The sequence below is a fragment of the Vipera berus genome, assembly GCF_964194415.1.
Source record: "Vipera berus genome assembly, chromosome: 2".
Classification (NCBI taxonomy): Eukaryota; Metazoa; Chordata; class Lepidosauria; order Squamata; family Viperidae; genus Vipera; species Vipera berus.
In genome coordinates this window covers 141,827,623-141,899,711 of record NC_138203.1, presented here as the reverse complement: position 1 = coordinate 141,899,711, position 72,089 = coordinate 141,827,623, and positions in this window count along the sequence as shown.

Sequence of the window (72,089 nt, the reverse complement as noted above, 5' to 3'; positions counted from 1 at the left end):
ATGCTTGATTTTTAAAAAGTATAAAAAACACCATTTTTAAGGGTGCAATTAAACCTCGAATCTAATTCTGGTGTCTGTTTTTACATTTGGGTCAAAAAACAATTTACCTGCTGGGCACAAAAATCCCTGGCATCACGAATTTTCTTCCCCGGACACAAAAAAATCTTGATTTTTAAAATCTATGAAAAACACCATTTGCAAGGATGAAATTCAACCCCAAATCTAATTCTGGAGTCCGTTATTACATTTGGGTCAAAAAAAATATTTCACCTCCTGGGCACAAAAATCCCTGACCCCAGCATCACGAATTTTCTTCCCCGGACACCAAAAAATGCTTGATTTTTAAAAACTATAAAAAACACCATTTCTAAGGATGAAATTCAACCCCTGACCCTAGCATCACGAATTTTCTTCCCCGGACACCAAAAAATCTTGATTTTTAAAATCTATGAAAAAAACCATTTTTGAGGATGAAATTAAAACTCGAATCTAATTCTGGTGTCTGTTTTTACATTTGGGTCAAAAAATATTTACCTCCTGGGCACAAAAAACCCTGACCCCGGCATCACGAATTTTCTTCCCTGGACACAAAAAAATCTTGATTTTTAAAATCTATGAAAAACACCATTTTCAAGGATGAAATTCAACCCTGAATCTAATTCTGGCATCAGTTTTTACATTTGGGTCAAAAAAAAAATTCACTTCCTGGGCAGAAATATCCCTGACCCCGGCATCAGGAATTTCCTTCCCGGACACCAAAAATATCTTCATTTACAAAAAGTATAAAAAACACCATTTTTAAGGATGCAATTAAACCTCGAATCTAATTCTGGTGTCTGTTTTTACATTTAGGTCAAAAAAAAAATTACCTGCTGGGCACAAAAATCCCTGGCATCACGAATTTTTTTCCCCGGACACAAAAAAATCTTGATTTTTAAAATCTATAAAAAACACCATTTCTAAGGATGAAATTCAACCCCGAATCTCATACTGGCCTCGGTTTTTACATTTGTGTCAAAAAAAAATTCACCTCCTGGGCACAAAAATCCCTGACCCTAGCATCACAAATTTTCTTCCCCGGACACCAAAAAATTCTTGATTTTTAAAAACTATAAAAAGCACCATTTTTAAGGACGAAATTCAACCCCGAAACTAATTCTAGTGTCCATTTTTACATTTGGGTCAAAAAAAAAATTTCACCCCCTGAGCACAAAAATCCCTGACCCCGGCATCACGAATTTTCTTCCCCGGACACCAAAAAATGCTTGATTTTTAAAAACTATAAAAAACATTTGTAAGCGTGAAATTAAACCCCGAATGTAATTCTGGTGTCCGTTTTTACATTTGGGTCAAAAAAAAAAATTCACCTCCTGGGCACAAAAATCCCTGACCCCGGTATCAGGAATTTTCTTCCCCGGACACTAAAAAATTCTTGGTTTTTAAAAACTGTGAAAAAAAACATTTTAAAGGATGAAATTAAAACTCGAATCTAATTCTGGTGTCTGTTTTTACATTTGGGTCAAAAAAAAATTTACCTCCTGGGCACAAAAATCCCTGACCCCGGCATCACGAATTTTCTTCCCCGGACACCAAAAAAACCTTGATTTTTAAAATCTATAAAAAACACCATTTCTAAGGATGAAATTCAACCCCGAATCTCATACTGGCCTCGGTTTTTACATTTGTGTCAAAAAATCTTTTTCACCTCCTGGGCACAAAAATCCCTGACCCCGGCATCAAGAATTTTGTTGCCCGGACACCAAAAAATTCTTGATTTTTAAAAACTATAAAAAGCACCATTTTTAAGGACGAAATTCAACCCCGAAACTAATTCTAGTGTCCATTTTTACATTTGGGTCAAAAAAAAAATTTCACCCCCTGGGCACAAAAATCCCTGACCCCGGCATCAGAAATTTACTTGCCCGGACACCAAAAAATGCTTGATTTTTAAAAAGTATAAAAAACACCATTTTTAAGCGTGAAATTAAACCCCGAATGTAATTCTGGTGTCCGTTTTTACATTTGGGTCAAAAAAAAAAATTCACCTCCTGGGCACAAAAATCCCTGACTCCGGCATCACGAATTTTCTTCCCCGGACACCAAAAAAAACTTGATTTTTAAAATCTATAAAAAACACCATTTCTAAGGATGAAATTCAACCCCGAATCTCATACTGGCCTCGGTTTTTACATTTGTGTCAAAAAATCTTTTTCACCTCCTGGGCACAAAAATCCCTGACCCCGGCATCAGGAATTTTGTTGCCCGGACACCAAAAAATTCTTGATTTTTAAAAACTATAAAAAGCACCATTTTTAAGGACGAAATTCAACCCCGAAACTAATTCTAGTGTCCATTTTTACATTTGGGTCAAAAAAAAAATTTCACCCCCTGGGCACAAAAATCCCTGACCCCGGCATCAGAAATTTACTTGCCCGGACACCAAAAAATGCTTGATTTTTAAAAAGTATAAAAAACACCATTTTTAAGCGTGAAATTAAACCCCGAATGTAATTCTGGTGTCCGTTTTTACATTTGGGTCAAAAAAAAAAATTCACCTCCTGGGCACAAAAATCCCTGAACCCGGCAACAGGAATTTTCTTCCCCAGACACCAAAAAATGATTGATTTTTAAAAAGTATAAAAAACATCATTTTTAAGGATGAAATTCAACCCCGAATCTAATTCTGGCATCCGTTTTTACATTTGGGTCAAAAAAAAAATTCACCTCCTGGGCACAAAAATCCCTGACATCAGGAATTTCCTTCCCCGGACACCAAAAATATCTTCATTTACAAAAACTATTAAAAACACCATTTTTAAGGATGAAATTAAAACTCGAATCTAATTCTGGTGTCTGTTTTTACATTTGGGTCAAAAAATTTTTTACCTGCTGGGCATAAAAATCCCTGGCATCACAAATTTTCTTCCCCGGACACAAAAAAATCTTGATTTTTAAAATCTATAAAAAACACCGTTTCTAAGGATGAAATTCAACCCCGAATCTCATACTGGCCTCAGTTTTTACATTTGTGTCAAAAAAAAATTTCACCTCCTGGGCACAAAAATCCCTGACCCCAGCATCACGAATTTTCTTCCCCGGACACCAAAAAATGCTTGATTTTTAAAAACTATAAAAAACACCATTTCTAAGGATGAAATTCAACCCCGAATCTAATTCTGGTGTCTGTTTTTACATTTGGGTGAAAAAACAATTTACCTCCTGGGCACAAAAATCCCTGACCCCGGCATCACGAATTTTCTTCCCCGGACACCAAAAAAATCTTGATTTTTAAAATCTATAAAAAACACCATTTCTAAGGATGAAATTCAACCCCGAATCTCATACTGGCCTGGGTTTTTACATTTGTGTCAAAAAATCTTTTTCACCTCCTGGGCACAAAAATCCCTGACCCCGGCATCAGGAATTTTCTTGCCCGGACACCAAAAAAATCTTGATTTTTAAAAACTATAAAAAGCACCATTTTTAAGGACGAAATTCAACCCCGAAACTAATTCTAGTGTCCATTTTTACATTTGGGTCAAAAAAAAAATTTCACCCCCTGGGCACAAAAATCCCTGACCCTGGCATCACGAATTTTCTTTCCCGGACACAAAAAAATCTTGATTTTTAAAATCTATAAAAAACACCATTTCTAAGGATGAAATTCAACCCTGAATCTAATTCTGGCGTCCGTTTTTACATTTGGGTCAAAAAAAAAATTTTCACCCGCTGGGCACAAAAATCCCTGAACCCGGCAACAGGAATTTTCTTCCCCGGACACCAAAAATGCTTGATTTTTAAAAACTATAAAAAACACCATTTTTAAGCGTGAAATTCAACCCCGAATGTAATTCTGGCGTCCGTTTTTACATTTGGGTCAAAAAAAAAATTTTCACCCGCTGGGCACAAAAATCCCTGAACCCGGCAACAGGAATTTTCTTCCCCGGACACCAAAAATGCTTGATTTTTAAAAACTATAAAAAACACCATTTTTAAGGATGCAATTAAACCTCGAATCTAATTCTGGTGTCTGTTTTTACATTTGGGTCAAAAAAAAATTACCTGCTGGGCACAAAAATCCCTGGCATCACGAATTTTCTTCCCCGGACACAAAAAAATCTTGATTTTTAAAATCTATAAAAAACACCATTTCTAAGGATGCAATTCAACCCCGAATCTCATACTGGCCTTGGTTTTTACATTTGTGTCAAAAAAAAATTTCACCTCCTGGGCACAAAAATCCCTGACCCTAGCATCACGAATTTTCTTCCCCGGACACCAAAAAATGCTTGATTTTTAAAATCTATAAAAAACACCATTTCTAAGGATGAAATTCAACCCCGAATCTCATACTGGCCTCGGTTTTTACATTTGTCTCAAAAAATCTTTTTCACCTCCTGGGCACAAAAATCCCTGACGCCGGCATCAGGAAGTTTCTTCCCCGGACACAAAAAAAATCTTGATTTTTAAAATCTATGAAAAACACCATTTATAAGGATGAAATTCAACCCCGAATCTCATACTGGCCTCGGTTTTTACATTTGTGTCAAAAAAAATTTACCTCCTGGGCAAAAAAATCCCTGACCCCGGCATCACGAATTTTCTTCCCCGGACACCAAAAAATCTTGATTTTTAAAATCTATGAAAAAAACCATTTTTAAGGATGAAATTAAAACTCGAATCTAATTCTGGTGTCTGTTTTTACATTTGGGTCAAAAAAAATTTACCTCCTGGGCACAAAAATCCCTGACCCCGGCATCACGAATTTTCTTCCCTGGACACAAAAAAATCTTGATTTTTAAAATCTATAAAAAACACCATTTCTAAGGATGAAATTCACCCCCGAATCTCATACTGGCCTCGGTTTTTACATTTGTGTCAAAAAATCTTTTTCACCTCCTGGGCACAAAAATCCCTGACCCCGGCATCAGGAATTTTCTTGCCCGGACACCAAAAAATTCTTGATTTTTAAAAACTATAAAAAGCACCATTATATTATGAAGCTGCTGCATTGGTAGGAATAAGTGACTGGATTAATTTGACGCAAGGGAGGTTATTAAATCTTGAGGGCCACGATTTGTTGTTTGGCTGGCATGCATATTTGTTGTATGATAAGAAGGTAGACAACGTGTTTAGGGTGCATATTTTAAGACAGGCATTGCTGAGAGTTTGGAAGAAGTACAGACATAAGTTAAGTTGCAAGATACCATTGTGGGCAATTCCAAAACACGCAATAGAAAATATACATGCTGGCTTCAAACATGATTTGACTACGTACAAGGAGATTCTCAGTTTGGAAAGAAATGTTTGGTGTTTGAAATCATATAGCCTCTTGCGAGAAGAGAAGGTTGTTCAAAATTGGTTTCAATATACTCAGTTACGGGCCAGGTGGAAAGAAGACCAGAAAAATGGATTTACAATGACTGATGAAAATTTGATAAAGCAAATCAGGAATCAGGGACCAGCACATATCAAACGGATATATCTTGCATTGATAGAGATTGACTCAGAAACAGAGCTTGTTAAGGATTGTATGATAAAATGGGCCCAAAATATTCAGGAAGTTATCACAATGGACACGTGGGAAAAGATTTGGGTGAGGAACGTAAAATTTACACAAGCTCAAAATTTAAGAGAGAATTTTTACAAAATGTTTTATAGATGGCATTTAGATCCCAAAAAGCTTGCAAGTATGTATCCGAGTTATCAGCCTAAATGTTGGAGGTGCGGTGATGAAGATGCAACATATTTTCACATATGGTGGACTTGTAAAAAGGTTAAGGCTTTTTGGATAAAAGTCTGGTGGAACATGCAGAAGATTTTTAAACAGAGGATAAAGTTTTGTCCGCAATTTTTTTTGTTGGGAATAATTACAGATGCCACAGTTGTGGACACCAAGTTGATGTTGAATTTAATTACGGCGGCAAGACTTTTGATAGGCCAATACTGGAAGAAAGAGGAACTGCCGACCATAGAGGAGTGGACTTTAAAGGTTTCCGACCTGGCAGAGATGGTGAAGATTTCGGCTTATTTGAAAGATCATTCGCAAGAACGCTATATTATGGAATGGAGAAAATGGATTGATTTTATCCAGAACAAGTATAGGGTTAAGAGGTTTTATGTAGCATTTGAATAAGTCTTCCTTCGGTTTTTTTTTCTTTATTATCTTAGGTTTTTTTTTTTACATATTCAATATTATTATTATTTGTTTTATCTTATATAAGCTAGAGAGTGATGGATTTTAGAGTTTATAATTGTTAGTATATGATTGTTTATGATTGCTTTATATATATATACCTTGTATTTAGCTCGGGGAAGTCGGGGGGGGGAAGGGGGGAGGGGGGAGGTAGGGAGGGGGGAGGAGGGAGGGGGAAGGGGGGATTCTTAAAGGAAAACTGTATTTTAAAACTTTTCTAACTAAAAAAAAAAGCACCATTTTTAAGGACGAAATTCAACCCCGAAACTAATTCTAGTGTCAATTTTTAGATTTGGGTCAAAAAAAAAATTTCACCCCCTGGGCACAAAAATCCCTGACCCCGGCATCAGAAATTTACTTGCCCGGACACCAAAAAATGCTTGATTTTTAAAAACTATAAAAAACACCATTTGTAAGCGTGAAATTCAACCCCGAATGTAATTCTGGCATCCGTTTTTACATTTGGGTCAACAAAAAAAAATTCACCTCCTGGGCACAAAAATCCCTGACCCCGGCATCAGGAATTTTCTTCCCCGGACACTAAAAAATTCTTGGTTTTTAAAAACTATGAAAAAAAACATTTTTAAGGATGAAATTCAACCCCGAATCTCATACTGGCCTCGGTTTTTACATTTGGGTCAAAAAAAAAATTTCACCCCCTGGGCACAAAAATCCCTGACCCCGGCATCAGGAATTTCCTTCCCCGGACACTAAAAATATCTTCATTTACAAAAAGTATAAAAAACACCATTTTTAAGGATGCAATTAAACCTCGAATCTAATTCTGGTGTCTGTTTTTACATTTGGGTCAAAAAACAATTTACCTGCTGGGCATAAAAATCCCTGGCATCACGAATTTTCTTCCCCGGACACAAAAAAAATCTTGATTTTTTAAATCTATAAAAAACACCATTTCTAAGGATGAAATTCAACCCCGAATCTCATACTGGCCTCGGTTTTTACATTTGTGTCAAAAAATCTTTTTCACCTCCTGGGCACAAAAATCCCTGACCCCGGGATCAGGAATTTTCTTGCCCGGACACCAAAAAATTCTTGATTTTTAAAAACTATAAAAAGCACCATTTTTAAGGACGAAATTCAACCCCGAAACTAATTCTAGTGTCCATTTTTACATTTGGGTCAAAAAAAAAATTTCACCCCCTGGGCACAAAAATCCCTGACCCCGGCATCAGAAATTTACTTGCCCGGACACCAAAAAATGCTTGATTTTTAAAAAGTATAAAAAACACCATTTTTAAGGGTGCAATTAAACCTCGAATCTAATTCTGGTGTCTGTTTTTACATTTGGGTCATAAAACAATTTACCTGCTGGGCATAAAAATCCCTGGCATCACGAATTTTCTTCCCCCGGACACAAAAAAAATCTTGATTTTTAAAATCTATAAAAAACACCATTTCTAAGGATGAAATTCAACCCCGAATCTCATACTGGCCTCGGTTTTTACATTTGTGTCAAAAAATCTTTTTCACCTCCTGGGCACAAAAATCCCTGACCCCGGGATCAGGAATTTTCTTGCCCGGACACCAAAAAATTCTTGATTTTTAAAAACTATAAAAAGCACCATTTTTAAGGACGAAATTCAACCCCGAAACTAATTCTAGTGTCCATTTTTACATTTGGGTCAAAAAAAAAATTTCACCCCCTGGGCACAAAAATCCCTGACCCCGGCATCAGAAATTTACTTGCCCGGACACCAAAAAATGCTTGATTTTTAAAAAGTATAAAAAACACCATTTTTAAGGGTGCAATTAAACCTCGAATCTAATTCTGGTGTCTGTTTTTACATTTGGGTCAAAAAACAATTTACCTGCTGGGCACAAAAATCCCTGGCATCACGAATTTTCTTCCCCGGACACAAAAAAATCTTGATTTTTAAAATCTATGAAAAACACCATTTGCAAGGATGAAATTCAACCCCAAATCTAATTCTGGAGTCCGTTATTACATTTGGGTCAAAAAAAATATTTCACCTCCTGGGCACAAAAATCCCTGACCCCAGCATCACGAATTTTCTTCCCCGGACACCAAAAAATGCTTGATTTTTAAAAACTATAAAAAACACCATTTCTAAGGATGAAATTCAACCCCTGACCCTAGCATCACGAATTTTCTTCCCCGGACACCAAAAAATCTTGATTTTTAAAATCTATGAAAAAAACCATTTTTGAGGATGAAATTAAAACTCGAATCTAATTCTGGTGTCTGTTTTTACATTTGGGTCAAAAAATATTTACCTCCTGGGCACAAAAATCCCTGACCCCGGCATCACGAATTTTCTTCCCTGGACACAAAAAAATCTTGATTTTTAAAATCTATGAAAAACACCATTTTCAAGGATGAAATTCAACCCTGAATCTAATTCTGGCGTCAGTTTTTACATTTGGGTCAAAAAAAAAATTCACTTCCTGGGCAGAAATATCCCTGACCCCGGCATCAGGAATTTCCTTCCCCGGACACCAAAAATATCTTCATTTACAAAAAGTATAAAAAACACCATTTTTAAGGATGCAATTAAACCTCGAATCTAATTCTGGTGTCTGTTTTTACATTTAGGTCAAAAAAAAAATTACCTGCTGGGCACAAAAATCCCTGGCATCACGAATTTTTTTCCCCGGACACAAAAAAATCTTGATTTTTAAAATCTATAAAAAACACCATTTCTAAGGATGAAATTCAACCCCGAATCTCATACTGGCCTCGGTTTTTACATTTGTGTCAAAAAAAAATTTCACCTCCTGGGCACAAAAATCCCTGACCCTAGCATCACAAATTTTCTTCCCCGGACACCAAAAAATTCTTGATTTTTAAAAAGTATAAAAAGCACCATTTTTAAGGACGAAATTCAACCCCGAAACTAATTCTGGTGTCCATTTTTACATTTGGGTCAAAAAAAAATTTTCACCCCCTGAGCACAAAAATCCCTGACCCCGGCATCACGAATTTTCTTCCCCGGACACCAAAAAATGCTTGATTTTTAAAAACTATAAAAAACATTTGTAAGCGTGAAATTAAACCCCGAATGTAATTCTGGTGTCCGTTTTTACATTTCGGTCAAAAAAAAAAATTCACCTCCTGGGCACAAAAATCCCTGACCCCGGTATCAGGAATTTTCTTCCCCGGACACTAAAAAATTCTTGGTTTTTAAAAACTGTGAAAAAAAACATTTTTAAGGATGAAATTAAAACTCGAATCTAATTCTGGTGTCTGTTTTTACATTTGGGTCAAAAAAAAATTTACCTCCTGGGCACAAAAATCCCTGACCCCGGCATCACGAATTTTCTTCCCCGGACACCAAAAAAAACTTGATTTTTAAAATCTATAAAAAACACCATTTCTAAGGATGAAATTCAACCCCGAATCTCATACTGGCCTCGGTTTTTACATTTGTGTCAAAAAATCTTTTTCACCTCCTGGGCACAAAAATCCCTGACCCCGGCATCAGGAATTTTGTTGCCCGGACACCAAAAAATTCTTGATTTTTAAAAACTATAAAAAGCACGATTTTTAAGGACGAAATTCAACCCCGAAACTAATTCTAGTGTCCATTTTTACATTTGGGTCAAAAAAAAAATTTCACCCCCTGGGCACAAAAATCCCTGACCCCGGCATCAGAAATTTACTTGCCCGGACACCAAAAAATGCTTGATTTTTAAAAAGTATAAAAAACACCATTTTTAAGCGTGAAATTAAACCCCGAATGTAATTCTGGTGTCCGTTTTTACATTTGGGTCAAAAAAAAAATTCACCTCCTGGGCACAAAAATCCCTGACTCCGGCATCAGGAATTTTCTTCCCCGGACACAAAAAAATCTTGATTTTTAAAATCTATGAAAAACACCATTTTCAAGGATGAAATTCAACCCTGAATCTAATTCTGGCGTCAGTTTTTACATTTGGGTCAAAAAAAAAAATTTCACCCGCTGGGCACAAAAATCCCTGAACCCGGCAACAGGAATTTTCTTCCCCGGACACCAAAAATGCTTGATTTTTAAAAACTATAAAAAACACCATTTTTAAGCGTGAAATTCAACCCCGAATGTAATTCTGGCGTCCGTTTTTACATTTGGGTCAAAAAAAAATTTCACTTCCTGGGCAGAAATATCCCTGACCCCGGCATCACGAATTTTCTTCCCCGGACACAAAAAAATCTTGATTTTTAAAATCTATAAAAAACACCATTTCTAAGGATGAAATTCAACCCCGAATCTCATACTGGCCTCGGTTTTTACATTTGTGACAAAAAAAAATTCTCCTCCTGGGCACAAAAATCCCTGACCCTAGCATCACGAATTTCCTTCCCCGGACACCAAAAAATGCTTGATTTTTAAAAACTATAAAAAACACGATTTCTAAGGATGAAATTCAACCCCGAATCTAATTCTGGTGTCTGTTTTTACATTTGGGTGAAAAAAAAATTTACCTCCTGGGCACAAAAATCCCTGACCCCGGCATCACGAATTTTCTTCCCCGGACACCAAAAAAATCTTGATTTTTAAAATCTATAAAAAACACCATTTCTAAGGATGAAATTCAACCCCGAATCTCATACTGGCCTGGGTTTTTACATTTGTGTCAAAAAATCTTTTTCACCTCCTGGGCACAAAAATCCCTGACCCCGGCATCAGGAATTTTCTTGCCCGGACACCAAAAAAATCTTGATTTTTAAAAACTATAAAAAGCACCATTTTTAAGGACGAAATTCAACCCCGAAACTAATTCTAGTGTCCATTTTTACATTTGGGTCAAAAAAAAAATTTCACCCCCTGGGCACAAAAATCCCTGACCCTGGCATCACGAATTTTCTTTCCCGGACACAAAAAAATCTTGATTTTTAAAATCTATAAAAAACACCATTTCTAAGGATGAAATTCAACCCTGAATCTAATTCTGGCGTCCGTTTTTACATTTGGGTCAAAAAAAAAATTTTCACCCGCTGGGCACAAAAATCCCTGAACCCGGCAACAGGAATTTTCTTCCCCGGACACCAAAAATGCTTGATTTTTAAAAACTATAAAAAACACGATTTTTAAGCGTGAAATTCAACCCCGAATGTAATTCTGGCGTCCGTTTTTACATTTGGGTCAAAAAAAAAATTTTCACCCGCTGGGCACAAAAATCCCTGAACCCGGCAACAGGAATTTTCTTCCCCGGACACCAAAAATGCTTGATTTTTAAAAACTATAAAAAACACCATTTTTAAGGATGCAATTAAACCTCGAATCTAATTCTGGTGTCTGTTTTTACATTTGGGTCAAAAAAAAATTACCTGCTGGGCACAAAAATCCCTGGCATCACGAATTTTCTTCCCCGGACACAAAAAAATCTTGATTTTTAAAATCTATAAAAAACACCATTTCTAAGGATGCAATTCAACCCCGAATCTCATACTGGCCTTGGTTTTTACATTTGTGTCAAAAAAAAATTTCACCTCCTGGGCACAAAAATCCCTGACCCTAGCATCACGAATTTTCTTGCCCGGACACCAAAAAATTCTTGATTTTTAAAAACTATAAAAAGCACCATTTTTAAGGACGAAATTCAACCCCGAAATTAATTCTGGCGTCCGTTTTTACATTTGGGTCAAAAATATTTTTCACCCCCTGGGCACAAAAATCCCTGAACCCGGCAACAGGAAGTTTCTTCCCCGGACACAAAAAAAATCTTGATTTTTAAAATCTATGAAAAACACCATTTATAAGGATGAAATTCAACCCCGAATCTCATACTGGCCTCGGTTTTTACATTTGTGTCAAAAAAAATTTACCTCCTGGGCACAAAAATCCCTGACCCCGGCATCACGAATTTTCTTCCCCGGACACCAAAAAATCTTGATTTTTAAAATCTATGAAAAAAACCATTTTTAAGGATGAAATTAAAACTCGAATCTAATTCTGGTGTCTGTTTTTACATTTGGGTCAAAAAAAATTTACCTCCTGGGCACAAAAATCCCTGACCCCGGCATCACGAATTTTCTTCCCTGGACACAAAAAAATCTTGATTTTTAAAATCTATAAAAAACACCATTTCTAAGGATGAAATTCACCCCCGAATCTCATACTGGCCTCGGTTTTTACATTTGTGTCAAAAAATCTTTTTCACCTCCTGGGCACAAAAATCCCTGACCCCGGCATCAGGAATTTTCTTGCCCGGACACCAAAAAATTCTTGATTTTTAAAAACTATAAAAAGCACCATTATATTATGAAGCTGCTGCATTGGTAGGAATAAGTGACTGGATTAATTTGACGCAAGGGAGGTTATTAAATCTTGAGGGCCACGATTTGTTGTTTGGCTGGCATGCATATTTGTTGTATGATAAGAAGGTAGACAACGTGTTTAGGGTGCATATTTTAAGACAGGCATTGCTGAGAGTTTGGAAGAAGTACAGACATAAGTTAAGTTGCAAGATACCATTGTGGGCAATTCCAAAACACGCAATAGAAAATATACATGCTGGCTTCAAACATGATTTGACTACGTACAAGGAGATTCTCAGTTTGGAAAGAAATGTTTGGTGTTTGAAATCATATAGCCTCTTGCGAGAAGAGAAGGTTGTTCAAAATTGGTTTCAATATACTCAGTTACGGGCCAGGTGGAAAGAAGACCAGAAAAATGGATTTACAATGACTGATGAAAATTTGATAAAGCAAATCAGGAATCAGGGACCAGCACATATCAAACGGATATATCTTGCATTGATAGAGATTGACTCAGAAACAGAGCTTGTTAAGGATTGTATGATAAAATGGGCCCAAAATATTCAGGAAGTTATCACAATGGACACGTGGGAAAAGATTTGGGTGAGGAACGTAAAATTTACACAAGCTCAAAATTTAAGAGAGAATTTTTACAAAATGTTTTATAGATGGCATTTAGATCCCAAAAAGCTTGCAAGTATGTATCCGAGTTATCAGCCTAAATGTTGGAGGTGCGGTGATGAAGATGCAACATATTTTCACATATGGTGGACTTGTAAAAAGGTTAAGGCTTTTTGGATAAAAGTCTGGTGGAACATGCAGAAGATTTTTAAACAGAGGATAAAGTTTTGTCCGCAATTTTTTTTGTTGGGAATAATTACAGATGCCACAGTTGTGGACACCAAGTTGATGTTGAATTTAATTACGGCGGCAAGACTTTTGATAGGCCAATACTGGAAGAAAGAGGAACTGCCGACCATAGAGGAGTGGACTTTAAAGGTTTCCAACCTGGCAGAGATGGCGAAGATTTCGGCTTATTTGAAAGATCATTCGCAAGAACGCTATATTATGGAATGGAGAAAATGGATTGATTTTATCCAGAACAAGTATAGGGTTAAGAAGTTTTATGTAGCATTTGAATAAGTCTTCCTTCGGTTTTTTTTTCTTTATCTTAGGTTTTTTTTTTTTACATATTCAATATTATTATTATTTGTTTTATCTTATATAAGCTAGAGAGTGATGGATTTTAGAGTTTATAATTGTTAGTATATGATTGTTTATGATTGCTTTTTATATATATACCTTGTATTTAGCTCTGGGAAGTCGGGGGGGGAGGGGGGGAGGGGGGGAGGTAGGGAGGGGGGAGGAGGGAGGGGGAAGGGGGGATTCTTAAAGGAAAACTGTATTTTAAAACTTTTCTAACTAAAAAAAAAGCACCATTTTTAAGGACGAAATTCAACCCCGAAACTAATTCTAGTGTCAATTTTTAGATTTGGGTCAAAAAAAAAATTTCACCCCCTGGGCACAAAAATCCCTGACCCCGGCATCAGAAATTTACTTGCCCGGACACCAAAAAATGCTTGATTTTTAAAAACTATAAAAAACACCATTTGTAAGCGTGAAATTCAACCCCGAATGTAATTCTGGCATCCGTTTTTACATTTGGGTCAACAAAAAAAAATTCACCTCCTGGGCACAAAAATCCCTGACCCCGGTATCAGGAATTTTCTTCCCCGGACACTAAAAAATTCTTGGTTTTTAAAAACTATGAAAAAAAACATTTTTAAGGATGAAATTCAACCCCGAATCTCATACTGGCCTCGGTTTTTACATTTGGGTCAAAAAAAAAAATTCACCCCCTGGGCACAAAAATCCCTGACCCCGGCATCACAAATTTACTTGCCCGGACACCAAAAAATATCTTCATTTACAAAAAGTATAAAAAACACCATTTTTAAGGATGCAATTAAACCTCGAATCTAATTCTGGTGTCTGTTTTTACATTTGGGTCAAAAAACAATTTACCTGCTGGGCATAAAAATCCCTGGCATCACGAATTTTCTTCCCCGGACACAAAAAAAATCTTGATTTTTAAAATCTATAAAAAACACCATTTCTAAGGATGAAATTCAACCCCGAATCTCATACTGGCCTCGGTTTTTACATTTGTGTCAAAAAATCTTTTTCACCTCCTGGGCACAAAAATCCCTGACCCCGGGATCAGGAATTTTCTTGCCCGGACACCAAAAAATTCTTGATTTTTAAAAACTATAAAAAGCACCATTTATAAGGACGAAATTCAACCCCGAAACTAATTCTAGTGTCCATTTTTACATTTGGGTCAAAAAAAAAATTTCACCCCCTGGGCACAAAAATCCCTGACCCCGGCATCAGAAATTTACTTGCCCGGACACCAAAAAATGCTTGATTTTTAAAAAGTATAAAAAACACCATTTTTAAGGGTGCAATTAAACCTCGAATCTAATTCTGGTGTCTGTTTTTACATTTGGGTCAAAAAACAATTTACCTGCTGGGCACAAAAATCCCTGGCATCACGAATTTTCTTCCCCGGACACAAAAAAATCTTGATTTTTAAAATCTATGAAAAACACCATTTGCAAGGATGAAATTCAACCCCAAATCTAATTCTGGAGTCCGTTATTACATTTGGGTCAAAAAAAATATTTCACCTCCTGGGCACAAAAATCCCTGACCCCAGCATCACGAATTTTCTTCCCCGGACACCAAAAAATGCTTGATTTTTAAAAACTATAAAAAACACCATTTCTAAGGATGAAATTCAACCCCTGACCCTAGCATCACGAATTTTCTTCCCCGGACACCAAAAAATCTTGATTTTTAAAATCTATGAAAAAAACCATTTTTGAGGATGAAATTAAAACTCGAATCTAATTCTGGTGTCTGTTTTTACATTTGGGTCAAAAAATATTTACCTCCTGGGCACAAAAATCCCTGACCCCGGCATCACGAATTTTCTTCTCTGGACACAAAAAAATCTTGATTTTTAAAATCTATGAAAAACACCATTTTCAAGGATGAAATTCAACCCTGAATCTAATTCTGGCGTCAGTTTTTACATTTGGGTCAAAAAAAAATTCACTTCCTGGGCAGAAATATCCCTGACCCCGGCATCAGGAATTTCCTTCCCCGGACACCAAAAATATCTTCATTTACAAAAAGTATAAAAAACACCATTTTTAAGGATGCAATTAAACCTCGAATCTAATTCTGGTGTCTGTTTTTACATTTAGGTCAAAAAAAAAATTACCTGCTGAGCACAAAAATCCCTGGCATCACGAATTTTTTTCCCCGGACACAAAAAAATCTTGATTTTTAAAATCTATAAAAAACACCATTTCTAAGGATGAAATTCAACCCCGAATCTCATACTGGCCTCGGTTTTTACATTTGTGTCAAAAAAAAATTTCACCTCCTGGGCACAAAAATCCCTGACCCTAGCATCACAAATTTTCTTCCCCGGACACCAAAAAATTCTTGATTTTTAAAAACTATAAAAAGCACCATTTTTAAGGACGAAATTCAACCCCGAAACTAATTCTAGTGTCCATTTTTACATTTGGGTCAAAAAAAAAATTTCACCCCCTGAGCACAAAAATCCCTGACCCCGGCATCACGAATTTTCTTCCCCGGACACCAAAAAATGCTTGATTTTTAAAAACTATAAAAAACATTTGTAAGCGTGAAATTAAACCCCGAATGTAATTCTGGTGTCCGTTTTTACATTTGGGTCAAAAAAAAAATTCACCTCCTGGGCACAAAAATCCCTGACCCCGGTATCAGGAATTTTCTTCCCCGGACACTAAAAAATTCTTGGTTTTTAAAAACTGTGAAAAAAAACATTTTTAAGGATGAAATTAAAACTCGAATCTAATTCTGGTGTCTGTTTTTACATTTGGGTCAAAAAAAAATTTACCTCCTGGGCACAAAAATCCCTGACCCCGGCATCACGAATTTTCTTCCCCGGACACCAAAAAAAACTTGATTTTTAAAATCTATAAAAAACACCATTTCTAAGGATGAAATTCAACCCCGAATCTCATACTGGCCTCGGTTTTTACATTTGTGTCAAAAAATCTTTTTCACCTCCTGGGCACAAAAATCCCTGACTCCGGCATCAGGAATTTTCTTGCCCGGACACCAAAAAATTCTTGATTTTTAAAAACTATAAAAAGCACCATTTTTAAGGACGAAATTCAACCCCGAAACTAATTCTAGTGTCCATTTTTACATTTGGGTCAAAAAAAAAATTTCACCCCCTGGGCACAAAAATCCCTGACCCCGGCATCAGAAATTTACTTGCCCGGACACCAAAAAATGCTTGATTTTTAAAAAGTATAAAAAACACCATTTTTAAGCGTGAAATTAAACCCCGAATGTAATTCTGGTGTCCGTTTTTACATTTGGGTCAAAAAAAAAAATTCACCTCCTGGGCACAAAAATCCCTGACTCCGGCATCAGGAATTTTCTTCCCCGGACACAAAAAAATCTTGATTTTTAAAATCTATGAAAAACACCATTTTCAAGGATGAAATTCAACCCTGAATCTAATTCTGGCGTCAGTTTTTACATTTGGGTCAAAAAAAAAAATTTCACCCGCTGGGCACAAAAATCCCTGAACCCGGCAACAAGAATTTTCTTCCCCGGACACCAAAAATGCTTGATTTTTAAAAACTATAAAAAACACCATTTTTAAGCGTGAAATTCAACCCCGAATGTAATTCTGGCGTCCGTTTTTACATTTGGGTCAAAAAAAAATTTCACTTCCTGGGCAGAAATATCCCTGACCCCGGCATCACGAATTTTCTTCCCCGGACACAAAAAAATCTTGATTTTTAAAATCTATAAAAAACACCATTTCTAAGGATGAAATTCAACCCCGAATCTCATACTGGCCTCGGTTTTTACATTTGTGACAAAAAAAAATTCACCTCCTGGGCACAAAAATCCCTGACCCCGGCATCAGAAATTTACTTGCCCGGACACCAAAAAATGCTTGATTTTTAAAAAGTATAAAAAACACCATTTTTAAGGGTGCAATTAAACCTCGAATCTAATTCTGGTGTCTGTTTTTACATTTGGGTCAAAAAACAATTTACCTGCTGGGCACAAAAATCCCTGGCATCACGAATTTTTTTCCCCGGACACAAAAAAATCTTGATTTTTAAAATCTATAAAAAACACCATTTCTAAGGATGAAATTCAACCCCGAATCTCATACTGGCCTCGGTTTTTACATTTGTGTCAAAAAAAAATTTCACCTCCTGGGCACAAAAATCCCTGACCCTAGCATCACAAATTTTCTTCCCCGGACACCAAAAAATTCTTGATTTTTAAAAACTATAAAAAGCACCATTTTTAAGGACGAAATTCAACCCCGAAACTAATTCTAGTGTCCATTTTTACATTTGGGTCAAAAAAAAAATTTCACCCCCTGAGCACAAAAATCCCTGACCCCGGCATCACGAATTTTCTTCCCCGGACACCAAAAAATGCTTGATTTTTAAAAACTATAAAAAACATTTGTAAGCGTGAAATTAAACCCCGAATGTAATTCTGGTGTCCGTTTTTACATTTGGGTCAAAAAAAAAAATCACCTCCTGGGCACAAAAATCCCTGACCCCGGTATCAGGAATTTTCTTCCCCGGACACTAAAAAATTCTTGGTTTTTAAAAACTGTGAAAAAAAACATTTTTAAGGATGAAATTAAAACTCGAATCTAATTCTGGTGTCTGTTTTTACATTTGGGTCAAAAAAAAATTTACCTCCTGGGCACAAAAATCCCTGACCCCGGCATCACGAATTTTCTTCCCCGGACACCAAAAAAAACTTGATTTTTAAAATCTATAAAAAACACCATTTCTAAGGATGAAATTCAACCCCGAATCTCATACTGGCCTCGGTTTTTACATTTGTGTCAAAAAATCTTTTTCACCTCCTGGGCACAAAAATCCCTGACCCCGGCATCAGGAATTTTCTTGCCCGGACACCAAAAAATTCTTGATTTTTAAAAACTATAAAAAGCACCATTTTTAAGGACGAAATTCAACCCCGAAACTAATTCTAGTGTCCATTTTTACATTTGGGTCAAAAAAAAAATTTCACCCCCTGGGCACAAAAATCCCTGACCCCGGCATCAGAAATTTACTTGCCCGGACACCAAAAAATGCTTGATTTTTAAAAAGTATAAAAAACACCATTTTTAAGCGTGAAATTAAACCCCGAATGTAATTCTGGTGTCCGTTTTTACATTTGGGTCAAAAAAAAAAATTCACCTCCTGGGCACAAAAATCCCTGACTCCGGCATCAGGAATTTTCTTCCCCGGACACAAAAAAATCTTGATTTTTAAAATCTATGAAAAACACCATTTTCAAGGATGAAATTCAACCCTGAATCTAATTCTGGCGTCAGTTTTTACATTTGGGTCAAAAAAAAAAATTTCACCCGCTGGGCACAAAAATCCCTGAACCCGGCAACAGGAATTTTCTTCCCCGGACACCAAAAATGCTTGATTTTTAAAAACTATAAAAAACACCATTTTTAAGCGTGAAATTCAACCCCGAATGTAATTCTGGCGTCCGTTTTTACATTTGGGTCAAAAAAAAATTTCACTTCCTGGGCAGAAATATCCCTGACCCCGGCATCACGAATTTTCTTCCCCGGACACAAAAAAATCTTGATTTTTAAAATCTATAAAAAACACCATTTCTAAGGATGAAATTCAACCCCGAATCTCATACTGGCCTCGGTTTTTACATTTGTGACAAAAAAAAATTCACCTCCTGGGCACAAAAATCCCTGACCCCGGCATCAGAAATTTACTTGCCCGGACACCAAAAAATGCTTGATTTTTAAAAAGTATAAAAAACACCATTTTTAAGGGTGCAATTAAACCTCGAATCTAATTCTGGTGTCTGTTTTTACATTTGGGTCAAAAAACAATTTACCTGCTGGGCACAAAAATCCCTGGCATCACGAATTTTCTTCCCCGGACACAAAAAAATCTTGATTTTTAAAATCTATGAAAAACACCATTTGCAAGGATGAAATTCAACCCCAAATCTAATTCTGGAGTCCGTTATTACATTTGGGTCAAAAAAAATATTTCACCTCCTGGGCACAAAAATCCCTGACCCTAGCATCACGAATTTTCTTCCCCGGACACCAAAAAATCTTGATTTTTAAAATCTATGAAAAAAACCATTTTTGAGGATGAAATTAAAACTCGAATCTAATTCTGGTGTCTGTTTTTACATTTGGGTCAAAAAATATTTACCTCCTGGGCACAAAAATCCCTGACCCCGGCATCACGAATTTTCTTCCCTGGACACAAAAAAATCTTGATTTTTAAAATCTATGAAAAACACCATTTTCAAGGATGAAATTCAACCCTGAATCTAATTCTGGCGTCAGTTTTTACATTTGGGTCAAAAAAAAATTTCACTTCCTGGGCAGAAATATCCCTGACCCCGGCATCAGGAATTTCCTTCCCCGGACACCAAAAATATCTTCATTTACAAAAAGTATAAAAAACACCATTTTTAAGGATGCAATTAAACCTCGAATCTAATTCTGGTGTCTGTTTTTACATTTAGGTCAAAAAAAAAATTACCTGCTGGGCACAAAAATCCCTGGCATCACGAATTTTTTTCCCTGGACACAAAAAAATCTTGATTTTTAAAATCTATAAAAAACACCATTTCTAAGGATGAAATTCAACCCCGAATCTCATACTGGCCTCGGTTTTTACATTTGTGTCAAAAAAAAATTTCACCTCCTGGGCACAAAAATCCCTGACCCTAGCATCACAAATTTTCTTCCCCGGACACCAAAAAATGCTTGATTTTTAAAATCTATAAAAAACACCATTTCTAAGGATGAAATTCAACCCCGAATCTCATACTGGCCTGGATTTTTACATTTGTGTCAAAAAATCTTTTTCACCTCCTGGGCACAAAAATCCCTGACCCCGGCATCAGGAATTTTCTTGCCCGGACACCAAAAAATTCTTGATTTTTAAAAACTATAAAAAGCACCATTTTTAAGGACGAAATTCAACCCTGAAACTAATTCTAGTGTCCATTTTTACATTTGGGTCAAAATGGCTTTGCAGATTGAGAGATACGCCCACTGGACTTTTTCTTTCTCCATCTATGTACCATCAACGAGCGATCCTCTGGATATATTTGCAACATCGGCCCTGAGAGACTATTCGAGCGCAATATGATCTATCGTTATTCCGAAGCGGATTTGTATGCCCTTAGGGCGGTTCCTGCCTCATGGGCGCGACCTGTCACCTGTTTCCATACTCCCCTTAATGACAGGTCCAAGCTTTGGGACTCCGAGAGGTGGTTGGGCTTGGACAGGGGCCTCGAGTTAAGACGCGCTAAGAGGCCCCTGATAAGATTCTTAGCCGGTTATTTTAAGAGGTTAGGGAGGGGGAGGAAGGGGAGGGTGGGGAAGGAATCTGTAACCGGCACTCAGTCTGGACCTGTTAGAGGTCCCGACGGGACGGGGTCGGGGGAGGTGGCTGCTGGCGCTGGGAATGTGGGGGTGGGGCATCGAATCCCCACGGCGATAGGGTATGGCAGCAGGTGTTTGCGCGGAGGGCCATATCAACATCTGGGATCGCGCCCCCGCTATCTCCGAGCGGTGGCGCGCTCCGACCCTCCGGTTAGCACCCTCCTACCCGGGGATGAGGGTGATCAGGCCCCTGAGCTCAGGTTGGTCTATTTTAACGCTAGATCCGTAGTTAACAAAGCTCCCCTCATCCGTGATCTGATCGAGGAGGAATGTGCGGATCTAGCGTGCATCACGGAAACTTGGTTGGGTTCGGAGGGAGGGGTGCCTCTCACCGAGTTATGCCCGCCAGGTTTCTGGGTGCTGCACCAGCCACGGGCTCAGGGCAGGGGTGGTGGGGTGGCAGTGGTTATTCGGGAGACTTTGTGTCCCCGGGAGGCCACCATTGTCCAGATGGCCGGGAGTGAATCCCTCCTCTTGAGATGTGGTCCTCGGGTTCAGTTGGGCTTGTTGCTCACATACCTGGCGCCCAGCTGTGTGGCAACAGCCCTGCCTGAGCTGCTCGACACCCTCTCAGGGTTGGCGGTGGAGTTCCCCAGGCTTATAGTCCTGGGTGACTTCAACCTGCCATCACTGGGGGGGTCGTCGGAGTTAGCTCGGGAGTTCATGGCTTCCATGACAGCCATGGGCCTGACCCAGGTTATTGAGGGCCCTACTCACGAGGGGGATCATACTCTCGACCTGGTGTTCCTGTCTGGACAGTGGTTGGATGATCTGGGAGGGGGTTCTCCGTCCATCACCCCTCTGTCATGGTCAGATCATCACCTCCTGAGGCTGGTTTTCCGTCATGCCATCCCCCGCCGCTGGGCGGCGGAACCGACCAGGTGGTTCCGCCCCAGGCGCCTAATGGACCCGGACCGGTTCCAGAGGGCGCTTGGGCCGATACCTATCACCCTTACCCACAGCCCAGTCGATGCTCTGGTGGAGGCCTGGGAAACGGCTGCCACCAGGGCACTCGACTGTGTTGTACCCATGCGTCCTCTGACTCGGCGCAGATCCCGTTGGGCTCCATGGTTCTCTGTGGAGCTCCGGGAGATGAAGCGTCGGAGACGAGGTCTAGAGAGCGGTTGGAGATCCAGCCGATCCGAATCCGACCGATTGCAGTTAAGAACCTTCATAAGGTCTTATCTTGCGGCGATAAGGACGGCGAAGTCTAACTACTTTGCCGCCCTTATCGCGTCCGCAGATAATCGCCCGGCCGCCCTGTTTAGGGTGACTCGCTCCCTCCTTAACCAGGAGGTGAGGGAGGATCCCTTGCAGGGACGAGCCGAGGAGTTTAGTCATCATCTGACGGACAAAATCGCTCGGATCCGGACCGGCTTGGACTCTGACTGGGCAGAGTCTGATGTGGAGGAATCACCTCCTGGGCACAAAAATCCCTGACCCCGGCATCAGAAATTTACTTGCCCGGACACCAAAAAATGCTTGATTTTTAAAAACTATAAAAAACACCATTTGTAAGCGTGAAATTCAACCCCGAATGTAATTCTGGTGTCCGTTTTTACATTTGGGTCAAAAAAAAAAATTCACCTCCTGGGCACAAAAATCCCTGACCCCGGCATCAGGAATTTCCTTCCCCGGACACTAAAAATATCTTCATTTACAAAAAGTATAAAAAACACCATTTTTAAGGATGCAATTAAACCTCGAATCTAATTCTGGTGTCTGTTTTTACATTTGGGTCAAAAAAAAAAAATCACCCCCTGGGCACAAAAATCCCTGACCCCGGCATCAGAAATTTACTTGCCCGGACACCAAAAAATGCTTGATTTTTAAAAAGTATAAAAAACACCATTTTTAAGGGTGCAATTAAACCTCGAATCTAATTCTGGTGTCTGTTTTTACATTTGGGTCAAAAAACAATTTACCTGCTGGGCACAAAAATCCCTGGCATCACGAATTTTCTTCCCCGGACACAAAAAAATCTTGATTTTTAAAATCTATGAAAAACACCATTTGCAAGGATGAAATTCAACCCCAAATCTAATTCTGGAGTCCGTTATTACATTTGGGTCAAAAAAAATATTTCACCTCCTGGGCACAAAAATCCCTGACCCCAGCATCACGAATTTTCTTCCCCGGACACCAAAAAATGCTTGATTTTTAAAAACTATAAAAAACACCATTTCTAAGGATGAAATTCAACCCCTGACCCTAGCATCACGAATTTTCTTCCCCGGACACCAAAAAATCTTGATTTTTAAAATCTATGAAAAAAACCATTTTTGAGGATGAAATTAAAACTCGAATCTAATTCTGGTGTCTGTTTTTACATTTGGGTCAAAAAATATTTACCTCCTGGGCACAAAAATCCCTGACCCCGGCATCACGAATTTTCTTCCCTGGACACAAAAAAATCTTGATTTTTAAAATCTATGAAAAACACCATTTTCAAGGATGAAATTCAACCCTGAATCTAATTCTGGCGTCAGTTTTTACATTTGGGTCAAAAAAAAATTTCACTTCCTGGGCAGAAATATCCCTGACCCCGGCATCAGGAATTTCCTTCCCCGGACACCAAAAATATCTTCATTTACAAAAAGTATAAAAAAACACCATTTTTAAGGATGCAATTAAACCTCGAATCTAATTCTGGTGTCTGTTTTTACATTTAGGTCAAAAAAAAAATTACCTGCTGGGCACAAAAATCCCTGGCATCACGAATTTTTTTCCCCGGACACAAAAAAATCTTGATTTTTAAAATCTATAAAAAACACCATTTCTAAGGATGAAATTCAACCCCGAATCTCATACTGGCCTCGGTTTTTACATTTGTGTCAAAAAAAAATTTCACCTCCTGGTCACAAAAATCCCTGACCCTAGCATCACAAATTTTCTTCCCCGGACACCAAAAAATGCTTGATTTTTAAAATCTATAAAAAACACCATTTCTAAGGATGAAATTCAACCCCGAATCTCATACTGGCCTGGATTTTTACATTTGTGTCAAAAAATCTTTTTCACCTCCTGGGCACAAAAATCCCTGAACCCGGCATCAGGAATTTTCTTGCCCGGACACCAAAAAATTCTTGATTTTTAAAAACTATAAAAAGCACCATTTTTAAGGACGAAATTCAACCCTGAAACTAATTCTAGTGTCCATTTTTACATTTGGGTCAAAAAAAAATTTCACCCCCTGGGCACAAAAATCCCTGACCCCGGCATCACGAATTTTCTTCCCCGGACACTAAAAAATTCTTGGTTTTTAAAAACTATGGAAAAAAACCATTTTTAAGGATGAAATTCAACCCCGACTCTCATACTGGCCTCGGTTTTTACATTTGTGTCAAAAAAAATTTACCTCCTGGGCACAAAAATCCCTGACCCCGGCATCACGAATTTTCTTCCCCGGACACCAAAAAATGCTTGATTTTTAAAAACTATAAAAAACACCATTTGTAAGCGTGAAATTCAACCCCGAATGTAATTCTGGTGTCCGTTTTTACATTTCGGTCAAAAAAAAAAATTCACCTCCTGGGCACAAAAATCCCTGACCCCGGCATCAGGAATTTCCTTCCCCGGACACTAAAAATATCTTCATTTACAAAAAGTATAAAAAACACCATTTTTAAGGATGCAATTAAACCTCGAATCTAATTCTGGTGTCTGTTTTTACATTTGGGTCAAAAAACAATTTACCTGCTGGGCATAAAAATCCCTGGCATCACGAATTTTCTTCCCCGGACACAAAAAAATCTTGATTTTTAAAATCTATAAAAAACACCATTTCTAAGGATGAAATTCAACCCCGAATCTCATACTGGCCTCGGTTTTTACATTTGTGTCAAAAAATCTTTTTCACCTCCTGGGCACAAAAATTCCTGACCCCGGCATCAGGAATTTTCTTGCCCGGACACCAAAAAATTCTTGATTTTTAAAAACTATAAAAAGCACCATTTTTAAGGACGAAATTCAACCCCGAAACTAATTCTAGTGTCCATTTTTACATTTGGGTCAAAAAAAAAATTTCACCCCTTGGGCACAAAAATCCCTGACCCCGGCATCAGAAATTTACTTGCCCGGACACCAAAAAATGCTTGATTTTTAAAAAGTATAAAAAACACCATTTTTAAGGGTGCAATTAAACCTCGAATCTAATTCTGGTGTCTGTTTTTACATTTGGGTCAAAAAACAATTTACCTGCTGGGCACAAAAATCCCTGGCATCACGAATTTTCTTCCCCGGACACAAAAAAATCTTGATTTTTAAAATCTATGAAAAACACCATTTGCAAGGATGAAATTCAACCCTGAATCTAATTCTGGTGTCAGTTTTTACATTTGGGTCAAAAAAAAAATTTTCACCCGCTGGGCACAAAAATCCCTGACCCCGGCATCAGGAATTTTCTTCCCCGGACACCAAAAAATGCTTGATTTTTAAAATCTATAAAAAACACCATTTCTAAGGATGAAATTCAACCCCGAATCGCATACTGGCCTCGGTTTTTACATTTGTGTCAAAAAAAAATTTCACCTCCTGGTCACAAAAATCCCTGACCCTAGCATCACAAATTTTCTTCCCCGGACACAAAAAAATCTTGATTTTTAAAATCTATAAAAAACACCATTTCTAAGGATGAAATTCAACCCCGAATCTCATACTGGCCTCGGTTTTTACATTTGTGTCAAAAAATCTTTTTCACCTCCTGGGCACAAAAATCCCTGACCCCGGCATCACGAATTTTCTTCCCTGGACACAAAAAAATCTTGATTTTTAAAATCTATGAAAAACACCATTTTCAAGGATGAAATTCAACCCTGAATCTAATTCTGGCGTCAGTTTTTACATTTGGGTCAAAAAAAAAATTTTCACCTGCTGGGCACAAAAATCCCTGAACCCGGCAACAGGAATTTTCTTCCCCGGACACCAAAAATGCTTGATTTTTAAAAACTATAAAAAACACCATTTTTAAGCGTGAAATTCAACCCCGAATGTAATTCTGGCGTCCGTTTTTACATTTGGGTCAAAGAAAAATTTCACTTCCTGGGCAGAAATATCCCTGACCCCGGCATCAGGAATTTCCTTCCCCGGACACCAAAAATATCTTCATTTACAAAAAGTATAAAAAACAACATTTTTAAGGATGCAATTAAACCTCGAATCTAATTCTGGTGTCTGTTTTTACATTTGGGTAAAAAAAAATTACCTGCTGGGCACAAAAATCCCTGGCATCACGAATATTCTTCCCCGGACACAAAAAAATCTTGATTTTTAAAATCTATAAAAAACACCATTTCTAAGGATGAAATTCAACCCCGAATCTCATACTGGCCTCGGTTTTTACATTTGTGTCAAAAAAAAAATTCACCTCCTGGGCACAAAAATCCCTGACCCTAGCATCACGAATTTTCTTCCCCGGACACCAAAAAATGCTTGATTTTTAAAATCTATAAAAAACACCATTTCTAAGGAAGAAATTCAACCCCGAATCATATGCTGGCCTCGGTTTTTACATTTGTGTCAAAAAATCTTTTTCACCTCCTGGGCACAAAAATCCCTGACGCCGGCATCAGGAATTTTCTTGCCCGGACACCAAAAAATTCTTGATTTTTAAAAACTATAAAAAGCACCATTTTTAAGGACGAAATTCAACCCCGAAACTAATTCTAGCGTCCATTTTTACATTTGGGTCAAAAAAAAAATTTCACCCCCTGGGCACAAAAATCCCTGACCCCGGCATCAGAAATGTACTTGCCCGGACACCAAAAAATGCTTGATTTTTAAAAACTATAAAAAACAACATTTGTAAGCGTGAAATTCAACCCCGAATGTAATTCTGGCATCCGTTTTTACATTTGGGTCAACAACAAAAAATTCACCTCCTGGGCACAAAAATCCCTGAACCCGGCAACAGGAAGTTTTTTCCCCGGACACAAAAAAAATCTTGATTTTTAAAATCTATGAAAAACACCATTTATAAGGATGAAATTCAACCCCGAATCTAATTCTGGTGTCCGTTTTTACATTTGGGTAAAAAAAAAAATCACCTCCTGGGCACAAAAATCCCTGAACCCGGCAACAGGAATTTTCTTCCCCAGACACCAAAAAATGCTTGATTTTTAAAAAGTATAAAAAACATCATTTTTAAGGATGAAATTCAACCCCGAATCTAATTCTGGCATCCGTTTTTACATTTGGGTCAAAAAAAAATTCACCTCCTGGGCACAAAAATCCCTGACATCAGGAATTTCCTTCCCCGGACACAAAAAAATCTTGATTTTTAAAATCTATAAAAAACTATAAAAAACACCATTTGTGAGCGTGAAATTCAACCCCGAATGTAATTCTGGCATCCGTTTTTATATTTGGGTCAACAACAAAAAATTCACCTCCTGGGCACAAAAATCCCTGACCCCGGTATCAGGAATATCTTCATTTACAAAAACTATTAAAAACACCATTTTTAAGGATGAAATTAAAACTCGAATGTAATTCTTGTGTCTGTTTTTACATTTGGGTCAAAAAAGTTTTTACCTGCTAGGCATAAAAATCCCTGGCATCACGAATTTTCTTCCCCAGACACCAAAAAATGCTTGATTTTTAAAAACTATAAAAAACACAATTTCTAAGGATGAAATTCAACCCCGAATCTCATACTGGCCTCGGTTTTTACATTTGTGTCAAAAAAAATTTACCTCCTGGGCACAAAAATCCCTGACCCAGGCATCACGAATTTTCTTCCCCGGACACCAAAAAATCTTGATTTTTAAAATCTATGAAAAAAACCATTTTTAAGGATGAAATTAAAACTCGAATCTAATTCTGGTGTCTGTTTTTACATTTGGGTCAAAAAAAATTTACCTCCTGGGCACAAAAATCCCTGACCCCGGCATCACGAATTTTCTTCCCCGGACACCAAAAAAATCTTGATTTTTAAAATCTATAAAAAACACCATTTCTAAGGATGAAATTCAACCCCGAATCTCATACTGGCCTCGGTTTTTACATTTGTGTCAAAAAATCTTTTTCACCTCCTGGGCACAAAAATCCCTGACCCCGGCATCAGGAATTTTCTTCCCCGGACACTAAAAAATTCTTGGCTTTTAAAAACTATGAAAAAAACAATTTTTAAGGATGAAATTCAACCCCGAATCTCATACTGGCCTCGGTTTTTACATTTGTGTCAAAAAAAATTTACCTCCTGGGCACAAAAATCCCTGACCCGGGCATCACGATTTTTCTTCCCCGGACACCAAAAATGCTTGATTTTTAAAAACTATAAAAAACACCATTTGTAAGCGTGAAATTCAACCCCGAATGTAATTCTGGTGTCCGTTTTTACATTTGGGTCAAAAAAAAAATTCACCTCCTGGGCACAAAAATCCCTGACCCCGGCATCACGAATTTTCTTCCCCGGACACAAAAAAAATCTTGATTTTTAAAATCTATAAAAAACACCATTTCTAAGGATGAAATTCAACCCCAAATCTCATGCTGGCCTCGGTTTTTACATTTGTGTCAAAAAATCTTTTTCACCTCCTGGGCACAAAAATCCCTGACCCCGTCATCAGGAATTTTCTTGCCCGGACACCAAAAAATTCTTGATTTTTAAAAACTATAAAAAGCACCATTTTTAAGGACGAAATTCAACCCCGAAACTAATTCTAGTGTCCATTTTTACATTTGGGTCAAAAAAAAAATTTCACCCCCTGGGCACAAAAATCCCTGACCCCGGCATCAGAAATTTACTTGCCCGGACACCAAAAAATGCTTGATTTTTAAAAAGTATAAAAAACACCATTTTTAAGCGTGAAATTAAACCCCGAATGTAATTCTGGTGTCCGTTTTTACATTTGGGTCAAAAAAAAAATTCACCTCCTGGGCACAAAAATCCCTGACTCCGGCATCAGGAATTTTCTTCCCCGGACACAAAAAAATCTTGATTTTTAAAATCTATGAAAAACACCATTTTCAAGGATGAAATTCAACCCTGAATCTAATTCTGGCATCAGTTTTTACATTTGGGTCAAAAAAGAAATTTTCACCCGCTGGGCACAAAAATCCCTGAACCCGGCAACAGGAATTTCCTTCCCTGGACACCAAAAATATCTTCATTTACAAAAAGTATAAAAAACACCATTTTTAAGGATGCAATTAAACCTCGAATCTAATTCTGGTGTCTGTTTTTACATTTGGGTCAAAAAAAAATTACCTGCTGGGCACAAAAATCCCTGGCATCACTAATTTTCTTCCCCGGACACAAAAAAATCTTGATTTTTAAAATCTATAAAAAACACCATTTCTAAGGATGAAATTCAACCCCGAATCTCATACTGGCCTCGGTTTTTACATTTGTGTCAAAAAAAATTTCACCTCCTGGGCACAAAAATCCCTGACGCCGGCATCAGGAATTTTCTTGCCCGGACACCAAAAAATTCTTGATTTTTAAAAACTATAAAAAACACCATTTGTAAGCGTGAAATTCAACCCCGAATGTAATTCTGGTGTCCGTTTTTACATTTCGGTCAAAAAAAAAAATTCACCTCCTGGGCACAAAAATCCCTGACCCCGGCATCAGGAATTTCCTTCCCCGGACACTAAAAATATCTTCATTTACAAAAAGTATAAAAAACACCATTTTTAAGGATGCAATTAAACCTCGAATCTAATTCTGGTGTCTGTTTTTACATTTGGGTCAAAAAACAATTTACCTGCTGGGCATAAAAATCCCTGGCATCACGAATTTTCTTCCCCGGACACAAAAAAATCTTGATTTTTAAAATCTATAAAAAACACCATTTCTAAGGATGAAATTCAACCCCGAATCTCATACTGGCCTCGGTTTTTACATTTGTGTCAAAAAATCTTTTTCACCTCCTGGGCACAAAAATTCCTGACCCCGGTATCAGGAATTTTCTTGCCCGGACACCAAAAAATTCTTGATTTTTAAAAACTATAAAAAGCACCATTTTTAAGGACGAAATTCAACCCCGAAACTAATTCTAGTGTCCATTTTTACATTTGGGTCAAAAAAAAAATTTCACCCCCTGGGCAGAAAAATCCCTGACCCCGGCATCAGGAATTTCCTTCCCCGGACACCAAAAATATCTTCATTTACAAAAAGTATAAAAAACACCATTTTTAAGGATGCAATTAAACCTCGAATCTAATTCTGGTGTCTGTTTTTACATTTAGGTCAAAAAAAAAATTACCTGCTGGGCACAAAAATCCCTGGCATCACGAATTTTCTTCCCCGGACACCAAAAAATGCTTGATTTTTAAAATCTATAAAAAACACCATTTCTAAGGATGAAATTCAACCCCGAATCTCATACTGGCCTGGGTTTTTACATTTGTGTCAAAAAATCTTTTTCACCTCCTGGGCACAAAAATCCCTGACCCCGGCATCAGGAATTTTCTTGCCCGGACACCAAAAAATTCTTGATTTTTAAAAACTATAAAAAGCACCATTTTTAAGGACGAAATTCAACCCCGAAACTAATTCTAGTGTCCATTTTTACATTTGGGTCAAAAAAAAAATTTCACCCCCTGGGCACAAAAATCCCTGACCACGGCATCACGAATTTTCTTCCCCGGACACTAAAAAATTCTTGATTTTTAAAAACTATGAAAAAAACCATTTTGAAGGATGAAATTCAACCCCGAATCTCATACTGGCCTCGGTTTTTACATTTGTGTCAAAAAAATTTACCTCCTGGGCACAAAAATCCCTGACCCCGGCATCACGAATTTTCTTCCCCGGACACCAAAAAATGCTTGATTTTTAAAAACTATAAAAAACACCATTTGTAAGCGTGAAATTCAACCCCGAATGTAATTCTGGTGTCCGTTTTTACATTTGGGTCAAAAAAAAAAATTCACCTCCTGGGCACAAAAATCCCTGACCCCGGCATCAGGAATTTCCTTCCCCGGACACTAAAAATATCTTCATTTACAAAAAGTATAAAAAACACCATTTTTAAGGATGCAATTAAACCTCGAATCTAATTCTGGTGTCTGTTTTTACATTTGGGTCAAAAAACAATTTACCTGCTGGGCATAAAAATCCCTGGCATCACGAATTTTCTTCCCCGGACACAAAAAAAATCTTGATTTTTAAAATCTATAAAAAACACCATTTCTAAGGATGAAATTCAACCCCGAATCTCATACTGGCCTCGGTTTTTACATTTGTGTCAAAAAATCTTTTTCACATCCTGGGCACAAAAATCCCTGACCCCGGGATCAGGAATTTTCTTGCCCGGACACCAAAAAATTCTTGATTTTTAAAAACTATAAAAAGCACCATTTTTAAGGACGAAATTCAACCCCGAAACTAATTCTAGTGTCCATTTTTACATTTGGGTCAAAAAAAAAATTTCACCCCCTGGGCACAAAAATCCCTGACCCCGGCATCAGAAATTTACTTGCCCGGACACCAAAAAATGCTTGATTTTTAAAAAGTATAAAAAACACCATTTTTAAGGGTGCAATTAAACCTCAAATCTAATTCTGGTGTCTGTTTTTACATTTGCGTCAAAAAACAATTTACCTGCTGGGTACAAAAATCCCTGGCATCACGAATTTTCTTCCCCGGACACAAAAAAATCTTGATTTTTAAAATCTATGAAAAACACCATTTGCAAGGATGAAATTCAACCCCAAATCTAATTCTGGAGTCCGTTATTACATTTGGGTCAAAAAAAATATTTCACCTCCTGGGCACAAAAATCCCTGACCCCAGCATCACGAATTTTCTTCCCCGGACACCAAAAAATGCTTGATTTTTAAAAACTATAAAAAACACCATTTCTAAGGATGAAATTCAAACCCTGACCCTAGCATCACGAATTTTCTTCCCCGGACACCAAAAAATCTTGATTTTTAAAATCTATGAAAAAAACCATTTTTGAGGATGAAATTAAAACTCGAATCTAATTCTGGTGTCTGTTTTTACATTTGGGTCAAAAAATATTTACCTCCTGGGCACAAAAATCCCTGACCCCGGCATCACGAATTTTCTTCCCTGGACACAAAAAAATCTTGATTTTTAAAATCTATGAAAAACACCATTTTCAAGGATGAAATTCAACCCTGAATCTAATTCTGGCGTCAGTTTTTACATTTGGGTCAAAAAAAAATTTCACTTCCTGGGCAGAAATATCCCTGACCCCGGCATCAGGAATTTCCTTCCCCGGACACCAAAAATATCTTCATTTACAAAAAGTATAAAAAACACCATTTTTAAGGATGCAATTAAACCTCGAATCTAATTCTGGTGTCTGTTTTTACATTTAGGTCAAAAAAAAAATTACCTGCTGGGCACAAAAATCCCTGGCATCACGAATTTTTTTCCCCGGACACAAAAAAATCTTGATTTTTAAAATCTATAAAAAACACCATTTCTAAGGATGAAATTCAACCCCGAATCTCATACTGGCCTCGGTTTTTACATTTGTGTCAAAAAAAAATTTCACCTCCTGGTCACAAAAATCCCTGACCCTAGCATCACAAATTTTCTTCCCCGGACACCAAAAAATGCTTGATTTTTAAAATCTATAAAAAACACCATTTCTAAGGATGAAATTCAACCCCGAATCTCATACTGGCCTGGATTTTTACATTTGTGTCAAAAAATCTTTTTCACCTCCTGGGCACAAAAATCCCTGACCCCGGCATCAGGAATTTTCTTGCCCGGACACCAAAAAATTCTTGATTTTTAAAAACTATAAAAAGCACCATTTTTAAGGACGAAATTCAACCCTGAAACTAATTCTAGTGTCCATTTTTACATTTTTGTAAAAAAAAAAATTTCACCCCCTGGGCACAAAAATCCCTGACCCCGGCATCACGAATTTTCTTCCCCGGACACTAAAAAATTCTTGGTTTTTAAAAACTATGAAAAAAACCATTTTTAAGGATGAAATTCAACCCCGACTCTCATACTGGCCTCGGTTTTTACATTTGTGTCAAAAAAAATTTACCTCCTGGGCACAAAAATCCCTGACCCCGGCATCACGAATTTTCTTCCCCGGACACCAAAAAATGCTTGATTTTTAAAAACTATAAAAAACACCATTTGTAAGCGTGAAATTCAACCCCGAATGTAATTCTGGTGTCCGTTTTTACATTTCGGTCAAAAAAAAAAATTCACCTCCTGGGCACAAAAATCCCTGACCCCGGCATCAGGAATTTCCTTCCCCGGACACTAAAAATATCTTCATTTACAAAAAGTATAAAAAACACCATTTTTAAGGATGCAATTAAACCTCGAATCTAATTCTGGTGTCTGTTTTTACATTTGGGTCAAAAAACAATTTACCTGCTGGGCATAAAAATCCCTGGCATCACGAATTTTCTTCCCCGGACACAAAAAAATCTTGATTTTTAAAATCTATAAAAAACACCATTTCTAAGGATGAAATTCAACCCCGAATCTCATACTGGCCTCGGTTTTTACATTTGTGTCAAAAAATCTTTTTCACCTCCTGGGCACAAAAATTCCTGACCCCGGCATCAGGAATTTTCTTGCCCGGACACCAAAAAATTCTTGATTTTTAAAAACTATAAAAAGCACCATTTTTAAGGACGAAATTCAACCCCGAAACTAATTCTAGTGTCCATTTTTACATTTGGGTCAAAAAAAAAATTTCACCCCCTGGGCACAAAAATCCCTGACCCCGGCATCAGAAATGTACTTGCCCGGACACCAAAAAATGCTTGATTTTTAAAAAGTATAAAAAACACCATTTTTAAGCGTGAAATTAAACCCCGAATGTAATTCTGGTGTCAGTTTTTACATTTGGGTCAAAAAAAAAAATTCACCTCCTGCGCACAAAAATCCCTGACTCCGGCAACAGGAATTTTCTTCCCCGGACACAAAAAAATCTTGATTTTTAAAATCTATGAAAAACACCATTTTCAAGGATGAAATTCAACCCTGAATCTAATTCTGGTGTCAGTTTTTACATTTGGGTCAAAAAAAAAATTTTCACCCGCTGGGCACAAAAATCCCTGACCCCGGCATCAGGAATTTTCTTGCCCGGACACCAAAAAATTCTTGATTTTTAAAATCTATAAAAAACACCATTTCTAAGGAAGAAATTCAACCCCGAATCATATGCTCGCCTCGGTTTTTACATTTGTGTCAAAAAATCTTTTTCACCTCCTGGGCACAAAAATCCCTGACGCCGGCATCAGGAATTTTCTTGCCCGGACACCAAAAAATTCTTGATTTTTAAAAACTATAAAAAGCACCATTTTTAAGGACGAAATTCAACCCCGAAACTAATTCTAGCGTCCATTTTTACATTTGGGTCAAAAAAAAAATTTCACCCCCTGGGCACAAAAATCCCTGACCCCGGCATCAGAAATGTACTTGCCCGGACACCAAAAAATGCTTGATTTTTAAAAACTATAAAAAACAACATTTGTAAGCGTGAAATTCAACCCCGAATGTAATTCTGGCATCCGTTTTTACATTTGGGTCAACAACAAAAAATTCACCTCCTGGGCACAAAAATCCCTGAACCCGGCAACAGGAAGTTTCTTCCCCGGACACAAAAAAAATCTTGATTTTTAAAATCTATGAAAAACACCATTTATAAGGATGAAATTCAACCCCGAATCTAATTCTGGTGTCCGTTTTTACATTTGGGTCAAAAAAAAATCACCTCCTGGGCACAAAAATCCCTGAACCCGGCAACAGGAATTTTCTTCCCCAGACACCAAAAAATGCTTGATTTTTAAAAAGTATAAAAAACATCATTTTTAAGGATGAAATTCAACCCCGAATCTAATTCTGGCGTCCGTTTTTACATTTGGGTCAAAAAAAAAAATTCACCTCCTGGGCACAAAAATCCCTGAACCCGGCAACAGGAATTTTCTTCCCCAGACACCAAAAAATGATTGATTTTTAAAAAGTATAAAAAACATCATTTTTAAGGATGAAATTCAACCCCGAATCTAATTCTGGCATCCGTTTTTACATTTGGGTCAAAAAAAAATTCACCTCCTGGGCACAAAAATCCCTGACATCAGGAATTTCCTTCCCCGGACACAAAAAAATCTTGATTTTTAAAAACTATAAAAAACACCATTTCTAAGGATGAAATTCAACCCCGAATCTCATACTGGCCTCGGTTTTTACATTTTTGTAAAAAAAAAATTACCTCCTGGGCACAAAAATCCCTGACCCCGGCATCACGAATTTTCTTCCCCGGACACCAAAAAATCTTGATTTTTAAAATCTATGAAAAAAACCATTTTTGAGGATGAAATTAAAACTCGAATCTAATTCTGGTGTCTGTTTTTACATTTGGGTCAAAAAAAATTTACCTCCTGGGCACAAAAATCCCTGACCCCGGCATCACGAATTTTCTTCCCTGGACACAAAAAAATCTTGATTTTTAAAATCTATGAAAAACACCATTTTCAAGGATGAAATTCAACCCTGAATCTAATTCTGGCGTCAGTTTTTACATTTGGGTCAAAAAAAAAATTTTCACCTGCTGGGCACAAAAATCCCTGAACCCGGCAACAGGAATTTTCTTCCCCGGACACCAAAAATGCTTGATTTTTAAAAACTATAAAAAACACCATTTTTAAGCGTGAAATTCAACCCCGAATGTAATTCTGGCGTCCGTTTTTACATTTGGGTCAAAGAAAAATTTCACTTCCTGGGCAGAAATATCCCTGACCCCGGCATCAGGAATTTCCTTCCCCGGACACCAAAAATATCTTCATTTACAAAAAGTATAAAAAACACCATTTTTAAGGATGCAATTAAACCTCGAATCTAATTCTGGTGTCTGTTTTTACATTTGGGTCAAAAAAAAATTACCTGCTGGGCACAAAAATCCCTGGCATCACGAATATTCTTCCCCGGACACAAAAAAATCTTGATTTTTAAAATCTATAAAAAACACCATTTCTAAGGATGAAATTCAACCCCGAATCTCATACTGGCCTCGGTTTTTACATTTGTGTCAAAAAAAAAATTCACCTGCTGGGCACAAAAATCCCTGACCCCGGCATCAGGAATTTCCTTCCCCGGACACTAAAAATATCTTCATTTACTAAAAGTATAAAAACCACCATTTTTAAGGATGCAATTAAACCTCGAATCTAATTCTGGTGTCTGTTTTTACATTTGGGTCAAAAAACAATTTACCTGCTGGGCATAAAAATCCCTGGCATCACGAATTTTCTTCCCCGGACACAAAAAAATCTTGAAATTTAAAATCTATAAAAAACACCATTTCTAAGGATGAAATTCAACCCCGAATCTAATTCTGGAGTCCGTTTTTACATTTGGGTCAAAAAAAAATATTTCACCTCATGGGCACAAAAATCCCTGACCCCAGCATCACGAATTTTCTTCCCCGCACACCAAAAAATGCTTGATTTTTAAAAACTATAAAAAACACCATTTCTAAGGATGAAATTCAACCCCGAATCTCATACTGGCCTCGGTTTTTACATTTTTGTAAAAAAAAAAAATTACCTCCTGGGCACAAAAATCCCTGACCCCGGCATCACGAATTTTCTTCCCTGGACACAAAAAAATCTTGATTTTTAAAATCTATGAAAAACACCATTTTCAAGGATGAAATTCAACCCTGAATCTAATTCTGGCGTCAGTTTTTACATTTGGGTCAAAAAAAAAAATTTCACCTGCTGGGCACAAAAATCCCTGAACCAGGCAACAGGTATTTTCTTCCCCGGACACCAAAAATGCTTGATTTTTAAAAACTATAAAAAACACCATTTTTAAGCGTGAAATTCAACCCCGAATGTAATTCTGGCGTCCGTTTTTACATTTGGGTCAAAGAAAAATTTCACTTCCTGGGCAGAAATATCCCTGACCCCGGCATCAGGAATTTCCTTCCCCGGACACCAAAACTATCTTCATTTACAAAAAGTATAAAAAACACCATTTTTAAGGATGCAATTAAACCTCGAATCTAATTCTGGTGTCTGTTTTTACATTTGGGTCAAAAAAAAATTACCTGCTGGGCACAAAAATCCCTGGCATCACGAATATTCTTCCCCGGACACAAAAAAATCTTGATTTTTAAAATCTATAAAAAACACCATTTCTAAGGATGAAATTCAACCCCGAATCTCATACTGGCCTCGGTTTTTACATTTGTGTCAAAAAAAAAAATCACCTCCTGGGCACAAAAATCCCTGACCCTAGCATCACGAATTTTCTTCCCCGGACACCAAAAAATGCTTGATTTTTAAAATCTATAAAAAACACCATTTCTAAGGAAGAAATTCAACCCCGAATCATATGCTGGCCTCGGTTTTTACATTTGTGTCAAAAAATCTTTTTCACCTCCTGGGCACAAAAATCCCTGACGCCGGCATCAGGAATTTTCTTGCCCGGACACCAAAAAATTCTTGATTTTTAAAAACTATAAAAAGCACCATTTTTAAGGACGAAATTCAACCCCGAAACTAATTCTAGCGTCCATTTTTACATTTGGGTCAAAAAAAAAATTTCACCCCCTGGGCACAAAAATCCCTGACCCCGGCATCAGAAATGTACTTGCCCGGACACCAAAAAATGCTTGATTTTTAAAAACTATAAAAAACAACATTTGTAAGCGTGAAATTCAACCCCGAATGTAATTCTGGCATCCGTTTTTACATTTGGGTCAACAACAAAAAATTCACCTCCTGGGCACAAAAATCCCTGAACCCGGCAACAGGAAGTTTCTTCCCCGGACACAAAAAAAATCTTGATTTTTAAAATCTATGAAAAACACCATTTATAAGGATGAAATTCAACCCCGAATCTAATTCTGGTGTCCGTTTTTACATTTGGGTCAAAAAAAAAATCACCTCCTGGGCACAAAAATCCCTGAACCCGGCAACAGGAATTTTCTTCCCCAGACACCAAAAAATGCTTGATTTTTAAAAAGTATAAAAAACATCATTTTTAAGGATGAAATTCAACCCCGAATCTAATTCTGGCGTCCGTTTTTACATTTGGGTCAAAAAAAAAAATTCACCTCCTGGGCACAAAAATCCCTGAACCCGGCAACAGGAATTTTCTTCCCCAGACACCAAAAAATGATTGATTTTTAAAAAGTATAAAAAACATCATTTTTAAGGATGAAATTCAACCCCGAATCTAATTCTGGCATCCGTTTTTACATTTGGGTCAAAAAAAAATTCACCTCCTGGGCACAAAAATCCCTGACATCAGGAATTTCCTTCCCCGGACACAAAAAAATCTTGATTTTTAAAATCTATAAAAAACTATAAAAAACACCATTTGTGAGCGTGAAATTCAACCCCGAATGTAATTCTGGCATCCGTTTTTATATTTGGGTCAACAACAAAAAATTCACCTCCTGGGCACAAAAATCCCTGACCCCGGTATCAGGAATATCTTCATTTACAAAAACTATTAAAAACACCATTTTTAAGGATGAAATTAAAACTCGAATGTAATTCTTGTGTCTGTTTTTACATTTGGGTCAAAAAATTTTTACCTGCTAGGCATAAAAATCCCTGGCATCACGAATTTTCTTCCCCAGACACCAAAAAATGCTTGATTTTTAAAAACTATAAAAAACACAATTTCTAAGGATGAAATTCAACCCCGAATCTCATACTGGCCTCGGTTTTTACATTTGTGTCAAAAAAAATTTACCTCCTGGGCACAAAAATCCCTGACCCAGGCATCACGAATTTTCTTCCCCGGACACCAAAAAATCTTGATTTTTAAAATCTATGAAAAAAACCATTTTTAAGGATGAAATTAAAACTCGAATCTAATTCTGGTGTCTGTTTTTACATTTGGGTCAAAAAAAATTTACCTCCTGGGCACAAAAATCCCTGACCCCGGCATCACGAATTTTCTTCCCCGGACACCAAAAAAATCTTGATTTTTAAAATCTATAAAAAACACCATTTCTAAGGATGAAATTCAACCCCGAATCTCATACTGGCCTCGGTTTTTACATTTGTGTCAAAAAATCTTTTTCACCTCCTGGGCACAAAAATCCCTGACCCCGGCATCAGGAATTTTCTTGCCCGGACACCAAAAAATTCTTGATTTTTAAAAACTATAAAAAGCACCATTTTTAAGGACGAAATTCAACCCCGAAACTAATTCTAGTGTCCATTTTTACATTTGGGTCAAAAAAAAAATTTCACCCCCTGGGCACAAAAATCCCTGACTCCGGCATCAGGAATTTTCTTCCCCGGACACAAAAAAATCTTGATTTTTAAAATCTATGAAAAACACCATTTTCAAGGATGAAATTCAACCCTGAATCTAATTCTGGCGTCCGTTTTTACATTTGGGTCAAAAAAAAAATTTTCACCCGCTGGGCACAAAAATCCCTGAACCCGGCAACAGGAATTTTCTTCCCCGGACACCAAAAATGCTTGATTTTTAAAAACTATAAAAAACACCATTTTTAAGCGTGAAATTCAACCCCGAATGTAATTCTGGCGTCCGTTTTTACATTTGGGTCAAAAAAAAAATTCACTTCCTTGGCAGAAATATCCCTGACCCCGGCATCAGGAATTTCCTTCCCCGGACACCAAAAATATCTTCATTTACAAAAAGTATAAAAAACACCATTTTTAAGGATGCAATTAAACCTCGAATCTAATTCTGGTGTCTGTTTTTACATTTGGGTCAAAAAAAAAATTACCTGCTGGGCACAAAAATCCCTGGCATCACGAATTTTCTTCCCCGGACACAAAAAAATCTTGATTTTTAAAATCTATAAAAAACACCATTTCTAAGGATGAAATTCAACCCCGAATCTCATACTGGCCTCGGTTTTTACATTTGTGTCAAAAAATCTTTTTCACCTCCTGGGCACAAAAATCCCTGACCCTGGCATCAGGAATTTTCTTCCCCGGACACTAAAAAATTCTTGGCTTTTAAAAACTATGAAAAAAACAATTTTTAAGGATGAAATTCAACCCCGAATCTCATACTGGCCTCGGTTTTTACATTTGTGTCAAAAAATCTTTTTCACATCCTGGGCACAAAAATCCCTGACCCCGGGATCAGGAATTTTCTTGCCCGGACACCAAAAAATTCTTGATTTTTAAAAACTATAAAAAGCACCATTTTTAAGGACGAAATTCAACCCCGAAACTAATTCTAGTGTCCATTTTTACATTTGGGTCAAAAAAAAATTTCACCCCCTGGGCACAAAAATCCCTGACCCCGGCATCAGAAATTTACTTGCCCGGACACCAAAAAATGCTTGATTTTTAAAAAGTATAAAAAACACCATTTTTAAGGGTGCAATTAAACCTCGAATCTAATTCTGGTGTCTGTTTTTACATTTGCGTCAAAAAACAATTTACCTGCTGGGCACAAAAATCCCTGGCATCACGAATTTTCTTCCCCGGACACAAAAAAATCTTGATTTTTAAAATCTATGAAAAACACCATTTGCAAGGATGAAATTCAACCCCAAATCTAATTCTGGAGTCCGTTATTACATTTGGGTCAAAAAAAATATTTCACCTCCTGGGCACAAAAATCCCTGACCCCAGCATCACGAATTTTCTTCCCCGGACACCAAAAAATGCTTGATTTTTAAAAACTATAAAAAACACCATTTCTAAGGATGAAATTCAACCCCTGACCCTAGCATCACGAATTTTCTTCCCCGGACACCAAAAAATCTTGATTTTTAAAATCTATGAAAAAAACCATTTTTGAGGATGAAATTAAAACTCGAATCTAATTCTGGTGTCTGTTTTTACATTTGTGTCAAAAAAAATTTACCTCCTGGGCACAAAAATCCCTGGCATCACGATTTTTCTTCCCCGGACACCAAAAAATGCTTGATTTTTAAAAACTATAAAAAACACCATTTGTAAGCGTGAAATTCAACCCCGAATGTAATTCTGGTGTCCGTTTTTACATTTGGGTCAAAAAAAAAATTCACCTCCTGGGCACAAAAATCCCTGACCCCGGCATCAGGAATTTCCTTCCCCGGACACTAAAAATATCTTCATTTACAAAAAGTATAAAAAACACCATTTTTAAGGGTGCAATTAAACCTCGAATCTAATTCTGGTGTCTGTTTTTACATTTGGGTCAAAAAACAATTTACCTGCTGGGCACAAAAATCCCTGGCATCACGAATTTTCTTCCCCGGACACAAAAAAAATCTTGATTTTTAAAATCTATAAAAAACACCATTTCTAAGGATGAAATTCAACCCCAAATCTCATGCTGGCCTCGGTTTTTACATTTGTGTCAAAAAATCTTTTTCACCTCCTGGGCACAAAAATCCCTGACCCCGTCATCAGGAATTTTCTTGCCCGGACACCAAAAAATTCTTGATTTTTAAAAACTATAAAAAGCACCATTTTTAAGGACGAAATTCAACCCCGAAACTAATTCTAGTGTCCATTTTTACATTTGGGTCAAAAAAAAAATTTCACCCCCTGGGCACAAAAATCCCTGACCCCGGCATCAGAAATTTACTTGCCCGGACACCAAAAAATGCTTGATTTTTAAAAAGTATAAAAAACACCATTTTTAAGCGTGAAATTAAACCCCGAATGTAATTCTGGTGTCCGTTTTTACATTTGGGTCAAAAAAAAAAATTCACCTCCTGGGCACAAAAATCCCTGACTCCGGCATCAGGAATTTTCTTCCCCGGACACAAAAAAATCTTGATTTTTAAAATCTATGAAAAACACCATTTTCAAGGATGAAATTCAACCCTGAATCTAATTCTGGCATCAGTTTTTACATTTGGGTCAAAAAAGAAATTTTCACCCGCAGGGCACAAAAATCCCTGAACCCGGCAACAGGAATTTCCTTCCCTGGACACCAAAAATATCTTCATTTACAAAAAGTATAAAAAACACCATTTTTAAGGATGCAATTAAACCTCGAATCTAATTCTGGTGTCTGTTTTTACATTTGGGTCAAAAAAAAATTACCTGCTGGGCACAAAAATCCCTGGCATCACTAATTTTCTTCCCCGGACACAAAAAAATCTTGATTTTTAAAATCTATAAAAAACACCATTTCTAAGGATGAAATTCATCCCCGAATCTCATTCTGGCCTCGGTTTTTACATTTGTGTCAAAAAAAAATTTCACCTCCTGGGCACAAAAATCCCTGACCCTAGCATCACGAATTTTCTTCCCCGGACACCAAAAAATGCTTGATTTTTAAAATCTATAAAAAACACCATTTCTAAGGATGAAATTCAACCCCGAATCTCATACTGGCCTCGGTTTTTACATTTGTGTCAAAAAATCTTTTTCACCTCCTGGGCACAAAAATCCCTGACGCTGGCATCAGGAATTTTCTTGCCCGGACACCAAAAAATTCTTGATTTTTAAAAACTATAAAAAGCACCATTTTTAAGGACGAAATTCAACCCTGAGACTAATTCTAGTGTCCATTTTTACATTTGGGTAAAAAAAAAAATTTCACCCCCTGGGCACAAAAATCCCTGACCCCGTCATCACGAATTTTTTTCCCCGGACACTAAAAAATTCTTGGTTTTTAAAAACTATGAAAAAACCCATTTTTAAGGATGAAATTCAACCCCGAATCTCATACTGGCCTCGGTTTTTACATTTGTGTCAAAAAAAATTTACCTCCTGGGCACAAAAATCCCTGACCCCGGCATCACGAATTTTCTTCCCCGGACACCAAAAAATGCTTGATTTTTAAAAACTATAAAAAACACCATTTGTAAGCGTGAAATTCAACCCCGAATGTAATTCTGGTGTCCGTTTTTACATTTCGGTCAAAAAAAAAATTCACCTCCTGGGCACAAAAATCCCTGACCCCGGCATCAGGAATTTCCTTCCCCGGACACTAAAAATATCTTCATTTACAAAAAGTATAAAAAACACCATTTTTAAGGATGCAATTAAACCTCGAATCTAATTCTGGTGTCTGTTTTTACATTTGGGTCAAAAAACAATTTACCTGCTGGGCATAAAAATCCCTGGCATCACGAATTTTCTTCCCCGGACACCAAAAAATCTTGATTTTTAAAATCTATAAAAAACACCATTTCTAAGGATGAAATTCAACCCCGAATCTCATACTGGCCTCGGTTTTTACATTTGTGTCAAAAAATCTTTTTCACCTCCTGGGCACAAAAATTCCTGACCCCGGTATCAGGAATTTTCTTGCCCGGACACCAAAAAATTCTTGATTTTTAAAAACTATATAAAGCACCATTTTTAAGGACGAAATTCAACCCCGAAACTAATTCTAGTGTCCATTTTTACATTTGGGTCAAAAAAAAAATTTCACCCCCTGGGCAGAAAAATCCCTGACCCCGGCATCAGGAATTTCCTTCCCCGGACACCAAAAATATCTTCATTTACAAAAAGTATAAAAAACACCATTTTTAAGGATGCAATTAAACCTCGAATCTAATTCTGGTGTCTGTTTTTACATTTAGGTCAAAAAAAAAATCACCTCCTGGGCACAAAAATCCCTGAACCCGGCAACAGGAATTTTCTTCCCCAGACACCAAAAAATGCTTGATTTTTAAAAAGTATAAAAAACATCATTTTTAAGGATGAAATTCAACCCCGAATCTAATTCTGGCGTCCGTTTTTACATTTGGGTCAAAAAAAAATTTCACCTCCTGGGCACAAAAATCCCTGAACCCGGCAACAGGAATTTTCTTCCCCAGACACCAAAAAATGATTGATTTTTAAAAAGTATAAAAAACATCATTTTTAAGGATGAAATTCAACCCCGAATCTAATTCTGGCATCCGTTTTTACATTTGGGTCAAAAAAAAATTCACCTCCTGTGCACAAAAATCCCTGACATCAGGAATTTCCTTCCCCGGACACCAAAAATATCTTCATTTACAAAAACTATTAAAAACACCATTTTTAAGGATGAAATTAAAACTCAAATGTAAATCTTGTGTCTGTTTTTACATTTGGGTCAAAAAATTTTTTTCACCCGCTGGGCACAAAAATCCCTGACCCCAGCATCACGAATTTTCTTCCCCGCACACCAAAAAATGCTTGATTTTTAAAAAGTATAAAAAACACCATTTTTAAGCGTGAAATTAAACCCCGAATGTAATTCTGGTGTCCGTTTTTACATTTGGGTCAAAAAAAATAATTCACCTCCTGGGCACAAAAATCCCTGACTCCGGCATCAGGAATTTTCTTCCCCGGACACAAAAAAATCTTGATTTTTAAAATCTATGAAAAACACCATTTTCAAGGATGAAATTCAACCCTGAATCTAATTCTGGTGTCAGTTTTTACATTTGGGTCAAAAAAAAATTTTTCACCCGCTGGGCACAAAAATCCCTGACTCCGGCATCAGGAATTTTCTTCCCCGGACACAAAAAAATCTTGATTTTTAAAATCTATGAAAAACACCATTTGCAAGGATGAAATTCAACCCTGAATCTAATTCTGGTGTCAGTTTTTACATTTGGGTCAAAAAAAATTTTTTCACCCGCTGGGCACAAAAATCCCTGACCCCAGCATCACGAATTTTCTTCCCCGCACACCAAAAAATGCTTGATTTTTAAAAAGTATAAAAAACATCATTTTTAAGCGTGAAATTAAACCCCGAATGTAATTCTGGTGTCCGTTTTTACATTTGGGTCAAAAAAAATAATTCACCTCCTGGGCACAAAAATCCCTGACTCCGGCATCAGGAATTTTCTTCCCCGGACACAAAAAAATCTTGATTTTTAAAATCTATGAAAAACACCATTTTCAAGGATGAAATTCAACCCTGAATCTAATTCTGGTGTCAGTTTTTACATTTGGGTCAAAAAAAAATTTTTCACCCGCTGGGCACAAAAATCCCTGACTCCGGCATCAGGAATTTTCTTCCCCGGACACAAAAAAATCTTGATTTTTAAAATCTATGAAAAACACCATTTTCAAGGATGAAATTCAACCCTGAATCTAATTCTGGTGTCAGTTTTTACATTTGGGTCAAAAAAAAATTTTTCACCCGCTGGGCACAAAAATCCCTGACCCCGGCATCAGGAATTTTCTTGCCCGGACACCAAAAAATTCTTGATTTTTAAAAACTATGAAAAACACCATTTATAAGGATGAAATTCAACCCCGAATCTAATTCTGGTGTCCGTTTTTACATTTGGGTCAAAAAAAAAAATCACCTCCTGGGCACAAAAATCCCTGAACCCGGCAACAGGAATTTTCTTCCCCAGACACCAAAAAATGCTTGATTTTTAAAAAGTATAAAAAACATCATTTTTAAGGATGAAATTCAACCCCGAATCTAATTCTGGCGTCCGTTTTTACATTTGGGTCAAAAAAAAATTTCACCTCCTGGGCACAAAAATCCCTGAACCCGGCAACAGGAATTTTCTTCCCCAGACACCAAAAAATGATTGATTTTTAAAAAGTATAAAAAACATCATTTTTAAGGATGAAATTCAACCCCGAATCTAATTCTGGCATCCGTTTTTACATTTGGGTCAAAAAAAAATTCACCTCCTGGGCACAAAAATCCCTGACATCAGGAATTTCCTTCCCCGGACACCAAAAATATCTTCATTTACAAAAACTATTAAAAACACCATTTTTAAGGATGAAATTAAAACTCAAATGTAAATCTTGTGTCTGTTTTTACATTTGGGTCAAAAAATTTTTTACCTGCTGGGCATAAAAATCCCTGGCATCACGAATTTTCTTCCCCGGACACCAAAAAATGCTTGATTTTTAAAAACTATAAAAAACACCATTTCTAAGGATGAAATTCAACCCCGAATCTCATACTCGCCTCGGTTTTTACATTTGTGTCAAAAAAAATTTACCTCCTGGGCACAAAAATCCCTGACCCCGGCATCAGAAATTTACTTGCCCGGACACCAAAAAATCTTGATTTTTAAAAAGTATAAAAACCACCATTTTTAAGCGTGAAATTAAACCCCGAATGTAATTCTGGTGTCCGTTTTTACATTTGGGTCAAAAAAAAAAAATTCACCTCCTGGGCACAAAAATCCCTGACTCCGGCATCAGGAATTTTCTTCCCCGGACACAAAAAAATCTTGATTTTTAAAATCTATGAAAAAAACCATTTTTATGGATGAAATTAAAACTCGAATCTAATTCTGGTGTCTGTTTTTACATTTGGGTCAAAAAAAATTTACCTCCTGGGCACAAAAATCCCTGACCCCGGCATCACGAATTTTCTTCCCCGGACACCAAAAAAATCTTGATTTTTAAAATCTATAAAAAACACCATTTCTAAGGATGAATTTCAACCCCAAATCTCATACTGGCCTCGGTTTTTACATTTGTGTCAAAAAATCTTTTTCACGTCCTGGGCACAAAAATCCCTGACCCCGGCATCAGGAATTTTCTTGCCCGGACACCAAAAAATTCTTGATTTTTAAAAACTATAAAAAGCACCATTTTTAAGGACGAAATTCAACCCTGAAACTAATTCTAGTGTCCATTTTTACATTTGGGTCAAAAAAAAAATTTCACCCCCTGGGCACAAAAATCCCTGACCCCGGCATCAGAAATTTACTTGCCCGGACACCAAAAAATCTTGATTTTTAAAAAGTATAAAAACCACCATTTTTAAGCGTGAAATTAAACCCCGAATGTAATTCTGGTGTCCGTTTTTACATTTGGGTCAAAAAAAAAAAATTCACCTCCTGGGCACAAAAATCCCTGACTCCGGCATCAGGAATTTTCTTCCCCGGACACAAAAAAATCTTGATTTTTAAAATCTATGAAAAAAACCATTTTTATGGATGAAATTAAAACTCGAATCTAATTCTGGTGTCTGTTTTTACATTTGGGTCAAAAAAAATTTACCTCCTGGGCACAAAAATCCCTGACCCCGGCATCACGAATTTTCTTCCCCGGACACCAAAAAAATCTTGATTTTTAAAATCTATAAAAAACACCATTTCTAAGGATGAAATTCAACCCCAAATCTCATACTGGCCTCGGTTTTTACATTTGTGTCAAAAAATCTTTTTCACCTCCTCGGCACAAAAATCCCTGACCCCGGCATCAGGAATTTTCTTGCCCGGACACCAAAAAATTCTTGATTTTTAAAAACTATAAAAAGCACCATTTTTAAGGACGAAATTCCACCCTGAAACTAATTCTAGTGTCCATTTTTACATTTGGGTCAAAAAAAAAATTTCACCCCCTGGGCACAAAAATCCCTGACCCTGGCATCAGAAATTTACTTGCCCGGACACCAAAAAATCTTGATTTTTAAAAAGTATAAAAACCACCATTTTTAAGCGTGAAATTAAACCCCGAATGTAATTCTGGTGTCCGTTTTTACATTTGGGTCAAAAAAAAAAATTCACCTCCTGGGCACAAAAATCCCTGACTCCGGCATCAGGAATTTTCTTCCCCGGACACCAAAAAATGCTTGATTTTTAAAAACTATAAAAAACACCATTTGTAAGCGTGAAATTCAACCCCGAATGTAATTCTGGTGTCCGTTTTTACATTTCGGTCAAAAAAAAAAATTCACCTCCTGGGCACAAAAATCCCTGACCCCGGCATCAGGAATTTCCTTCCCCGGACACTAAAAATATCTTCATTTACAAAAAGTATAAAAAACACCATTTTTAAGGATGCAATTAAACCTCGAATCTAATTCTGGTGTCTGTTTTTACATTTGGGTCAAAAAACAATTTACCTGCTGGGCATAAAAATCCCTGGCATCACGAATTTTCTTCCCCGGACACAAAAAAATCTTGATTTTTAAAATCTATAAAAAACACCATTTCTAAGGATGAAATTCAACCCCGAATCTCATACTGGCCTCGGTTTTTACATTTGTGTCAAAAAATCTTTTTCACCTCCTGGGCACAAAAATTCCTGACCCCGGTATCAGGAATTTTCTTGCCCGGACACCAAAAAATTCTTGATTTTTAAAAACTATAAAAAGCACCATTTTTAAGGACGAAATTCAACCCCGAAACTAATTCTAGTGTCCATTTTTACATTTGGGTCAAAAAAAAAATTTCACCCCCTGGGCAGAAAAATCCCGGACCCCGGCATCAGGAATTTCCTTCCCCGGACACCAAAAATATCTTCATTTACAAAAAGTATAAAAAACACCATTTTTAAGGATGCAATTAAACCTCGAATCTAATTCTGGTGTCTGTTTTTACATTTAGGTCAAAAAAAAAATTACCTGCTGGGCACAAAAATCCCTGGCATCACGAATTTTTTTCCCCGGACACAAAAAAATCTTGATTTTTAAAATCTATAAAAAACACCATTTCTAAGGATGAAATTCAACCCCGAATCTCATACTGGCCTCGGTTTTTACATTTGTGTCAAAAAAAAATTTCACCTCCTGGGCACAAAAATCCCTGACCCTAGCATCACGAATTTTCTTCCCCGGACACCAAAAAATGCTTGATTTTTAAAATCTATAAAAAACACCATTTCTAAGGATGAAATTCAACCCCGAATCTCATACTGGCCTGGGTTTTTACATTTGTGTCAAAAAATCTTTTTCACCTCCTGGGCACAAAAATCCCTGACCCCGGCATCAGGAATTTTCTTGCCCGGACACCAAAAAATGCTTGATTTTTAAAAACTATAAAAAACACCATTTCTAAGGATGAAATTCAACCCCTGACCCTAGCATCACGAATTTTCTTCCCCGGACACCAAAAAATCTTGATTTTTAAAATCTATGAAAAAAACCATTTTTGAGGATGAAATTAAAACTCGAATCTAATTCTGGTGTCTGTTTTTACATTTGGGTCAAAAAATATTTACCTCCTGGGCACAAAAATCCCTGACCCCGGCATCACGAATTTTCTTCCCTGGACACAAAAAAATCTTGATTTTTAAAATCTATGAAAAACACCATTTTCAAGGATGAAATTCAACCCTGAATCTAATTTTGGCGTCAGTTTTTACATTTGGGTCAAAAAAAAATTTCACTTCCTGGGCAGAAATATCCCTGACCCCGGCATCAGGAATTTCCTTCCCCGGACACCAAAAATATCTTCATTTACAAAAAGTATAAAAAACACCATTTTTAAGGATGCAATTAAACCTCGAATCTAATTCTGGTGTCTGTTTTTACATTTAGGTCAAAAAAAAAATTACCTGCTGGGCACAAAAATCCCTGGCATCACGAATTTTTTTCCCCGGACACAAAAAAATCTTGATTTTTAAAATCTATAAAAAACACCATTTCTAAGGATGAAATTCAACCCCGAATCTCATACTGGCCTCGGTTTTTACATTTGTGTCAAAAAAAAATTTCACCTCCTGGTCACAAAAATCCCTGACCCCGGCATCAGGAATTTTCTTGCCCGGACACCAAAAAATTCTTGATTTTTAAAAACTATAAAAAGCACCATTTTTAAGGACGAAATTCAACCCTGAAACTAATTCTAGTGTCCATTTTTACATTTGGGTCAAAAAAAAATTTCACCTCCTGGTCACAAAAATCCCTGACCCCGGCATCACGAATTTTCTTCCCCGGACACTAAAAAATTCTTGGTTTTTAAAAACTATGAAAAAAACCATTTTTAAGGATGAAATTCAACCCCGACTCTCATACTGGCCTCGGTTTTTACATTTGTGTCAAAAAAAATTTACCTCCTGGGCACAAAAATCCCTGACCCCGGCATCACGAATTTTCTTCCCCGGACACCAAAAAATGCTTGATTTTTAAAAACTATAAAAAACACCATTTGTAAGCGTGAAATTCAACCCCGAATGTAATTCTGGTGTCCGTTTTTACATTTCGGTCAAAAAAAAAAATTCACCTCCTGGGCACAAAAATCCCTGACCCCGGCATCAGAAATTTACTTGCCCGGACACCAAAAAATGCTTGATTTTTAAAAAGTATAAAAAACACCATTTTTAAGCGTGAAATTAAACCCCGAATGTAATTCTGGTGTCAGTTTTTACATTTGGGTCAAAAAAAAAAATTCACCTCCTGCGCACAAAAATCCCTGACTCCGGCAACAGGAATTTTCTTCCCCGGACACAAAAAAATCTTGATTTTTAAAATCTATGAAAAACACCATTTTCAAGGATGAAATTCAACCCTGAATCTAATTCTGGTGTCAGTTTTTACATTTGGGTCAAAAAAAAAATTTTCACCCGCTGGGCACAAAAATCCCTGACCCCGGCATCAGGAATTTTCTTGCCCGGACACCAAAAAATTCTTGATTTTTAAAAACTATAAAAACCACCATTTTTAAGGACGAAATTCAACCCCGAAACTAATTCTAGTGTCCATTTTTACATTTGGGTCAAAAAAAAAATTTCACCCCCTGGGCACAAAAATGCCTGACCCCGGCATCACAAATTTTCTTCCCCGGACACTAAAAAATTCTTGGTTTTTAAAAACTATGAAAAAAACCATTTTTAAGGATGAAATTCAACCCCAAATCTCATATTTGCGTCGGTTTTCACATTTGTGTCAAAAAAAATTTACTTCCTGGGCACAAAAATCCCTGACCCCGGCATCACGAATTTTCTTCCCCGGACACCAAAAAATGCTTGATTTTTAAAAACTATAAAAAACACCATTTGTAAGCGTGAAATTCAACCCCGAATGTAATTGTGGTGTCCGTTTTTACATTTGGGTCAAAAAAAAAAAAATTCACCTCCTGGGCACAAAAATCCCTGACCCCGGCATCAGGAATTTCCTTCCCCGGACACTAAAAATATCTTCATTTACTAAAAGTATAAAAACCACCATTTTTAAGGATGCAATTAAACCTCGAATCTAATTCTGGTGTCTGTTTTTACATTTGGGTCAAAAAACAATTTACCTGCTGGGCATAAAAATCCCTGGCATCACGAATTTTCTTCCCCGGACACAAAAAATCTTGAAATTTAAAATCTATAAAAAACACCATTTCTAAGGATGAAATTCAACCCCGAATCTAATTCTGGAGTCCGTTCTTACATTTGGGTCAAAAAAAAATATTTCACCTCATGGGCACAAAAATCCCTGACCCCAGCATCACGAATTTTCTTCCCCGCACACCAAAAAATGCTTGATTTTTAAAAACTATAAAAAACACCATTTCTAAGGATGAAATTCAACCCCGAATCTCATACTGGCCTCGGTTTTTACATTTTTGTAAAAAAAAAATTTACCTCCTGGGCACAAAAATCCCTGACCCCGGCATCACGAATTTTCTTCCCCGGACACCAAAAAATCTTGATTTTTAAAATCTATGAAAAAAACCATTTTTGAGGATGAAATTAAAACTCGAATCTAATTCTGGTGTCTGTTTTTACATTTGGGTCAAAAAAAATTTACCTCCTGGGCACAAAAATCCCTGACCCCGGCATCACGAATTTTCTTCCCTGGACACAAAAAAATCTTGATTTTTAAAATCTATGAAAAACACCATTTTCAAGGATGAAATTCAACCCTGAATCTAATTCTGGCGTCAGTTTTTACATTTGGGTCAAAAAAAAAATTTTCACCTGCTGGGCACAAAAATCCCTGAACCCGGCAACAGGAATTTTCTTCCCCGGACACCAAAAATGCTTGATTTTTAAAAACTATAAAAAACACCATTTTTAAGCGTGAAATTCAACCCCGAATGTAATTCTGGCGTCCGTTTTTACATTTGGGTCAAAGAAAAATTTCACTTCCTGGGCAGAAATATCCCTGACCCCGGCATCAGGAATTTCCTTCCCCGGACACCAAAAATATCTTCATTTACAAAAAGTATAAAAAACACCATTTTTAAGGATGCAATTAAACCTCGAATCTAATTCTGGTGTCTGTTTTTACATTTGGGTCAAAAAAAAATTACCTGCTGGGCACAAAAATCCCTGGCATCACGAATATTCTTCCCCGGACACAAAAAAATCTTGATTTTTAAAATCTATAAAAAACACCATTTCTAAGGATGAAATTCAACCCCGAATCTCATACTGGCCTCGGTTTTTACATTTGTGTCAAAAAAAAAATTCACCTCCTGGGCACAAAAATCCCTGACCCTAGCATCACGAATTTTCTTCCCCGGACACCAAAAAATGCTTGATTTTTAAAATCTATAAAAAACACCATTTCTAAGGAAGAAATTCAACCCCGAATCATATGCTGGCCTCGGTTTTTACATTTGTGTCAAAAAATCTTTTTCACCTCCTGGGCACAAAAATCCCTGACGCCGGCATCAGGAATTTTCTTGCCCGGACACCAAAAAATTCTTGATTTTTAAAAACTATAAAAAGCACCATTTTTAAGGACGAAATTCAACCCCGAAACTAATTCTAGCGTCCATTTTTACATTTGGGTCAAAAAAAAAATTTCACCCCCTGGGCACAAAAATCCCTGACCCCGGCATCAGAAATGTACTTGCCCGGACACCAAAAAATGCTTGATTTTTAAAAACTATAAAAAACAACATTTGTAAGCGTGAAATTCAACCCCGAATGTAATTCTGGCATCTGTTTTTACATTTGGGTCAACAACAAAAAATTCACCTCCTGGGCACAAAAATCCCTGAACCCGGCAACAGGAAGTTTCTTCCCCGGACACAAAAAAAATCTTGATTTTTAAAATCTATGAAAAACACCATTTATAAGGATGAAATTCAACCCCGAATCTAATTCTGGTGTCCGTTTTTACATTTGGGTCAAAAAAAAAATCACCTCCTGGGCACAAAAATCCCTGAACCCGGCAACAGGAATTTTCTTCCCCAGACACCAAAAAATGCTTGATTTTTAAAAAGTATAAAAAACATCATTTTTAAGGATGAAATTCAACCCCGAATCTAATTCTGGCATCCGTTTTTACATTTGGGTAAAAAAAAAAATTCACCTCCTGGGCACAAAAATCCCTGAACCCGGCAACAGGAATTTTCTTCCCCAGACACCAAAAAATGATTGATTTTTAAAAAGTATAAAAAACACCATTTCTAAGGATGAAATTCAACCCCGAATCTCATACTGGCCTCGGTTTTTACATTTTTGTAAAAAAAAAAAATTTACCTCCTGGGCACAAAAATCCCTGACCCCGGCATCACGAATTTTCTTCCCTGGACACAAAAAAATCTTGATTTTTAAAATCTATGAAAAACACCATTTTCAAGGATGAAATTCAACCCTGAATCTAATTCTGGCGTCAGTTTTTACATTTGGGTCAAAAAAAAAATTTTCACCTGCTGGGCACAAAAATCCCTGACTCCGGCATCAGGAATTTTCTTCCCCGGACACAAAAAAATCTTGATTTTTAAAATCTATGAAAAACACCATTTTCAAGGATGAAATTCAACCCTGAATCTAATTCTGGTGTCAGTTTTTACATTTGGGTCAAAAAAAAATTTTTCACCCGCTGGGCACAAAAATCCCTGACTCCGGCATCAGGAATTTTCTTCCCCGGACACAAAAAAATCTTGATTTTTAAAATCTATGAAAAACACCATTTTCAAGGATGAAATTCAACCCTGAATCTAATTCTGGTGTCAGTTTTTACATTTGGGTCAAAAAAAAATTTTTCACCCGCTGGGCACAAAAATCCCTGACCCCGGCATCAGGAATTTTCTTGCCCGGACACCAAAAAATTCTTGATTTTTAAAAACTATGAAAAACACCATTTATAAGGATGAAATTCAACCCCGAATCTAATTCTGGTGTCCGTTTTTACATTTGGGTCAAAAAAAAAAATCACCTCCTGGGCACAAAAATCCCTGAACCCGGCAACAGGAATTTTCTTCCCCAGACACCAAAAAATGCTTGATTTTTAAAAAGTATAAAAAACATCATTTTTAAGGATGAAATTCAACCCCGAATCTAATTCTGGCGTCCGTTTTTACATTTGGGTCAAAAAAAAATTTCACCTCCTGGGCACAAAAATCCCTGAACCCGGCAACAGGAATTTTCTTCCCCAGACACCAAAAAATGATTGATTTTTAAAAAGTATAAAAAACATCATTTTTAAGGATGAAATTCAACCCCGAATCTAATTCTGGCATCCGTTTTTACATTTGGGTCAAAAAAAAATTCACCTCCTGGGCACAAAAATCCCTGACATCAGGAATTTCCTTCCCCGGACACCAAAAATATCTTCATTTACAAAAACTATTAAAAACACCATTTTTAAGGATGAAATTAAAACTCAAATGTAAATCTTGTGTCTGTTTTTACATTTGGGTCAAAAAATTTTTTACCTGCTGGGCATAAAAATCCCTGGCATCACGAATTTTCTTCCCCGGACACCAAAAAATGCTTGATTTTTAAAAACTATAAAAAACACCATTTCTAAGGATGAAATTCAACCCCGAATCTCATACTCGCCTCGGTTTTTACATTTGTGTCAAAAAAAATTTACCTCCTGGGCACAAAAATCCCTGACCCCGGCATCAGAAATTTACTTGCCCGGACACCAAAAAATCTTGATTTTTAAAAAGTATAAAAACCACCATTTTTAAGCGTGAAATTAAACCCCGAATGTAATTCTGGTGTCCGTTTTTACATTTGGGTCAAAAAAAAAAAATTCACCTCCTGGGCACAAAAATCCCTGACTCCGGCATCAGGAATTTTCTTCCCCGGACACAAAAAAATCTTGATTTTTAAAATCTATGAAAAAAACCATTTTTATGGATGAAATTAAAACTCGAATCTAATTCTGGTGTCTGTTTTTACATTTGGGTCAAAAAAAATTTACCTCCTGGGCACAAAAATCCCTGACCCCGGCATCACGAATTTTCTTCCCCGGACACCAAAAAAATCTTGATTTTTAAAATCTATAAAAAACACCATTTCTAAGGATGAATTTCAACCCCAAATCTCATACTGGCCTCGGTTTTTACATTTGTGTCAAAAAATCTTTTTCACGTCCTGGGCACAAAAATCCCTGACCCCGGCATCAGGAATTTTCTTGCCCGGACACCAAAAAATTCTTGATTTTTAAAAACTATAAAAAGCACCATTTTTAAGGACGAAATTCAACCCTGAAACTAATTCTAGTGTCCATTTTTACATTTGGGTCAAAAAAAAAATTTCACCCCCTGGGCACAAAAATCCCTGACCCCGGCATCAGAAATTTACTTGCCCGGACACCAAAAAATCTTGATTTTTAAAAAGTATAAAAACCACCATTTTTAAGCGTGAAATTAAACCCCGAATGTAATTCTGGTGTCCGTTTTTACATTTGGGTCAAAAAAAAAAAAATTCACCTCCTGGGCACAAAAATCCCTGACTCCGGCATCAGGAATTTTCTTCCCCGGACACAAAAAAATCTTGATTTTTAAAATCTATGAAAAAAACCATTTTTATGGATGAAATTAAAACTCGAATCTAATTCTGGTGTCTGTTTTTACATTTGGGTCAAAAAAAATTTACCTCCTGGGCACAAAAATCCCTGACCCCGGCATCACGAATTTTCTTCCCCGGACACCAAAAAAATCTTGATTTTTAAAATCTATAAAAAACACCATTTCTAAGGATGAAATTCAACCCCAAATCTCATACTGGCCTCGGTTTTTACATTTGTGTCAAAAAATCTTTTTCACCTCCTCGGCACAAAAATCCCTGACCCCGGCATCAGGAATTTTCTTGCCCGGACACCAAAAAATTCTTGATTTTTAAAAACTATAAAAAGCACCATTTTTAAGGACGAAATTCCACCCTGAAACTAATTCTAGTGTCCATTTTTACATTTGGGTCAAAAAAAAAATTTCACCCCCTGGGCACAAAAATCCCTGACCCTGGCATCAGAAATTTACTTGCCCGGACACCAAAAAATCTTGATTTTTAAAAAGTATAAAAACCACCATTTTTAAGCGTGAAATTAAACCCCGAATGTAATTCTGGTGTCCGTTTTTACATTTGGGTCAAAAAAAAAAATTCACCTCCTGGGCACAAAAATCCCTGACTCCGGCATCAGGAATTTTCTTCCCCGGACACCAAAAAATGCTTGATTTTTAAAAACTATAAAAAACACCATTTGTAAGCGTGAAATTCAACCCCGAATGTAATTCTGGTGTCCGTTTTTACATTTCGGTCAAAAAAAAAAATTCACCTCCTGGGCACAAAAATCCCTGACCCCGGCATCAGGAATTTCCTTCCCCGGACACTAAAAATATCTTCATTTACAAAAAGTATAAAAAACACCATTTTTAAGGATGCAATTAAACCTCGAATCTAATTCTGGTGTCTGTTTTTACATTTGGGTCAAAAAACAATTTACCTGCTGGGCATAAAAATCCCTGGCATCACGAATTTTCTTCCCCGGACACAAAAAAATCTTGATTTTTAAAATCTATAAAAAACACCATTTCTAAGGATGAAATTCAACCCCGAATCTCATACTGGCCTCGGTTTTTACATTTGTGTCAAAAAATCTTTTTCACCTCCTGGGCACAAAAATTCCTGACCCCGGTATCAGGAATTTTCTTGCCCGGACACCAAAAAATTCTTGATTTTTAAAAACTATAAAAAGCACCATTTTTAAGGACGAAATTCAACCCCGAAACTAATTCTAGTGTCCATTTTTACATTTGGGTCAAAAAAAAAATTTCACCCCCTGGGCAGAAAAATCCCGGACCCCGGCATCAGGAATTTCCTTCCCCGGACACCAAAAATATCTTCATTTACAAAAAGTATAAAAAACACCATTTTTAAGGATGCAATTAAACCTCGAATCTAATTCTGGTGTCTGTTTTTACATTTAGGTCAAAAAAAAAATTACCTGCTGGGCACAAAAATCCCTGGCATCACGAATTTTTTTCCCCGGACACAAAAAAATCTTGATTTTTAAAATCTATAAAAAACACCATTTCTAAGGATGAAATTCAACCCCGAATCTCATACTGGCCTCGGTTTTTACATTTGTGTCAAAAAAAAATTTCACCTCCTGGGCACAAAAATCCCTGACCCTAGCATCACGAATTTTCTTCCCCGGACACCAAAAAATGCTTGATTTTTAAAATCTATAAAAAACACCATTTCTAAGGATGAAATTCAACCCCGAATCTCATACTGGCCTGGGTTTTTACATTTGTGTCAAAAAATCTTTTTCACCTCCTGGGCACAAAAATCCCTGACCCCGGCATCAGGAATTTTCTTGCCCGGACACCAAAAAATGCTTGATTTTTAAAAACTATAAAAAACACCATTTCTAAGGATGAAATTCAACCCCTGACCCTAGCATCACGAATTTTCTTCCCCGGACACCAAAAAATCTTGATTTTTAAAATCTATGAAAAAAACCATTTTTGAGGATGAAATTAAAACTCGAATCTAATTCTGGTGTCTGTTTTTACATTTGGGTCAAAAAATATTTACCTCCTGGGCACAAAAATCCCTGACCCCGGCATCACGAATTTTCTTCCCTGGACACAAAAAAATCTTGATTTTTAAAATCTATGAAAAACACCATTTTCAAGGATGAAATTCAACCCTGAATCTAATTTTGGCGTCAGTTTTTACATTTGGGTCAAAAAAAAATTTCACTTCCTGGGCAGAAATATCCCTGACCCCGGCATCAGGAATTTCCTTCCCCGGACACCAAAAATATCTTCATTTACAAAAAGTATAAAAAACACCATTTTTAAGGATGCAATTAAACCTCGAATCTAATTCTGGTGTCTGTTTTTACATTTAGGTCAAAAAAAAAATTACCTGCTGGGCACAAAAATCCCTGGCATCACGAATTTTTTTCCCCGGACACAAAAAAATCTTGATTTTTAAAATCTATAAAAAACACCATTTCTAAGGATGAAATTCAACCCCGAATCTCATACTGGCCTCGGTTTTTACATTTGTGTCAAAAAAAAATTTCACCTCCTGGTCACAAAAATCCCTGACCCCGGCATCAGGAATTTTCTTGCCCGGACACCAAAAAATTCTTGATTTTTAAAAACTATAAAAAGCACCATTTTTAAGGACGAAATTCAACCCTGAAACTAATTCTAGTGTCCATTTTTACATTTGGGTCAAAAAAAAATTTCACCTCCTGGTCACAAAAATCCCTGACCCCGGCATCACGAATTTTCTTCCCCGGACACTAAAAAATTCTTGGTTTTTAAAAACTATGAAAAAAACCATTTTTAAGGATGAAATTCAACCCCGACTCTCATACTGGCCTCGGTTTTTACATTTGTGTCAAAAAAAATTTACCTCCTGGGCACAAAAATCCCTGACCCCGGCATCACGAATTTTCTTCCCCGGACACCAAAAAATGCTTGATTTTTAAAAACTATAAAAAACACCATTTGTAAGCGTGAAATTCAACCCCGAATGTAATTCTGGTGTCCGTTTTTACATTTCGGTCAAAAAAAAAAATTCACCTCCTGGGCACAAAAATCCCTGACCCCGGCATCAGAAATTTACTTGCCCGGACACCAAAAAATGCTTGATTTTTAAAAAGTATAAAAAACACCATTTTTAAGCGTGAAATTAAACCCCGAATGTAATTCTGGTGTCAGTTTTTACATTTGGGTCAAAAAAAAAAATTCACCTCCTGCGCACAAAAATCCCTGACTCCGGCAACAGGAATTTTCTTCCCCGGACACAAAAAAATCTTGATTTTTAAAATCTATGAAAAACACCATTTTCAAGGATGAAATTCAACCCTGAATCTAATTCTGGTGTCAGTTTTTACATTTGGGTCAAAAAAAAAATTTTCACCCGCTGGGCACAAAAATCCCTGACCCCGGCATCAGGAATTTTCTTGCCCGGACACCAAAAAATTCTTGATTTTTAAAAACTATAAAAACCACCATTTTTAAGGACGAAATTCAACCCCGAAACTAATTCTAGTGTCCATTTTTACATTTGGGTCAAAAAAAAAATTTCACCCCCTGGGCACAAAAATGCCTGACCCCGGCATCACAAATTTTCTTCCCCGGACACTAAAAAATTCTTGGTTTTTAAAAACTATGAAAAAAACCATTTTTAAGGATGAAATTCAACCCCAAATCTCATATTTGCGTCGGTTTTCACATTTGTGTCAAAAAAAATTTACTTCCTGGGCACAAAAATCCCTGACCCCGGCATCACGAATTTTCTTCCCCGGACACCAAAAAATGCTTGATTTTTAAAAACTATAAAAAACACCATTTGTAAGCGTGAAATTCAACCCCGAATGTAATTGTGGTGTCCGTTTTTACATTTGGGTCAAAAAAAAAAAAATTCACCTCCTGGGCACAAAAATCCCTGACCCCGGCATCAGGAATTTCCTTCCCCGGACACTAAAAATATCTTCATTTACTAAAAGTATAAAAACCACCATTTTTAAGGATGCAATTAAACCTCGAATCTAATTCTGGTGTCTGTTTTTACATTTGGGTCAAAAAACAATTTACCTGCTGGGCATAAAAATCCCTGGCATCACGAATTTTCTTCCCCGGACACAAAAAATCTTGAAATTTAAAATCTATAAAAAACACCATTTCTAAGGATGAAATTCAACCCCGAATCTAATTCTGGAGTCCGTTCTTACATTTGGGTCAAAAAAAAATATTTCACCTCATGGGCACAAAAATCCCTGACCCCAGCATCACGAATTTTCTTCCCCGCACACCAAAAAATGCTTGATTTTTAAAAACTATAAAAAACACCATTTCTAAGGATGAAATTCAACCCCGAATCTCATACTGGCCTCGGTTTTTACATTTTTGTAAAAAAAAAATTTACCTCCTGGGCACAAAAATCCCTGACCCCGGCATCACGAATTTTCTTCCCCGGACACCAAAAAATCTTGATTTTTAAAATCTATGAAAAAAACCATTTTTGAGGATGAAATTAAAACTCGAATCTAATTCTGGTGTCTGTTTTTACATTTGGGTCAAAAAAAATTTACCTCCTGGGCACAAAAATCCCTGACCCCGGCATCACGAATTTTCTTCCCTGGACACAAAAAAATCTTGATTTTTAAAATCTATGAAAAACACCATTTTCAAGGATGAAATTCAACCCTGAATCTAATTCTGGCGTCAGTTTTTACATTTGGGTCAAAAAAAAAATTTTCACCTGCTGGGCACAAAAATCCCTGAACCCGGCAACAGGAATTTTCTTCCCCGGACACCAAAAATGCTTGATTTTTAAAAACTATAAAAAACACCATTTTTAAGCGTGAAATTCAACCCCGAATGTAATTCTGGCGTCCGTTTTTACATTTGGGTCAAAGAAAAATTTCACTTCCTGGGCAGAAATATCCCTGACCCCGGCATCAGGAATTTCCTTCCCCGGACACCAAAAATATCTTCATTTACAAAAAGTATAAAAAACACCATTTTTAAGGATGCAATTAAACCTCGAATCTAATTCTGGTGTCTGTTTTTACATTTGGGTCAAAAAAAAATTACCTGCTGGGCACAAAAATCCCTGGCATCACGAATATTCTTCCCCGGACACAAAAAAATCTTGATTTTTAAAATCTATAAAAAACACCATTTCTAAGGATGAAATTCAACCCCGAATCTCATACTGGCCTCGGTTTTTACATTTGTGTCAAAAAAAAAATTCACCTCCTGGGCACAAAAATCCCTGACCCTAGCATCACGAATTTTCTTCCCCGGACACCAAAAAATGCTTGATTTTTAAAATCTATAAAAAACACCATTTCTAAGGAAGAAATTCAACCCCGAATCATATGCTGGCCTCGGTTTTTACATTTGTGTCAAAAAATCTTTTTCACCTCCTGGGCACAAAAATCCCTGACGCCGGCATCAGGAATTTTCTTGCCCGGACACCAAAAAATTCTTGATTTTTAAAAACTATAAAAAGCACCATTTTTAAGGACGAAATTCAACCCCGAAACTAATTCTAGCGTCCATTTTTACATTTGGGTCAAAAAAAAAATTTCACCCCCTGGGCACAAAAATCCCTGACCCCGGCATCAGAAATGTACTTGCCCGGACACCAAAAAATGCTTGATTTTTAAAAACTATAAAAAACAACATTTGTAAGCGTGAAATTCAACCCCGAATGTAATTCTGGCATCTGTTTTTACATTTGGGTCAACAACAAAAAATTCACCTCCTGGGCACAAAAATCCCTGAACCCGGCAACAGGAAGTTTCTTCCCCGGACACAAAAAAAATCTTGATTTTTAAAATCTATGAAAAACACCATTTATAAGGATGAAATTCAACCCCGAATCTAATTCTGGTGTCCGTTTTTACATTTGGGTCAAAAAAAAAATCACCTCCTGGGCACAAAAATCCCTGAACCCGGCAACAGGAATTTTCTTCCCCAGACACCAAAAAATGCTTGATTTTTAAAAAGTATAAAAAACATCATTTTTAAGGATGAAATTCAACCCCGAATCTAATTCTGGCATCCGTTTTTACATTTGGGTAAAAAAAAAAATTCACCTCCTGGGCACAAAAATCCCTGAACCCGGCAACAGGAATTTTCTTCCCCAGACACCAAAAAATGATTGATTTTTAAAAAGTATAAAAAACACCATTTCTAAGGATGAAATTCAACCCCGAATCTCATACTGGCCTCGGTTTTTACATTTTTGTAAAAAAAAAAAATTTACCTCCTGGGCACAAAAATCCCTGACCCCGGCATCACGAATTTTCTTCCCTGGACACAAAAAAATCTTGATTTTTAAAATCTATGAAAAACACCATTTTCAAGGATGAAATTCAACCCTGAATCTAATTCTGGCGTCAGTTTTTACATTTGGGTCAAAAAAAAAATTTTCACCTGCTGGGCACAAAAATCCCTGAACCCGGCAACAGGAATTTTCTTCCCCGGACACCAAAAATGCTTGATTTTTAAAAACTATAAAAAACACCATTTTTAAGCGTGAAATTCAACCCCGAATGTAATTCTGGCGTCCGTTTTTACATTTGGGTCAAAGAAAAATTTCACTTCCTGGGCAGAAATATCCCTGACCCCGGCATCAGGAATTTCCTTCCCCGGACACCAAAAATATCTTCATTTACAAAAAGTATAAAAAACACCATTTTTAAGGATGCAATTAAACCTCGAATCTAATTCTGGTGTCTGTTTTTACATTTGGGTCAAAAAAAAATTACCTGCTGGGCACAAAAATCCCTGGCATCACGAATATTCTTCCCCGGACACAAAAAAATCTTGATTTTTAAAATCTATAAAAAACACCATTTCTAAGGATGAAATTCAACCCCGAATCTCATACTGGCCTCGGTTTTTACATTTGTGTCAAAAAAAAAATTCACCTCCTGGGCACAAAAATCCCTGACCCTAGCATCACGAATTTTCTTCCCCGGACACCAAAAAATGCTTGATTTTTAAAATCTATAAAAAACACCATTTCTAAGGAAGAAATTCAACCCCGAATCATATGCTGGCCTCGGTTTTTACATTTGTGTCAAAAAATCTTTTTCACCTCCTGGGCACAAAAATCCCTGACGCCGGCATCAGGAATTTTCTTGCCCGGACACCAAAAAATTCTTGATTTTTAAAAACTATAAAAAGCACCATTTTTAAGGACGAAATTCAACCCCGAAACTAATTCTAGCGTCCATTTTTACATTTGGGTCAAAAAAAAAATTTCACCCCCTGGGCACAAAAATCCCTGACCCCGGCATCAGAAATGTACTTGCCCGGACACCAAAAAATGCTTGATTTTTAAAAACTATAAAAAACAACATTTGTAAGCGTGAAATTCAACCCCGAATGTAATTCTGGCATCCGTTTTTACATTTGGGTCAACAACAAAAAATTCACCTCCTGGGCACAAAAATCCCTGAACCCGGCAACAGGAAGTTTCTTCCCCGGACACAAAAAAAATCTTGATTTTTAAAATCTATGAAAAACACCATTTATAAGGATGAAATTCAACCCCGAATCTAATTCTGGTGTCCGTTTTTACATTTGGGTCAAAAAAAAAATCACCTCCTGGGCACAAAAATCCCTGAACCCGGCAACAGGAATTTTCTTCCCCAGACACCAAAAAATGATTGATTTTTAAAAAGTATAAAAAACATCATTTTTAAGGATGAAATTCAACCCCGAATCTCATACTGGCCTCGGTTTTTACATTTTTGTAAAAAAAAAAATTTACCTCCTGGGCACAAAAATCCCTGACCCCGGCATCACGAATTTTCTTCCCTGGACACAAAAAAATCTTGATTTTTAAAATCTATGAAAAACACCATTTTCAAGGATGAAATTCAACCCTGAATCTAATTCTGGCGTCAGTTTTTACATTTGGGTCAAAAAAAAATTTTTCACCTGCTGGGCACAACAATCCCTGAACCCGGCAACAGGAATTTTCTTCCCCGGACACCAAAAATGCTTGATTTTTAAAAACTATAAAAAACACCATTTTTAAGCGTGAAATTCAACCCCGAATGTAATTCTGGCGTCCGTTTTTACATTTGGGTCAAAGAAAAATTTCACTTCCTGGGCAGAAATATCCCTGACCCCGGCATCAGGAATTTCCTTCCCTGGACACAAAAAAATCTTGATTTTTAAAATCTATGAAAAACACCATTTTCAAGGATGAAATTCAACCCTGAATCTAATTCTGGCGTCAGTTTTTACATTTGGGTCAAAAAAAAAATTCACTTCCTGGGCAGAAATATCCCTGACCCCGGCATCAGGAATTTCCTTCCCCGGACACCAAAAATATCTTCATTTACAAAAAGTATAAAAAACACCATTTTTAAGGATGCAATTAAACCTCGAATCTAATTCTGGTGTCTGTTTTTACATTTGGGTCAAAAAAAAATTACCTGCTGGGCACAAAAATCCCTGGCATCACGAATATTCTTCCCCGGACACAAAAAAATCTTGATTTTTAAAATCTATAAAAAACACCATTTCTAAGGATGAAATTCAACCCCGAATCTCATACTGGCCTCGGTTTTTACATTTGTGTCAAAAAAAAAATTCACCTCCTGGGCACAAAAATCCCTGACCCTAGCATCACGAATTTTCTTCCCCGGACACCAAAAAATGCTTGATTTTTAAAATCTATAAAAAACACCATTTCTAAGGAAGAAATTCAACCCCGAATCATATGCTGGCCTCGGTTTTTACATTTGTGTCAAAAAATCTTTTTCACCTCCTGGGCACAAAAATCCCTGACGCCGGCATCAGGAATTTTCTTGCCCGGACACCAAAAAATTCTTGATTTTTAAAAACTATAAAAAGCACCATTTTTAAGGACGAAATTCAACCCCGAAACTAATTCTAGCGTCCATTTTTACATTTGGGTCAAAAAAAAAATTTCACCCCCTGGGCACAAAAATCCCTGAACCCGGCAACAGGAATTTTCTTCCCCAGACACCAAAAAATGCTTGATTTTTAAAAAGTATAAAAAACATCATTTTTAAGGATGAAATTCAACCCCGAATCTAATTCTGGCGTCCGTTTTTACATTTGGGTCAAAAAAAAAATTCACCTCCTGGGCACAAAAATCCCTGAACCCGGCAACAGGAATTTTCTTCCCCAGACACCAAAAAATGATTGATTTTTAAAAAGTATAAAAAACATCATTTTAAAGGATGAAATTCAACCCCGAATCTAATTCTGGCATCCGTTTTTACATTTGGGTCAAAAAAAATTCACCTCCTGGGCACAAAAATCCCTGACATCAGGAATTTCCTTCCCCGGACACAAAAAAATCTTGATTTTTAAAAACTATAAAAAACACCATTTCTAAGGATGAAATTCAACCCCGAATCTCATACTGGCCTCGGTTTTTACATTTTTGTAAAAAAAAAAATTACCTCCTGGGCACAAAAATCCCTGACCCCGGCATCACGAATTTTCTTCCCCGGACACCAAAAAATCTTGATTTTTAAAATCTATGAAAAAAACCATTTTTGAGGATGAAATTAAAACTCGAATCTAATTCTGGTGTCTGTTTTTACATTTGGGTCAAAAAAAATTTACCTCCTGGGCACAAAAATCCCTGACCCCGGCATCACGAATTTTCTTCCCTGGACACAAAAAAATCTTGATTTTTAAAATCTATGAAAAACACCATTTTCAAGGATGAAATTCAACCCTGAATCTAATTCTGGCGTCAGTTTTTACATTTGGGTCAAAAAAAAAATTTTCACCTGCTGGGCACAAAAATCCCTGAACCCGGCAACAGGAATTTTCTTCCCCGGACACCAAAAATGCTTGATTTTTAAAAACTATAAAAAACACCATTTTTAAGCGTGAAATTCAACCCCGAATGTAATTCTGGTGTCCGTTTTTACATTTGGGTCAAAGAAAAATTTCACTTCCTGGGCAGAAATATCCCTGACCCCGGCATCAGGAATTTCCTTCCCCGGACACCAAAAATATCTTCATTTACAAAAAGTATAAAAAACACCATTTTTAAGGATGCAATTAAACCTCGAATCTAATTCTGGTGTCTGTTTTTACATTTGGGTCAAAAAAAAATTACCTGCTGGGCACAAAAATCCCTGGCATCACGAATATTCTTCCCCGGACACAAAAAAATCTTGATTTTTAAAATCTATAAAAAACACCATTTCTAAGGATGAAATTCAACCCCGAATCTCATACTGGCCTCGGTTTTTACATTTGTGTCAAAAAAAAAATTCACCTCCTGGGCACAAAAATCCCTGACCCCGGCATCAGGAATTTCCTTCCCCGGACACTAAAAATATCTTCATTTACTAAAAGTATAAAAACCACCATTTTTAAGGATGCAATTAAACCTCGAATCTAATTCTGGTGTCTGTTTTTACATTTGGGTCAAAAAACAATTTACCTGCTGGGCATAAAAATCCCTGGCATCACGAATTTTCTTCCCCGGACACAAAAAAATCTTGAAATTTAAAATCTATAAAAAACACCATTTCTAAGGATGAAATTCAACCCCGAATCTAATTCTGGAGTCCGTTTTTACATTTCGGTCAAAAAAAAATATTTCACCTCATGGGCACAAAAATCCCTGACCCCAGCATCACGAATTTTCTTCCCCGCACACCCAAAAATGCTTGATTTTTAAAAACTATAAAAAACACCATTTCTAAGGATGAAATTCAACCCCGAATCTCATACTGGCCTCGGTTTTTACATTTTTGTAAAAAAAAAAATTTACCTCCTGGGCACAAAAATCCCTGACCCCGGCATCACGAATTTTCTTCCCTGGACACAAAAAAATCTTGATTTTTAAAATCTATGAAAAACACCATTTTCAAGGATGAAATTCAACCCTGAATCTAATTCTGGCGTCAGTTTTTACATTTGGGTCAAAAAAAAAAATTTCACCTGCTGGGCACAAAAATCCCTGAACCCGGCAACAGGAATTTTCTTCCCCGGACACCAAAAATGCTTGATTTTTAAAAACTATAAAAAACACCATTTTTAAGCGTGAAATTCAACCCCGAATGTAATTCTGGCGTCCGTTTTTACATTTGGGTCAAAGAAAAATTTCACTTCCTGGGCAGAAATATCCCTGACCCCGGCATCAGGAATTTCCTTCCCCGGACACCAAAAATATCTTCATTTACAAAAAGTATAAAAAACACCATTTTTAAGGATGCAATTAAACCTCGAATCTAATTCTGGTGTCTGTTTTTACATTTGGGTCAAAAAAAAATTACCTGCTGGGCACAAAAATCCCTGGCATCACGAATATTCTTCCCCGGACACAAAAAAATCTTGATTTTTAAAATCTATAAAAAACACCATTTCTAAGGATGAAATTCAACCCCGAATCTCATACTCGCCTCGGTTTTTACATTTGTGTCAAAAAAAAAATTCACCTCCTGGGCACAAAAATCCCTGACCCTAGCATCACGAATTTTCTTCCCCGGACACCAAAAAATGCTTGATTTTTAAAATCTATAAAAAACACCATTTCTAAGGAAGAAATTCAACCCCGAATCATATGCTGGCCTCGGTTTTTACATTTGTGTCAAAAAATCTTTTTCACCTCCTGGGCACAAAAATCCCTGACGCCGGCATCAGGAATTTTCTTGCCCGGACACCAAAAAATTCTTGATTTTTAAAAACTATAAAAAGCACCATTTTTAAGGACGAAATTCAACCCTGAAACTAATTCTAGCGTCCATTTTTACATTTGGGTCAAAAAAAAAATTTCACCCCCTGGGCACAAAAATCCCTGACCCCGGCATCAGAAATGTACTTGCCCGGACACCAAAAAATGCTTGATTTTTAAAAACTATAAAAAACAACATTTGTAAGCGTGAAATTCAACCCCGAATGTAATTCTGGCATCCGTTTTTACATTTGGGTCAAAGAAAAATTTCACTTCCTGGGCAGAAATATCCCTGACCCCGGCATCAGGAATTTCCTTCCCTGGACACAAAAAAATCTTGATTTTTAAAATCTATGAAAAACACCATTTTCAAGGATGAAATTCAACCCTGAATCTAATTCTGGCGTCAGTTTTTACATTTGGGTCAAAAAAAAAATTCACTTCCTGGGCAGAAATATCCCTGACCCCGGCATCAGGAATTTCCTTCCCCGGACACCAAAAATATCTTCATTTACAAAAAGTATAAAAAACACCATTTTTAAGGATGCAATTAAACCTCGAATCTAATTCTGGTGTCTGTTTTTACATTTGGGTCAAAAAAAAATTACCTGCTGGGCACAAAAATCCCTGGCATCACGAATATTCTTCCCCGGACACAAAAAAATCTTGATTTTTAAAATCTATAAAAAACACCATTTCTAAGGATGAAATTCAACCCCGAATCTCATACTGGCCTCGGTTTTTACATTTGTGTCAAAAAAAAAATTCACCTCCTGGGCACAAAAATCCCTGACCCTAGCATCACGAATTTTCTTCCCCGGACACCAAAAAATGCTTGATTTTTAAAATCTATAAAAAACACCATTTCTAAGGAAGAAATTCAACCCCGAATCATATGCTGGCCTCGGTTTTTACATTTGTGTCAAAAAATCTTTTTCACCTCCTGGGCACAAAAATCCCTGACGCCGGCATCAGGAATTTTCTTGCCCGGACACCAAAAAATTCTTGATTTTTAAAAACTATAAAAAGCACCATTTTTAAGGACGAAATTCAACCCCGAAACTAATTCTAGCGTCCATTTTTACATTTGGGTCAAAAAAAAAATTTCACCCCCTGGGCACAAAAATCCCTGAACCCGGCAACAGGAATTTTCTTCCCCAGACACCAAAAAATGCTTGATTTTTAAAAAGTATAAAAAACATCATTTTTAAGGATGAAATTCAACCCCGAATCTCATACTGGCCTCGGTTTTTACATTTGTGTCAAAAAAAAAATTCACCTCCTGGGCACAAAAATCCCTGACCCCGGCATCAGGAATTTCCTTCCCCGGACACTAAAAATATCTTCATTTACTAAAAGTATAAAAACCACCATTTTTAAGGATGCAATTAAACCTCGAATCTAATTCTGGTGTCTGTTTTTACATTTGGGTCAAAAAACAATTTACCTGCTGGGCATAAAAATCCCTGGCATCACGAATTTTCTTCCCCGGACACAAAAAAATCTTGAAATTTAAAATCTATAAAAAACACCATTTCTAAGGATGAAATTCAACCCCGAATCTAATTCTGGAGTCCGTTTTTACATTTGGGTCAAAAAAAAATATTTCACCTCATGGGCACAAAAATCCCTGACCCCAGCATCACGAATTTTCTTCCCCGCACACCAAAAAATGCTTGATTTTTAAAAACTATAAAAAACACCATTTCTAAGGATGAAATTCAACCCCGAATCTCATACTGGCCTCGGTTTTTACATTTTTGTAAAAAAAAAAATTTACCTCCTGGGCACAAAAATCCCTGACCCCGGCATCACGAATTTTCTTCCCTGGACACAAAAAAATCTTGATTTTTAAAATCTATGAAAAACACCATTTTCAAGGATGAAATTCAACCCTGAATCTAATTCTGGCGTCAGTTTTTACATTTGGGTCAAAAAAAAAATTTTCACCTGCTGGGCACAAAAATCCCTGAACCCGGCAACAGGAATTTTCTTCCCCGGACACCAAAAATGTTTGATTTTTAAAAACTATAAAAAACACCATTTTTAAGCGTGAAATTCAACCCCGAATGTAATTCTGGCGTCCGTTTTTACATTTGGGTCAAAGAAAAATTTCACTTCCTGGGCAGAAATATCCCTGACCCCGGCATCAGGAATTTCCTTCCCCGGACACCAAAAATATCTTCATTTACAAAAAGTATAAAAAACACCATTTTTAAGGATGCAATTAAACCTCGAATCTAATTCTGGTGTCTGTTTTTACATTTGGGTCAAAAAAAAATTACCTGCTGGGCACAAAAATCCCTGGCATCACGAATATTCTTCCCCGGACACAAAAAAATCTTGATTTTTAAAATCTATAAAAAACACCATTTCTAAGGATGAAATTCAACCCCGAATCTCATACTGGCCTCGGTTTTTACATTTGTGTCAAAAAAAAAATTCACCTCCTGGGCACAAAAATCCCTGACCCTAGCATCACGAATTTTCTTCCCCGGACACCAAAAAATGCTTGATTTTTAAAATCTATAAAAAACACCATTTCTAAGGAAGAAATTCAACCCCGAATCATATGCTGGCCTCGGTTTTTACATTTGTGTCAAAAAATCTTTTTCACCTCCTGGGCACAAAAATCCCTGACGCCGGCATCAGGAATTTTCTTGCCCGGACACCAAAAAATTCTTGATTTTTAAAAACTATAAAAAGCACCATTTTTAAGGACGAAATTCAACCCCGAAACTAATTCTAGCGTCCATTTTTACATTTGGGTCAAAAAAAAAATTTCACCCCCTGGGCACAAAAATCCCTGACCCCGGCATCAGAAATGTACTTGCCTGGACACCAAAAAATGCTTGATTTTTAAAAACTATAAAAAACAACATTTGTAAGCGTGAAATTCAACCCCGAATGTAATTCTGGCATCCGTTTTTACATTTGGGTCAACAACAAAAAATTCACCTCCTGGGCACAAAAATCCCTGAACCCGGCAACAGGAAGTTTCTTCCCCGGACACAAAAAAAATCTTGATTTTTAAAATCTATGAAAAACACCATTTATAAGGATGAAATTCAACCCCGAATCTAATTCTGGTGTCTGTTTTTACATTTGGGTCAAAAAAAAAATCACCTCCTGGGCACAAAAATCCCTGAACCCGGCAACAGGAATTTTCTTCCCCAGACACCAAAAAATGCTTGATTTTTAAAAAGTATAAAAAACATCATTTTTAAGGATGAAATTCAACCCCGAATCTAATTCTGGCGTCCGTTTTTACATTTGGGTCAAAAAAAAAAATTCACCTCCTGGGCACAAAAATCCCTGAACCCGGCAACAGGAATTTTCTTCCCCAGACACCAAAAAATGATTGATTTTTAAAAAGTATAAAAAACATCATTTTTAAGGATGAAATTCAACCCCGAATCTAATTCTGGCATCCGTTTTTACATTTGGGTCAAAAAAAAATTCACCTCCTGGGCACAAAAATCCCTGACATCAGGAATTTCCTTCCCCGGACACAAAAAAATCTTGATTTTTAAAATCTATAAAAAACTATAAAAAACACCATTTGTGAGCGTGAAATTCAACCCCGAATGTAATTCTGGCATCCGTTTTTATATTTGGGTCAACAACAAAAAATTCACCTCCTGGGCACAAAAATCCCTGACCCCGGTATCAGGAATATCTTCATTTACAAAAACTATTAAAAACACCATTTTTAAGGATGAAATTAAAACTCGAATGTAATTCTTGTGTCTGTTTTTACATTTGGGTCAAAAAATTTTTACCTGCTAGGCATAAAAATCCCTGGCATCACGAATTTTCTTCCCCAGACACCAAAAAATGCTTGATTTTTAAAAACTATAAAAAACACAATTTCTAAGGATGAAATTCAACCCCGAATCTCATACTGGCCTCGGTTTTTACATTTGTGTCAAAAAAAAATTACCTCCTGGGCACAAAAATCCCTGACCCAGGCATCACGAATTTTCTTCCCCGGACACCAAAAAATCTTGATTTTTAAAATCTATGAAAAAAACCATTTTTAAGGATGAAATTAAAACTCGAATCTAATTCTGGTGTCTGTTTTTACATTTGGGTCAAAAAAAATTTACCTCCTGGGCACAAAAATCCCTGACCCCGGCATCACGAATTTTCTTCCCCGGACACCAAAAAAATCTTGATTTTTAAAATCTATAAAAAACACCATTTCTAAGGATGAAATTCAACCCCGAATCTCATACTGGCCTCGGTTTTTACATTTGTGTCAAAAAATCTTTTTCACCTCCTGGGCACAAAAATCCGTGACCCCGGCATCAGGAATTTTCTTGCCCGGACACCAAAAAATTCTTGATTTTTAAAAACTATAAAAAGCACCATTTTTAAGGACGAAATTCAACCCCGAAACTAATTCTAGTGTCCATTTTTACATTTGGGTCAAAAAAAAAATTTCACCCCCTGGGCACAAAAATCCCTGACTCCGGCATCAGGAATTTTCTTCCCCGGACACAAAAAAATCTTGATTTTTAAAATTTATGAAAAACACCATTTTCAAGGATGAAATTCAACCCTGAATCTAATTCTGGCGTCCGTTTTTACATTTGGGTCAAAAAAAAAATTTTCACCCGCTGGGCACAAAAATCCCTGAACCCGGCAACAGGAATTTTCATCCCCGGACACCAAAAATGCTTGATTTTTAAAAACTATAAAAAACACCATTTTTAAGCGTGAAATTCAACCCCGAATGTAATTCTGGCGTCCGTTTTTACATTTGGGTCAAAAAAAAAATTCACTTCCTGGGCAGAAATATCCCTGACCCCGGCATCAGGAATTTCCTTCCCTGGACACCAAAAATATCTTCATTTACAAAAAGTATAAAAAACACCATTTTTAAAGATGCAATTAAACCTCGAATCTAATTCTGGTGTCTGTTTTTACATTTGGGTCAAAAAAAAATTACCTGCTGGGCACAAAAATCCCTGGCATCACTAATTTTCTTCCCCGGACACAAAAAAATCTTGATTTTTAAAATCTATAAAAAACACCATTTCTAAGGATGAAATTCATCCCCAAATCTCATTCTGGCCTCGGTTTTTACATTTGTGTCAAAAAAAAATTTCACCTCCTGGGCACAAAAATCCCTGACCCTAGCATCACGAATTTTCTTCCCCGGACACCAAAAAATGCTTGATTTTTAAAATCTATAAAAAACACCATTTCTAAGGATGAAATTC